Raw genomic sequence first — 72089 nt, forward strand, 5'->3', positions numbered from 1 at the left:
CTCTCGATATGATCACTTGCAAGTACGACCTGAAAGACACCTTGCATTGAGTGGGAGATAGTAATAGGACAAGAGAATTGTGACGCACACTTGCCGAGGACAAGTGGGAGATTGTTGGAATATGTGTCCTCCGACAATAATGCGATCACAACTGTCGATCATGATGATCACATATTTAAGTCTCATCTTAAGAATACAATTGGGAAGTAATATTTTTTGTCAATGGTCCACACATATCGGTAATGATTGGTTGACTAGAGTTTGACATTACTGTCGTGCGACGGTGGTGATCAGTTGATCCCCTTAGGTCATACCTAAAGGGTAACACTCTTAATTGATTATTTAATTGATCGTATGACGATACGGGTTAATTAAATTACTTAAAACTAACGGACGATTTTGGAAGTAATATTTACGTATCTCATTATAATTTGATTAAATAAGATACGGTCTAAGTGATCGAATCGTTTTATTACTTAGATGAAATTATTGTTTAAGGAAACAATTGCATTTGAATGAATAATTTATTATAAATACAAGATGTTGTGATTTATAATTGGTAAATTATTTTGGTACAAGTAATTATGAATTACTAAGTCGATTTTGTACATGACGTATTTTTATTAATGCGTTGATTTTTAATATGTTAAAAATGCATAACAATTTTACATGACTTGTGACATGTGACAAATTGACAAAGATAAAATGGAATCCATTTTATCTTAAATGGAATCCATTTTATCTTAAATGGAATCCATTTTATCTTAAATGGACCGAAATAGAGGATGTATTAGGATAAATATTGTGTTGATTAATTAAGTGGAAAACATAATCATTTAACCTAATACATAGCCATGCAAACCTAGTTATTTTTGTGAAGAGCACCTTGATCATGCATTGGCCAACACCACCCCACCCTACCCGGTTTTCCTAGTGAAAAAGGCCAAGGGTCTTTTGCTCATTTTACCTAATATTCACTACATGCATTCTAGTGCATATTCATTCATTCTATCATCTAAAAATATAGAGTTTTAGAGAGATAAAAATTACTTCTTCTTCTCCCTTCTCTTAACCGAAATTAAGAGACCAAAATCAATAATTTTGGGTCAATTTTATTTAGATTAATATTGTTCTAGTATTAATAATATTAATTTTATTAAGAGGTTATCTTGGGTATTATTCCTTGGGAGGGATTCTAAACTTGAATCCTTTGTTCATCCAATTTTAGGAGAGCTCAAGAACAAGTGAGTAGGAGAACTCATTTGTGCCCAATAATTCGAAATTTCCAATGTAAGAATGATGATTTCTTCTTTATCTTTATTCATGTTTGCATGCATAAGATCTAAATTAATTTTATGACTAAATTAAATTGTAACATATAAGAATATGTTGGATATAATGAGATATAGATTTCTAACATTAAGCGCACAAAAGCAAGTAATGGATGATTCTAGAAAAATGAATAGCCACTTTCCTCATCTAAGTGGCGGAAATTATCTAAGAGGGAAGCAATCTAAGGGTACATATTCCATCATAGATACGGTTTCTTCAAACTACTAAGCCTAGAAGGATACCAATAAATCACCTCCAAGTTGTGTCCAGCTAGGTTACCTTTGTCCTCAATTGTTAAATGCTTTCGTCAAGAGTAGACTCTCTATGGTGTTAGAAACACTGGAGGATCGCGCAATTCCCCTTCTTGCCTAGACAACAAGAAGGGTCATCCCCTCTCTACCATGCACAAAAGTGGATTCGGTGGATAAAGGGATCATTTGTATTTTGTGTTTCATCTGGGAGTTTGCCTTTGTTGTTGTTTTTCCCCCCAATTTGTGGCATTTGACATTTGAGAACACTTTCTTTTTGCCATTTCTTTGATGTTTGGCATTTTAATACTTGACAACTTTCAACTTTTTGCATTTTCTTTTGAACATTTTCAAAGTCACCACATTTGTAGCGAGGGTGCTTATATTTGAAGCATAAGAGTTCTTATTTTTGTACTCCTCTTTTCTTTGATGCAAATTGTAAACTTCTTGTTTTTCATTTCAATTCTTGAACTCAAATTTGAACAATTTTTGTGCCCATTCCCTTTTGTTGACAAAATGTGGTAGAATGTGGAAGATGGTTGGATGGTTTCAAGGGTCACCTTGGAATAAACGGTAGCCAACGAGTTATCACACCACAAGGTACTCTTGACTAGGCCTTAATCCATGGGTCAAAGGATACTAGCATGACACATCCTAGGGTGTTTTAGAAGCATTCTAGTGAGCAAAGTCTTAGGAAGAAAAAGTATCTACAAGGGCCTTATATACACTTGTCAAACTTCCCAAATAGATGTTTTCACAAAATTTTCCTAAAATGCAACTACATGCCATGATGCAACTAACATTTATACAACCTAATTCATATGCTTCTATCAACTAGTATGCCATATAAGCTAAATGCAACTCCTAGAATCACATTGGTTTGTAACGCATCAATCAAAATAAAGCCACATAGTCATTAACATAGAGAGGAAAAAGGAGATTGGAAAGATCATACCATGCGGTCTTCATAATCCTCATGTCTCGGATGTGCCATAGTCGATCAATGTGATAGAAGGATAAACAAACAAACAAACAAGTATATACAATAATATACAATTCTGCACTATAAAGGAATGAACATGTTTTTGGTTTTTCAATTTTTCAATTTTTTATGGTTTTTATGTTTATGAAATAAGAAGACATGTTTTTGTATTTTTCAAAAAATTTCAATTTTTATCATTTTTGATTTAAAAGTCAAGTTAGAATTTCCTATCCCCACACTAGTATGGGCATTGTCGTCAATGACGAAAACGATAGGAAATTATGCAAGCTAAATGGGAATGCATGATTTCTATGCTAATATGCAATCTATATGACATATACACAAGTGATGCATTCTAAACTACACTATATGATGCATGAATTTATTGGTTGGAGAGCTAATTTAAATTAACTCGCAATGCTTATGCTTGAACTTTCCCAAACCAAGTAAGACACTATTTCTAATGTCAAAAAAGGGGGAGTTCATGCACAAGTATGCAATGCATGAACTCTAATTGTCATTTTGGATTGTACAAGTGGGAACAATATGAGACACCTCAATGAGACCGAGGTGGGAGTCCTCTAAGTGTTGCTAGGACTCAAAACAATTGATCAAGATAAAAAATTTAAAAAACAAGAGAAATAAATAAAGCTAAAGGAGGTGTAGGAAACTCACAATGGGATATGTGGCATCCTCCAAAAAGCTTGTCAATTCTCAATTGTCGCTCATGGCGACATCTTCATCACTATCATCAGCTTCCTCATCAACTTCCTCCTCCTCCTCCTCATCATCATCATCATCTACCTCCATGGACCCGGAGGCTTCACCATCTTCATCATCATTTGAACCTTGTACTTCTTCCTCTTCTTCCTCATCGCAAGAGTCACTACCTTCCCCGCTCTCAACAACAATCTCCTTCCCCTTAGTAACTTGACTATCCACGGTGGCATCTCTAGGAGCACTCGGAAAGAATACTTCCTTATCCACCCAACTAGGCAAAGGACAAGATGGATCAAGGAGTCCTTGCCTAGCTAAGTGTAGGAGGGGCGGATATTGAGCCCGGTAAGCGTTGACCCGGTCTTCATGAGCTTCCTTATGCATATGTTGCATCAATTGGGTAAAGTAATAGTTGCCTACCACTACATTAGTGCCAATTGGTGTGAATTCACGGTAGGCAAATGGATAAGGTGGAGTCACAATAGAGGAGGAGGAGGGCTTGGCATTAGATTCCCTATGTTGCTTCATAATCATTTCAGCTTCATCGGAGATGGGTAGAAGGTAGCTTGGACTTCGGACATTGAGGCGGCATATCTTGTTAGGCAAGATGAAGGACTTAGCTTCTTTAGTGAGCCACTCATACTTGTTATCAAGATTATCATTCTTGACCCAATGGAACTTGTTGATCATAGTGGTCAAATCAAGAAGGTTGCCTCCTTTAACCGGTTTATATGTCTTGTCTTTGTTGAAATCCGGGTTAAAGTGTTTGGCTAACCATGTTACTAATCCTCCATTCACAATAAAAGCCGCTCCATCTTTACCATGGTCAATTGTAAGCCACCGTTCAAGTAAGAGTTGAAGTTTGTTGTATTCCTTGGTGAACTTTTTGTTGACATTCATGGTGGATTCAAGATAGACAAAGTCGAGCTCGGTAAAATGATTAGTGCCCTTTCTTGCAATTAAAGTGTTGCCCAGAACCTTATGCCACACTCTTATGCCCGGATGGTGGACATAAAGAACATGACACTCATGTAAGGATTCAAATTTTCTCCCGGTGATTGCTTTCCATAGAGGTCCGGGATCATATTTCAAGGGATTCTTCTCATAATGAGAGTGTTCTTCAAGACCAAGCACTTTGCCAAACTCACTTATCGACATTCGTCTATCCTTATTTTCAAGGCGGAATTCAATATTTTTTCGAGTCTCTACCTTTGTCACCTTCAAAGAGTTTATAAACTCCATGGTAAGGGAGGGGTAAGTCAATTCTTGCATGTCAAAGAGTGTTTTCAACTTCATAGACTCGAAAAAATTCTTAGTTCTCTCAAGAACACCCAACTTGTCTAAGGCATCTTGCCATATGAATTTGGTAGGCAAAATAGTCTTTCTAGCAAGGGATACAAATGCTTTCCTATGAGAATCGTTTATGAAAGTTACTTCCGGGTAATCTTGCGATTGTTCAATGACCGGAGTAGGAGTAGCTTCCACCATAGGAGTAGCAACTTCTTGAATCTCCACCCTTGGTTGATGCACTACGATAGCCTTTGAGGCTAAAAGAGCTTGTTGCCTTTTGGAAAGATTTGAAGTCGTGGGTGCCTTGTGTAGATACCCAGTATCTGCACCTTCCAAAAACCACCCGATGATGATCGGACTATAACGTGTTTTTGATATGCGTGCGTGGATTGGCTATACATGATACGGTTTAATGCACTACTCGCATATGAAAAATGATTTTATAAATGGTTTTCTAACTTCATTTGCATTAAAATAACACTATTTAGAGCGGTCTTAGGACCCAAAACCGACTCAGAAACCCGCAGCTCGGGTCAACCTGAGTCAACCCGAGTCTCGAATGTCAAAAATAATGCCATGAATGTCTTTATCATGTCATTTCCATCAAAATGACCCTAATTAGAGTCAAAACCGACACCGGGCCAAAAACCGACTCCAAATTCAAATCCCGACTCACACGGGTCAAACCCGAGTCAAGCACACAAAACACCTACCTCAAGTAACACCCAAATACATCTTATTAGATGTCCATATTGTTACACGACATCCTATTTGATTACCACAAATCAAACCAACCAAACAAGGGATAGAGCAAAGGCCACATCCAAATTGAAAGGGACAGTACACTCCTTTGAATCAATAGGTGGCTCGCGCCTCTTTGGGGTGTCTGCTTAGCCTCTAAGCAAACTCAACCGACCTACAATCCCACATTTCTCTATAAATACCCACCATTACACACCACAATACTCACGCGAGCGTCCGCCCGTTCACCTCTCCCTTAAACTTCTAGACCTCGACTTCCTAAGTCAACAAATCGACACGTGTTTACGACCTACCGATCGTAAACACAAGCCTTACACATTTTGTTTGGTACCGTCGCCGTGCATTCGACCGACCCATTCGACCAACTCAACTCATTAATCAACATGTTTTAATTAACATAATTTTAACATATTTTCAAAACAAAATCCTTTTTTAAGGCACTCTTAAAAACTTCTTTGATCGTGAGTAGTCGCTACGAGAAAACCGTCTCTAAAGTCGTCTACCTTGCAAACATCAATACACGTAAGTTTTAGGGTGTAAAAAACTCATTTACTTCATGTCTTTACTGTTTTTATGAGTTTATATGCATGAACAATGCATAACATGATTCAAATATAGGATAGACGAGCCAAAAACCGGATTTTGGCCTGAGACAGGGGCTGCTTATATAGCAGCATGGCTCGCGCCTCAATGCCCTCTCAGGCCTTAATACAGCCGTGTTTGTTCTCGTCTTTCCTCTTTAGTTCATTTCTTATTTGCAATCGGTTTTTACCATTTCAAATGTTTCAAATCATTTTTATGATGAAATTTTTAACCATAAATCATAATCACCCTTGGTTCCTAATACCATGACAGTTTTATCCGTGACTCGGTGATATTAATTGGTTAATTACAAATTAATGGGTATTTTAACACCTTTTTCTTCTACTTTACCATTTTCTCATTTCTTTACATTTGCAACCATATTAGTCATAATTCATAATCATCCTTGGTTTTACATACCATGTCCGATTTTAACCCGAGTACGATGATAAACTTGACTAATTACAAAGAAATGAACTTAACATAATTAGTTCAAATAAACATTTTCATTTCACTTTTATTTCATCTTTGTCTTAACCATATCATATGTCATCCTTGCCTAATATATATGCCATGTCGATTTAATTCGAGTGCTGTGGCAAAATGGTTAAGCACACACATTTTACATTTTTATTTGTAAACTATACATTTCAAACTTGCAAATCCGACAACGAATATTACTAATATAATAGTAATTATTCCGAGTCATACAAATCATACTTGCAAATCATTCATTACAAAAACCGTTTTAAACAACCTTTTTAATAACAAGGAGGCACCTCTTGGCTCGCCCCATGGCTCGCGCCCCAAGAGCCTGCCTATTTCAACATTTAAAAACCTGGGCAGAGCCCCTTCCCTCACCAATAGGCTCGCGCCCTAATGGGCCTGCCTGACACTGTTCTGCCTTATTTTTTTGCATTTGTCTAGGACGATCCCGATTACGGTTAATCCGAATACATGACGGATCTGATTGACAAGCTCACGTTTTTACACTTTGTCATTTGAAACACACTTTTTCAAATAAATGGATCGTGTTAAGAATCATGACCCGAACATGGTAAATGGATGTTTAATTTCTTTTTTCACATGCAAATCAATCTAAATCCAACTTTGACATCAATTTCATGCTATGTGGGTAAACAAACCGACTTAGCAAACTTTCACATGTTAGGTTAAACTTTTGGATGCGCATTCATGCATTTCAACCGTTTTATCAACTCTTGCAATTAAACAACCACGATCGATCAATAGAGGCCGCTAACGCGGGCGGGATTGGGTGTCCGATTAAAGGGCTTCCCAATACGTACCCTCACCACTTACTCAGAACCTTTGGATAGTGGATGGCCTTATCCAGGGCGCACGATAGTCATTTTAGGCATAAAATGCTAAAAGGGGGACGAGTCCTTATCTTTAGTACCTATGTCAAACACCGCTTTTTGCCTTGATTGACCTAGGTATAAAGTGGGTTCAAACGGGTTCCAAGCATCCCACAAATGCTTGGTGGTGACTCCGAACATCTCAAACATCGTTTCGAGACCTTTGCCGAGACGAAACCGACCGATCTAAAGCGATCCGGTCGAAAGCATTTTTACGTCACCGAGCGTAGCTTTCCGACCGCTGAATGTCCGTAATTTGGCTTGACGTGCATGTGGCCCATGACTACGGACCGGTAGGTGGCTCTTGCCCGCAGATCGGCTTGTGGCCCATGTCCACAGATTGGCGACTCCGCTGGGGAAAACTAGGACACTTGTGTCTTTCTGATCCTTAGAGGTGAAACTCGAACGAGGTCGTGGTTAAAGTGCATTAATTTATATTACGGTCATAAGTCAGGTTGCTTGTCCGGGCCCACAACCTAACCTTTATCGACCAATTGGCTCGTCCCATCGGCGTGAGTTTTCTCATCCCCGTATTTCGAATCCCGATTGAGTCAAGCATACCATTGACGTCACACATTTCTGTTTCGTCAAAGAGCTTTCATCACCTTCGAGCACGAGGCTAGGGCACCGTCCTTACACATTTTGTTTGGATTTGTATTCCTCTCGAAAATCGGGTTTTGATCGCTTGGTGTGTAACCCACCCTTTTAAGCCAAAACCCGTGTCAGCATTATGCATAATATAATGAACTGTGAGTTCTTATGTGTGTTGTGATCATAAGTCTATCCGTGTCTTTTCAAACATTCAAAAACACATTTCGCGCCATTATAATGGCCGTTTCAAACCTCGGTCTTTCGCCGACCATTGCAAACCCCTTTTATGCTGTCCTAAATGACGACTTTCAAAACTGGTTTTCTACAACCGTTTCAAAAACACATTTCGCGCCGTTATAATGGCCGTTTCAAACCTCGGTCTTTCGCTGACCGTTTCATACCTTTTTACGCCTTCGTAATGACGATCTTCAAACCCGGTTTTCTGCAACCATTTCAACACACCTTTACGACTATTTTCAAACCCGGTTTTTCACAACCGTTTCAAAAGCACCTTTTTTGGCCGTCGTAATGACGATTTTCAAAACCGTTTTTTCACAACTGTTTCAAACCTCGGTCTTTTGCCGACCGTTGCACAACTTTTTATGCTGTTATAATGGCCATTTCAAAACCCGGTTTTTATATCCAATTTCAAATGCACCTTTTCATGTCGTTGTAATGACGATTTCAAACCCGGTTTTCACAAACCATTTCAAAATACCTTTTTACATCGTCGTAATGGCCATTTCAAACCTCGGCCTGTCGCCGACCGTTGCATTCTCAAAGCGCCCTTTTACGCCGTCGTAATAACGAATTCTACCCTCGAATTTTCAAAATTCGAAATTAGCTTTCAAACAAAAATGTTTTTCAAACCGTCATAATGACGATTTCAACCCGTGCAACTTTCAAATCTCATTTTCGAAATCAAATTTGGCATTTCTAACCCGTCGTAATGACGATTTCAATTCTCACACTTTTCAATTTGCATACCGCCTTTCAAAGGTTAAAACGGTTTTCTAACCTGTCGTAATGACGAATTCAATCCTCATAATTTCGAAAATCAAATCTTTGAAAACAAATTTAACCGTTTTTAGATTTCAAATTCAAAATCAAATCTTTGAAAACAAATTTAACCATTTTCAGGTTTCAAATCCGAAATCAAATCTTTGAAAACCAATTTAACCGTTTTAAGATTTCAAATCCAATTTCAAACCATTTGAAAACAAAATTAAATCGCGTTCAAATTTCAATTCAAAATCTAATCTTTGAAAACAAATTTAACCGTTTTCAGATTTCAAATCCAATTTCAAATAATTTGAAAACAAATTTAACCGTTTTAAAATTTCAATTCAAAATTAAATCTTTGAAAACTAATTTAACCGTTATCAGATTTCAAATCAAATTTCAAATCATTTGAAAACAAATTTAACCGTTTTCAAATTTCAATTCAAAATCAAATCATTTAAAAACAAATTTAACTGTTTTCAGATTTCAAATCCAATTTCAAATCTTTGAAAACAAATTTCACCGTTTTCAAATTTCAATTCAAAATAAAATCTTTGAAAACCAATTTAACCGTTTTCAAATTTCAATTCAAAATCAATTCTTTGAAAATAAATTTAACCGTTTTCATGGCCATTGTGATGACGATTCCAAATTCTTCAATTCTCGATTTTCAAATTCGTGATTCGGAATTTCAAAACCGTCTTCGGAAACAACACATTGTTTTCAGAGCCGCCGCAATTTCAACTTAAATTGTCTTTTGAAAACAAACCTAAGTCAACCCTTTCAACTGGCCGACCTTCAAAAAGATTCTTACTCTTCGGAAGCCGTCCATAAAAGGACAAATGAATCTTTTTGAAAATTTCTATTTTCGAAATCTTCAGTCCACCTTTTTGATTCAGCCTCGAGTGGATTAGAGTCCATTCGATTTCAAGTCAAGTCGTCTAGATAACGTCGAATCTCCGTCGAAGTTAGTACCTATCTTCTGGTCTAGGTCGTGTCACCTAATTGTCAAGATATCTCCAATAGCGTTAGCAGAGTCAAAACCTGTCGGGTTTTAAACCCGCATTTCCCCTACATTACGGGCCAAAGGACAAGTTTGTGTACATGTCTTGTCCAACGGCGTCACGCCAGCAACAAACCTCCAAATCTCGTCAGAAGTCGTCTGTCTAGGCATCATTATGCCAAAGTCGACACTCGAGTCTAAGTTCAAAGTCATGCACCAAGAGTTCAAACACAAGAGGTCATTCATGATCTTTAATGAACTCATAAATTAGTCACACCGTCGCATCTCCACAACAAAACTGTCTTTCATACATATGTGTCGTACTTGCCTTTGTTTGTGCAATCCTTGTCCAAGACAAGTTATAACGCTTATCGTTATGTCAAATAGGAATCCCTCGGGTGCCATCAATCGCCAACCAAGAACTCAAGAAGCTGATCAATCTTCATCCGCCATGACTTCTGCCGAAATCAACAACATGGTCCTTCAACTCCTAGCTACGGTGGAAAACTTGAGCACTCGTCTCTCCCAAGTTGAGGACGAAATGATAACCGGGAATTTTCCCTCTTCTGATATTGAGCAAAGGGTTAAGCTCCTTGAAAGCCGGCTACTTGCCAACGACAAAACCAACCCTAGTTGGAAGGCTACCAAAACCACTGAAGCAAATTCCTTGGGTGCTCCACCAACCAAAACAAGACGACCTCATAGGTCCTTCCCTGATTTGGGTATGCCTTATGCCATAGCCTTGGAAAGGCTGATCTCCAAAGGAAAGCTTAAACCGATTGGTCCAACTCCAGACCCTCTACCAAACAAGCGAGGACGTAGATGGGATGGAAAACTGTTTTGTCAATATCACCAAGGTCGCGGACATGACACTGAAATATGTCTCCCCCTAAAAGGCGCCATTCTTGATATGATTGAAAAGGGCGAATTACCACAACCTCCCTCAACCAACAACAAGAATAACCCTCCAGAAAACCCTATTGGACACAGTCAGGAATCTTTCCTAGATTGCTCTCACCTCATCTCCCCTGACGATGAGAAGATTCATGCAATTGACGAAGATGGCCTACAAAGCGCTATAATGATGCTCTCCGTCTCCATAAACAATTTTTTCTCAAAGCTACAAGTGGCTATCGATGATTTGAACAGTCGTGTAGCTAATTTGGAGAAAAGGATGGGTAACATCGAAAATGAACCTGACCACCAAGGAGAAAACCAACCCTCCGTTCAAAAACCAACAGCTGTTGAAAATGAGGAATCATCTAATGGTTCACATAGCCATGAACCCACCAATAAAGAACACGAAATTGCCTCGCCAAAATCCCCTTCAAAATACAAAGCAATTTCCTCAAAACTGTCCATTGACAATGACCAAATCCTGTTTCCACCCAGGATTGACAAAAACAAAAACAAAAACAAAACTCACAAAAACATCCCAAAAAACACCAATGTTGGAACCATGGGAAAACATCGAAGGGTATTCACAGATCTGGGAAGAGCATACCACGCCACTCTGGAGGTACTTGCTTCAGAAGAATTACTGCAACCCATTGGTCCGACTCCGGACCCACCAGAACATAGGAGAAACCGATTCTGGGATGGTAATTCTTATTGCCAATACCATCAAGGCAAGGGCCATGACACCGAAGCCTGCTTCAAACTCAGGAACGCCATTCAAAATATGATTGAAGCTGGCAAAATCATAGTTGCACCTCTCAGTCAAGACAATACTCCTGAATGTCTCAAGTCAAACTGCAAGGTTGAACGTTCTCAAAGGACATTCACCAATCTCAACACAACCTATGCCGCAACTCTTCAAAAGCTCATGACTAAAGGGAAACTACAACCAATCAGGCCCACTCTGGACCCGTCTGAACAGAGGAAAACTCGTTCCTGGGATGGCAGTGCCTATTGCCAATATCATCAAGGAAAAGGTCACGATACTGAAACATGTTTCAAACTGAAACATGCTATTCAAAACATGATCGACAACCATCATCTGGTAGCTTCATCCCTAGGCCATCCAAGTGATGAGAACAACCCTAATGAACATCTCTTTCTGCAAGGAGATGAAAGCCTCATGGACTGTTGTCCTCATATCATTCCCAACAACGAGAGTGAAGTGCTCAAGTGGGTCAATGCTCAAGACCAGACATTCAAGCCTCCGGATGTTGCAAAGGAGACCTTCGAGGAGGAAAGTGATGATTAGGAGTCCGTATCTACGATTGAGTCCGAGTCCGAGTCCGAGTCTTAGGCTTTCTCATATCTATCCTAGTGTCTGTCCTTTTTATTCCTAACTGACAAACTGAGGGCTATCCCCACGAGTCACACGTTTTTCTCGAGTCAGTGTTAACCTCTTATTTATCTAAATAAAAGCACGATTTCCAACTATCATATATTCTCCCCTTTACCATTTCCCGCTGACAACGAGAATTTATTTGAGAATTGATTTAAAACAACAAACATGTTCCAATTCAATGTGAGTACACTCGAGTGACGTTCCGTACCGAGTAAGCAGAGGACTCAAAACTCCGTGTCCATTTTCTTTACCTATTTTATGTATGGCAATCGAAACCTTTCATTACCACCCAATCTAAGACGAGCTCTTATCAAAGAGATTTTGCGACGAACCCAGGTAACAAACCAGAATATCTCCTTGTTCATGATCAATGACGGAAGGCAAGCCCATTTCCCACCAAAACATCCCATCACCAAGTACCAACCTCTCACCACCAGGTACATCCCCGCTTGCACCTTTACCATCCTCGAACAAACGACAGCAAAGAAGCCATTCACCCAGAGCCAAAGCAAAAGGCCAAAACAAAAGGCCCAAGCCAAAAGCCATTCACCCAAAGCCAAAGAGAAGGCCAAAATCAAAGGTACAAGCCAAAAACCAATTCACCCAAGGCCAAAACAAAAGGCCCAAGCCAAAAGTCATTCACCCAAGGCCAAATCAAAACTCCCAAGCCAAAAGTCATTCACCCAAAGCCAAAGCAAAAGGCCAAAACAAAGGCCCAAGCCAAAAGTCATTCACCCAATGCCAAAGCAAAACCAAAACCAAAAGGCCAAAAGCAATTCGCTCGAAGCCAAAGCAAAAATCAAAGCAAAAACCATACTCAGGCGAAGGCCAAGACCCGGGTCAAGATCAAAACAAAACTAGATTGAAACCTTTTCTTTAAAAAGAAAAAAACGAAAAAAGGGACCGAAATCCAAAGAAAGCATCCAACACACAAAATCCCGGACCAGTGAATCCAAAACACCAAGTCCAGGACCAACAAGTCCAAAGCCCATGACCAACGAGTACAACACACCAAATCCCGGACCGACAAGTCCAAAACACCAAACAATAAATCCAAAACACCAAGTCCAGGACCAATAAGTCCAAAGCCCAGGACCAATAAGTCCAAAACACCAAGTCCAGGACCAACAATTCCAAAGCCAAGAACCGATCAGTCCAAAACACCAAACACCATAACCTCAACCAACACTGCTTCACCCCTAAGTCCTTCTTGAAACTGCTACAGGGAGAACTATCTAAGATTCTGAGGATTACCCCTTTCAAGCCCAAAATATCACACCTTAACCTTTAAGGTCCAAACACGGGAATCTGATCCCACATTATTTACCAACCATTTCATGCTCAGGCCACATCAAGCTTGAGACCCCATTCCGCACCCCATTACAAACCGTAATACATCGGCCTAAACACCACAAATACAAGCTCCACATCTTTATCTGTCAAACGAACCTCTTATTACCAGGCTCCACATTCCATAATGTCGAAGCCACATTCACCCGGAACCAGATACGGAGTATTCAAAAAACATTGCTCCCCGGAACGGGACATGCACATTTCATTCTTAGAGTCCACTTTTTAGTGTGCTCACGTAACAAGAAACATTTTCACAAACTATGCCTCTTCGATTCATGATCAAGAGGTATTTCTCTCCAATCAACTTTCTAGTCACCAAACGGCATTTACCTTTGTGACCCTCAGCTCCATATTTTTATCTGTCAAACAAACCTCCCATTACCAAGCTCCACATTCCATAATATCGAAGCCTTTTTCACCTTGACCCAGGTATGGAGTCCTCGAATACTTTGCTACCAAGAACGGGACATACCCAATCTACCCTTAGGGTCCACTTTTTAGTGTGCTCACATGATAAGGAACTTTTTCACAAATTACACTTCTTCGATTCATGATCAAGGAGGAATTCTCTCAAATCAATTTTCGAGTCACCAAACGGCATTTACCGTCGTGACCCTCACACTTTAAGGTCCTAACAACTCGCTTAGGCACACACACTCAGAACTACGATCTGGTTTGATTTCACACCACGTGAATACGTAGGCAGTCCTTCAAAGGACACAACCATACACCTCAAAATCAATTATCAAAACGCACCCTGAACTACGATGTGGTTTGATTTCACACACGGTTACCTTTAAAACATGTCCAAGGCACGACCTCTAAAGTATCTGGCTCAGCGGTTACCTTTAAAACATGTCCAAATACTACAAACAAGTGCCCGACTCAGAGGTTACCTTTAAAACATGTCCGAGGCACAACACATAAAGTATCTGGCTCAGCGGTTACCTTTAAAACATGTCCAAATACTACAAACAGGTACCCGACTCAGAGGTTACCTTTAAAACATGTCCGAGGTACAACAAACAAGTATCTGGCTCAGCGGTTACCTTTAAAACATGGCCAAATATAACAAACAAGTGTCTGACTCAGAGGTTACCTTTAAAACATGTCCGAGACACAACAAGCAAGTATCTGGCTCAGCGGTTACCTTTAAAACATTGCCAAATACAACAAACAAGTGAAACAAACAAGCACAACAAACAAGCACATAGAACGGGATTATTAATGTCACATTCATACTTATGGCTTGCATCTCACCATAAGTACAGATGGGAACATCAATCCCGACGACCTTATCGAAACTAGAGGGCCTATGGCTCACCCCTAGAATCCGATAGGACCGTGACTCAGGGACGGGATGATTAATGTCACACTCATACTTATGGTCTGCATAACCATGAGTACGGATGGGAACATCACTCTCGACGAATCATATCGCAACTAGAGGGCCTCTGGCTCACCCCTAGTATCCGATAGGACCAAGACTCAGGGACGGGATGATTAATGTCACACTCATACTTATGGCCTGCATCACCATGAGTACGGATGGGAACATCTCTCCCGACGAATCATATCGCAACTAGAGGGCCTCTGGCTCACCCCTAGTAACCGATAGAATCAAGACTCTCACATCCGAATAATACTAGACATTATCTAGAATATGACCCTTCACAAATAATTATTTAATAATAATCATCTCATACTTGTCTTATGTAACTAAATATTTCACTTTATAATTTCTCATGCTGGTTAAATAAAATATAACAAGTGATAATGAATAGTTTACGTTATATGAAATATACGGGATAAAATGTGACCAAGTTTAAGTGACCCAATTATGAGCCCAAATAAACAAATTATGAGGAGTTCAGCAATTAAATCACATTAAGCCCAACAAACAAGATATGTTAGACCCAACTTAATGCTCATGTAAAAACAAACATATAATCATGTGAAATCCAACAATTTGATCATATGAGAGAAATACATATATATAAAGAATAATATTTAACGGATTACGTTATATAAAATACGAGACGGTTATTCAATCCTATTTTTAAATAAACCAATTTAGCGCCAAAATAATTTATAAACATGACTAGCCCAAATTACCCAATATAGCTAGCCCAATTACTAAAACCAAATGAACCCAACGAACTGAACATGTGAAAGCACGCTATTAACAAATTATGGTTATATAAAATATGAGACGGAAATTGAATAATTCAAATAACCAACTTACGCCCAAAACAAGTCATGAAACGATTTGAACATATCATTTGGCAGCACAATACACGGCCTCTATAAAACTGCTATACACGGCTTCTACAAGCTGCCATGCACAGCCCAATTCAGTCCCGGTTACTACCCCAAAACAGCCACCATTCGACCCTCAAACAACTCCCATAACCACCCTAACAAACACCCAAAACAGGGTAACCAAGAGCAGCCACAAGGACGGGCTGTGAATGGCCTATTGCAGTCCCAAGAGCCGTGACAAACAACCCAAACACCTGCCCGAAAACCGTGTCAAGCAAACTCAAAGTTTCTGCCCAAACCGTGTAACCATAGCCAACACAAGGCACGTTTAAGACGGGTTTTATACATACGTATACACTAATGTCTCCACATCTATTCACCATCCTTTACCACCCCAAAACCAGTCCGACTCAGTCTAAAACAGGACAATGAAACGCATAAGCCGAGCCTGAACACAGGTACACATTCAGAATCGAAACTTAGACGGACATGATATCGACATTACCACGACCCTTATTTCGACAGTCCAAAAACAGAGGACAAAACCATCCCAAAACAGCCTTTACCAACAACAATTCGAGACGGAACTTTACATATGAAGGAGAAAGGACACAAGAACCAAACTTTACTAAATAAAAGCATATAAAACGACCCATAAGACGAAAGTTCGACATTTTGTCGAGTAACCTATCACCGTTACCTTATCTCCTCGAATTCCCAAGTAAAAACGTCCAAGGCATGAGCTTTACTTCAGTCTTCAACTAGAAATGAGGAAAAACGAGTAACATGGGTCAAAAAACCGAGTGTGTCACAAATTGCCCATTTCGAAAATTCAACAAAGTTAAGACTTTCTTACCTAGAAATGAGGAGGAAGAAGAGAGGAAGACAATGGCGTGAAAAGTATGCATTTTGGTTGAGAGACGGAGGCGGGATCTATGGTTGAAAGAGGACGGAAATGGCGTTGAAGGTTTTACTGGTGGTTGTTATTGTTGCTTGTTTTATTCGAAAAGAAGAAGAAGAATTGCAGGGGGTGGGGGTCACGCATGAACAAACAACAACAATAATAATGTAGTCATCCGTAATATTAATAATAATAATATATATAATAATATGTATAAAGGAGATATTTAGAGGTAGGGTGTAAGAGGGTAGGTGAGTATGTTTTCGATTTCTGGTTGGTCCGGATTAAAGTAGGTACATAGTGAAATGTGACGGTCTATAACTAGACGGAATAATGTCTCGAGTTTATATTAACTTGAGACGGAAACTAATATTATTACTGACACTATTATTGTCCGACCAAAAATACGTATACATATATTCTTATATAAATTATGTCTTAAAAATATAATTTAATAATAATACGTATTTTTATATAAACGAGCTTTTATATATTACTTTTATAAAAATCGTGTTTGACATAAAATTAACTAAACTGAATAATTCAAAAATATTAAATAAAGTGATTAAACGGTCTAATAAATTTGAAGTGTCAAAATGGGAAATTCGCGGGTGTTACATAAGATGAACTTACGAAATAAAAGATTGAATCCAATAAAAGTAGATGCAAAATCCTCAAATTGATTCCCAATATCCCTTTTCCCTTTTTTTCTTCCTTCTTATTCTCCCTCTCCCACCCTAAGTTTTATGTGATGTTGTAAAAGTGAATAAGTGATTTATGAATAGGCTAGCATGATATATATAGTAGTAAGGTAGTATTATTTTAGGAAAGTTTCTCTCTTTATTATTATTATTATTATTATTATTATTATTATTATTATTATTATTATTATTATTATTATTATTATTATTATTATTATTATTATTATTATTATTATTATTATTATTATTATTATTATTATTATTATTATTATTATTATTATTATTATATTATTATTATTATAACTACTACGACTATTATTACTATTACATATTATATTAGTCTTTCCATAAGTAAGATTACCACATACATCATTTACAAATTTTATTATTACCATAACACTAATATTATTAGGATCATTACTATTATAATTATTATTACCTTTACCTATTATTAGTTTCCTCGTTAATATTTTATTAAATCCCGAAACAAATCCCGACCATAGTCATACTAGGCCTAATATAATCGGCCCACTTATCTTATACACACGGCCAATGGCCTTATTACTAGCCAAGTCCAATTCCCGACTTGCTTACTTATTTTGTTATTTAATTCACGTCTTACTTGCAACTATTATTAGAAATGCCATTAATTAATTATTTAAATTACATAAATTATTCTCATAAATCATTATTATATTACGGGGTATTACAGTCTTCCCCCCTTAAAATGAACTTCGTCCCGAAGTTCGCCCATAGCTACTATAATATCATCTATAAACATCCACACAACCGACCATCATCCAACTTATGATACACAATTATCCATTTACGATTATCAACTATACCAATCTTATCACAAGATGTCATAATAATAACTCAAAACATTTGTAGTATCACATTCTATCCCCCTTAAAAATTGACTTCGTCCTCGAAGTTCGAGATATCAAACAGCAGGAATAAACAAACCATGTATTGTAACCTCTCAAAAACACGTAATACACATAAGACAATTATTATCTTTAACACCACATCAATTGATGAATAAATGAATAACAATCTTCGAATTAATAACTCCTTTTTTTTTACTTGCGCGTTTATTTCTCACTAATGAAGTCTAACTTAAACATGGATGCAATGAATATATATAGGCTTAGGGCAACACATTCCGCATATCACTAGACATTTTATTCTACTTCACATAATTTACAACATCAAAATACCAAGGTGAAAGAGATAAGAAGCAATTCTTTATAAACTTTTAACATACTTACATTTCCAAGGGTAAGAAAACAAGTTACAACTTCCAAAAATCATTAATAAATAATAACATAATTACTTCTTGAGCAGTTATACTTCATAGAAAATACAGAGAGTTAGTAAATCATGAGAGAAAGAATCAAGTCAAAAACTCATAAGGTCAATTTATAATGCATTTTACAAAATATTTGGTCGAAACAGAAATTTTACAGCAACTTGTCAGAATCTTAGGTTAACTTGTAAAAATCACTATAAATCGTCAAAATATTATCTTTCAACGTGGCTTATCAATTTAGAAACATAAACGAATTTTTTTAAACAGTGGAGTTAAAATCATACCTAAACAATAAGTAACTTCTAAATGGCAATTTTTACAAAAAACATGAGACGAAAACATAACTGTACAAGAATATTCTGACCACTGTCCATTAAAATATTTAGTTCTCCTAAACCTTATATTATTTAAGCATGAGACTAGTGACATATGAAAGCTAACTCACAAGGCTATCACACATAAAAATTTCATGGAAAGATATTAAGTAGGCAGTAAATGACAGCCAAAGCAATCAAGGGTAAAGTTACGAGAAATCAACCAAGTCACATTCTTCACATTTCCACGCATTTTCCGTAATACTTCACATGTTAATCACAATTACGCCTCCCACATACATTCTAACTTACTTTTTGCATAACCGCATGCATATACCAATGTTTAAAATCATGCCACATCCCCTCTCCATAAAAACAAGGTTACGTCCCCGTAACCGCAGTCATCAATGAAAACAATATTCAAACATGGCAACAAAAACCTCCTAAGACAAAATAAACAATATTCATTTTAAATTACCCCACACTATAATATCTCTCAAGGTATCCGGTTCAAAACTGAAAGGGCCAGAAGTTTGGTGTGAGGGGCCCTACTCATCCCAAGCACAAGGGGGCACCTAACAGTTTCTACCCGGGGTTCATTTTATTAGACACGTCCTACATTCATTATTAAGTTGATTAGTTAGGCATGATGATCGTTTTTCTCTGAAACCACTTTGTAACAACCCGACCCACCACGGTCGTAACACAACCCAATAAGATGAGATATGTACCTTTGAGCCCATTACTTGTCCTCACTTAATCCCAAAAGCACAAGGCCTTGTTACTAAGTGGTGAGTGGAATTCCTTATAAACATATCACAACCTCCTCAATTCCCCGATGTGGGACAACCTTACTCTCAATAACTTGGGGTGTTACATTTTTACTTCTGTTTTTTTTCTAAAGTTCGAATCTTTGGAGTCTAAGAATTCTAGAACATCTTTCGGATTCAGATTTGAGTAAGAAACGAAGTCACAATCTTTGTTTGAAAATCGTTGCACGAAGTGCCTTTTTACGCGAGAAAGTTAGTTTATTTTTCGAAATTGTTGTCGTTAAATTGTTTCATAGTTTATTTTACAATCGTCGAAGACGCGTCTTCTAAGCAAAGGTTGCATACTGGATCCCGAGTGGTGTCCAAGTTTACATGTAAGTTGAGGGTGCACAAAATCTCGTCTCTCCATTCTCCTTTACTCGTGTATGTCATGGTTTATTGTACCGTTTTTTTATCGTCATATAATTATCGTTTCATTAGTTAATGTTACATAATTATGATGCTTAATGATGGGTTAATTGTTGTTAGAATAATAGTATGTTAATCCCATGGTTGTTTTTATTTTACGACGATAACATGTTTATTAGAATAATTACATGTTTACTATATAAAACGAAACAATTTGTTAATTGTATGACGATAACACGTTTTAAATCAATTAAATAAAATTTTAATTAGTTTAATTCGTTCTCACATGTTTAATATTTTAATTACAAAGTAATTAGTTTTGTTCACATGTGTAATGTTTTGATTTAATTTTAGTTATGAAATAATTAGATTAAATCGCATGTTTAATTGGTTAATGATGCATGTATGTTATTTGTATCGTTATCGATTGTTAAATCTCAACCTGGCTTAATTAATATTTAGAATGCATGTTAAATGAATTAGACATTCATAGGTTATACAAAACCTGACATAGGATTTTAAATGAAGTTCTTTAAAGAATTTAATGAATTCGTCTTTTCTATGTTGATTTCTCGCTAGTTGAATTGAGCATGCTTAGCATCCGATTAATTGCATTCGATGACTAGAATATTCAACATTGACCACCCCCTTGGGCCGTGTGTATGGCCGTGTGATGCCTCGGTTTTTGTGCCAAGTTTGGCTCGTTCTTTTGCTTTATTCATTTACTTGGTTCAAACTATCTACCCGGACAATGATGCGCATAATGGCTTCGGCCGATGCGCCCTCATCGAGTTTGGCGGGGGTGAGGAGCGAGAATTCTTTCGTCAGGCTCACAAACTTGAGCGGGAATTCTATAACAATGACTCTTCGAGATTCTGGTTTGATCACGATGATCAGTGAGTAGGCCCATATTTATGCGTTGCGAATGAATCTGATCGTCTCCTACTAGTTCTGATTCTGCACCGCCAAGGTCGCAGTGCTGAGCAGGGGACAATGCCGTTGGAATGGGTAAACGACTCTGTGGATTGAGCTAAAGGTGAAAGAGACATATATCGTGATGTTGTCTATGAATTCCAGAGCATGGGGTAACAAAAAACATACTCCCTCCATTCAACTCCACACTACACATTTGTTTTTTCACATTTGTCAACGCTTGTTTTATCCGATAATTATCTTTAGCTTGATATTTTTAATGTACTCCTAAAAACCTAAGTCATTATAATAAAAGTAAGATATTTTCTGGTGATATTGTCACTGGATTCCATAGGATGGGTAACAAAAAACATAAATAATTAAATTTTAATTCAAACCACCACCATAATACAAATACAACTTATAATGCCAGATAATAATTAAAGACTTGATTATTAGAATTTGATGAAGTATTAGCATACTCATCATGAATTTCGGTATAGAGCAAGTCGTAGACCGGCCCTTCATTATCACCAAGAAGCGCAGGTGGAATGGCCTCTTTCTCCCATGACAAAGGCACTGTGGCAAGAATGTGATGCTTCCTGTAATGTTTCAGCGGATGATGATCAAGATGGGTCGCAACCCATTGATAAGGGCCTTGTTGTTTATCATTCAAATAGAAGTCCTCTTTCCCAACATCTTCCCCCGCAAATCTAGCCCCCAATTTTCTTGCCTGTAAAAAACTCTTATGGCAGTTGGCTTCATTAAACACGATAAAAGCGAAGCCTGCAAAATCTTGCTTGTTTATAGATACAGGGTACACTTTTTTAACCGGGGTGAAACCGGAGTCATGAAGCTTCTGCGTCAACCACCAAAAATTAGGGTTTAAATCCTTTCCATTCACATCATAATGAACCGGGAGATTATGGAGAATGCAATTAAAAGGTTGTGCATAACGAGAATGTGATTGTAGCTCCGATACACTGATGTGACCAATATTTGAGTATATTTAGTCCCCGAATTAGCCTAGTTCCTGTGCTTTTTAGTGAATAATTGGGTCATTTACTATCTTTAGTCTTTTTTTGCATATTCTTTGAGGTTTTGTTTCCTTGGTAGGAGAGGAGTGCAAACCTTGCATTTTAATGGTAAAATGGAGCTAAATTGATCGAATCTAATGACCAAGCATCAAAGTGAAGACAAGACTAGAAGGCCTTTGTAAATAATGGGCAATGATGAAGACGATCCTTGCATCTCCGACAAAATCCTTGAGGATTGTTGGAAGAAGAAAAGAAGAAAAAGCTTGCTGAACTAGAATCCGGCCATCGCAGCATCGGGACGCTCGTCCAACCTCCACAATCCGAGCGTCCAACCCTCCAGTCCGCTCGTCCAACTCTCACAATCCGCTCGTCCCGACCCCTTGGCCGCTCGGATTGTCATCCAGTACAGCACGCCTTCTCCTTGTTCTACTCGGGATGCGCATATTTCTAAAAGACTAGCAAAAAGGAGACTCGCATCTTTCTTCGAGAGGAGCATTTCCTCAACTTTTCTTAAGGGTCTTAATCGTCATTTAAGCCCTTAGTAACCCTAATTTATGTACCTAATCCCCACTATAAATACCCCATTGTACTAATTAGATTAGAATCAATCCTTAGTATAATTTATGTTCTTCCAATCTATCTTTAATCTTGTAATCAACTTTTAATTCAGCATTAATACAAATCTCATTTCCTTAATTTCTCTATTGTTCATCATTTATTTTGGGTAATTGAAGATTATTTGGGGTTTATTTGGAGGATTGACAACCTTCCAATCATTCATCAAGTACTTCTATTATTCTTTGCTTATTATTTTGGAATCATCATTAGGTATAATTCTCTTAATCCCTTTTTAATTATTGTTAATCATCTTCATTTATTCATCATGTTTTGCTTTGTTAATATGATTGACAACCTTGTTAGCATGTTAAACTTGATAATGAGTGATTTGTTTCCTTAGCTAGGGTTAATGGGGAATTAGGGGAAACCAAGATGGGGGTTGATTCATGCTTAATCTAATATGTTCACATAATTTATTTGCTTGCTTGTTGTGATCTCAACTTATGCACATGTTATGTTTGATGAAATGCGAGCCTATGAATCCTTGCATTTTTTACCCATCACTTACCTTTTCAATGAGACTTGTGAGACATAAACCAACTCGAGTCTGATTAGACCATGCATATAGTTGAGTAGGGAGGATTAAGTCGACTTGTAGGTGTTTTACAATCTAATCGATTCGGCTCCGGGACCCAAACCTTCCTAGGATTGTAAGATATAAACCAACTCGATCCTATCACAATAATAATTGCTTGCTTATAATTTGAGAATATGTTTGTATGATCAATTTCCATGAATTCCCCATGAACCCATGACACCCTAGTGCTTTTAATCAATTGTTTACATCTCATTTTAGTTACCTTGCTTGTTCATTTACATTGTTATTTAGTTTAGTGATCTTATCTCAACCCAAATTGTGACACCCTTAGACACCACTACTTGCAATTGAAAATCCTACATCAATACCCGACCCTTGGGATCCGACCTTTACTTACGTCTTTACTAATAGTAGAGTAGTTTGTGAAGTTATAAATATTGTTTTGGTCTAGGTGCTCCTAACGACAAGTAACCGAAAAATATAGTCCGACCAAAAATGGCGCCGTTGCCGGGGACGGTGTTAACTTGATTTGATTTTCCTTGATTGTTATTAGTTGTGTCTTTCTTTACCTTGGGGAAGTAAAACTCCTCAAGGTTTGTTCTAATTGTTTTCGAGTTGTTTGATATTTTGCATGTCTAGAAGATCAAAACGTAACTTGTTACCCATTGATCACGAAATTGAAAGAACTTTGACAACCAATATAAGACTTGCTAGAAATACTTTGAGAGGTATTGGTGAGGTTGTAGATATTCAAGCAAATACTATTGAGTTCATCAACCCTTTTTGCAAGAGAAGGTGAGGAGAACCCAACACAAAATCAACCACAATATAAACCCACAATGCCTAAATTTTCATCACATTCCGTACCAACCGAGGAGAACCTACCCAATGGTACTCCCACACCACAACACTTTACCGGACATTTCATTGCAAAATCCGCATTTATCCAATTAGTCGAAAGAAGCCAATTTGGGGGGATGCCTAGTGAAGACCCTCATTCTCACATGGAGACTTTTTGTGACTATTGTGATGCGATTTCACAAACCGGAGTGACTCAAGACCAAATTCGATGGGTCTTATTTCATTTTTCTCTAATTGGTACCGCGAAACAATGGTTAAAAAGCCTTGATAAGGCTACTCTTGGTATCGACTCTTGGAAGAAGTTGGCTCTTGCTTTCTACAAAAAGTTCTACCCTCCGGAAAAGACTAACATGCTAAGAGCTCAAATCACGGGTTTTAAGCAAAGGGACGAAGAATCTTTGTATGAAGCTTGGGAGCGATTCAAAGGAACTTGTCGCTCATGTCCTCATCATGGACTTAGCGAGTGGTTCTTGGTACAACAATTTTGGAATGGTCTTTATGAAGACTCCCGAAACATTCTCAACATGGGATCAAATGGTATGTTCACTGAAGTTGACGATAATCAAACTTGGAACAAGATTGAGGAAATGGCGGTCCATAACTCACAATATAGTAGACCTTGCAAGGCTACTAGAGGAGGAAAGCATGAAGTGGACTCTATTACTCAATTGGGTGCTCAACTTAGTGCTCATATTTATACCATCAACTTGAAGTTTGAGAAGGTTATGGCTCAACTTGAAGAAGCCTCAAAATCACCAAAGCAACATGTTAATGCCACGGTGGCATCTTCATCAATTCCAAGTGGAATATGGGAGAATTGTGGAACTTTGGGACATGACCAAAGTGAATGTAGGGGAACAAGTGAGCAAGTGAATGCTTTTCAAGCATACAAGAGTGGTACCCCTTATTCCAACTATTACAATGAAAACAACAAATTCCATCCAAATCTCTCATACAAAAGCCAAAATGTTCAAAACCCTCAACCAACATACACCCCACCTCAAATAAGAAACCAAAATCAAAGACCCTTTTACAACCAAAACCAAGGTTACCAAAATCAAACTCTATACAATCAACAAAATGACCAAGGTTTTGATGTTCAAAAAGCGGTCCTCCAAATGCAAAAGAACCAACAAGAGTTTTTCACTCAAATGCAAAAGGATAGCCAAGCAAAAGACATCACCATCAACAACATCCTAGCCCACACAAAGATGTTGGAGACCCAATTGTCTCAATTAGCATCTTCAAGTTAACAAAGACAAAAGGGGCAATTACCACCCCAATGTAATCCCCCAAGACAAGAATCGGTGAGTGCCATCCATTTAAGGAGTGGTACAAGGTTTGAAGGGCCAAAGAAACCCGTTGATGAAGATGTTGTGAATGCTAGTGACAAGGAAAGAGTTGTTGAAAACTCTAGGGAAGAAGAACCCAACAATCAAGAAGTTTCAAAGAAGAATGAAGAAAAGGCCAAAGAGAAGGAACCCATTGTGATTAGACTTCCTTTTCCAAGTCGTCAAGCTAAGCCTAAGTTTGATGACCAACTTGGAAAATTCATGGAGATTGTGAAGAATTTAGAAGTCTCGATTCCATTCACGGAATTAATCAATCACGTTCCGGCCTATGTAAAGTATATGAAGGATATTCTTACAATGAAGAAATCAATCAGGAAGCTTGAGTCTATTGCTTTCACTAAAGTAAGTAGTGCTATTATTCAAGGGAGTTCACCTCCAAAGCTCAAGGATCCGGGAAGTTTCTCCATTCCATGCACTATTGGTGACACTACAATCAACAAAGCTTTATGTGACCTTGGGGCAAGTATTAGTGTCATGCCATATTCGGTTAGGAAGAGGCTAGGAATGGGAGAATTCAAATGCACCAACATCACGCTTCAAATGGCGGATAGATCAACAAAGACACATTTAGGGGTATGGGAAGATGTTCCCGTGAGAATTGGAAAATTCTTCATCCCGGTGGATTTCGTTATTGTTGACATGGAAGAAGACTCCAACATTCCTATTATCTTAGGAAGACCATTCTTGCACACCGCGGGAGCGGTGATCGATGTGAAGCATGGAGAGCTCACCCTTGATGTGGGAGATGAAACCATCACTTTCAATCTTGACAAGACTATGAGAGCTCCCCGATTGCATGAGCCATGTTTTATGGTTGATCACTATAGCCGGAAAGATGATAGGAAGAAGTTGGAATTTTAATGGAAAAAGAAAGTGGATGATGCTCCATCAAAAGATCAAGGAAATTGCAACAATGAGAGCTTGAAAAGCTCATCCATGACAAGTGAAGAAGAAGGCCTCATTGGCCAAGACAAGAAAGAATGAGAGTTGTCTTCATCAACTCAAGACATTTTTAGTGATCAAGTAGACGAAGTATGCGGTCTTTGGGATGATGAGTTCGAAGGGATATTCAATCCCTATATTGATAATGCTATGACCCAAGACCATCATGGAGAACAACAAGTGCAAAGGTCTATTGAGGATCTTTATCATGATAACGAGCAAGCTTTCGACTACTTCTTCAAGGTGTTGAGTAACATCAACAACACCTTGAACATGCCCCCTTGACATATCACATTGGATGAGAGTTTGGTGGAGTCCTCCCTAAACCACCATTTGTAAATATTCTAACTCGCTAACTTGCATTTCAATTATTGTATTGCATTTTTGTCATCTTTGGATTTACATTTTTATGCCTTGATCAAGATTTCATCATTTTGAGAGAAGTGAGGGAGGGACTTATGAGTCTATTGATGTGTAGTGCTTTGCCTTAGTGCGGGGATAGCAATTGCCTAGGCTATTCATGCCTTTGTAGTGCCCCTACAATGAAGAACATGAGAATTGAAGAATGAATTCACACGGGTTACGAAGCACCCACGGATGGACCTGAATTCGCGTGGTCAAGAAAGAATCCGAGCGGCCCGAGGGACAATCCGCTCGTCCTGAAAGAACCCGAGCGTCCAAGTTACAAGACGCTCGTCTTGTGAAGCCGCAGAAAACATATTTTGGGTCTGACTGAGAATCCGAGCGTCCAAGCCAGGAATCCGCTCGTCTCAGTCAGGACGGTCGTCCAACAGGAAAGACGCTCGTCTTTTTACTGCTAAAATTTGGGAATTTTCACTGGAAAGGAATCCGAGCGTCCTGAGCAAAAGACGCTCGTCTCAGCCAAGGAATCCGCTCGTCTTTCCTGCAATCCGCTCGTCCTATGGCGTCTTTACAAGAACCCAATTTTTGAAGAATCTGAGCGTCCCGACACTAGGTCCGCTCGTCTCCCTCTGCATTTCAAAACCAACGGTTCCTTTCTAAACCCTCCTTTCCCATTCATTTTCTTTCTTTCAAAACACAAACACTACCCAAAACCCCAAAACCCTCATCCTCTCCATCAACAAAAACCAAATTCCTCAACCAAATTAAATCCAAACTTCCTCAAAACAAAAATTAATCACTCCTTTAGCATCAACAAGTGATACAAACACCAAAATCTTCAAGTTTTGAATCGATTTTTGGGATACAAGGCAACTTTCATTCATCCTAAATCAATTTGGGCATTACTAGAAATTGAAGATTTCAATCTTTCATTGGTGTAATTAAGCAAAGGAGTATGGCAAGAACAAAAGGTGGAAACAAGGCACCCCAAAAGAAGACCCTTTCTAAGAGGCAACAAGCCCTTCTTGATAAGCAAACATCAAAGGCATTGGTAGTCCATGAGGCAAGGTTGGAGATTCAAGAACAAAATCCTCCTATGGAATCTACTACTTCTACCACTCCGGTCATTGAACAATTAGCCGACTATCCGGAGGTAATCTTCATTTCCGACTCCCATAGGAAGAAATTTATTTCCTTTGCTAAGAAAACAATCATGCCTACTAAGTTCATATGTGAAGATGCATTGTCAAAATTGGGTGTCCTTGAGCAAAATAAGACCTTTTTCGAGTCTATGGGGTTGAGTAAATTGTTTACAATGCAAGAATTGACATACTCCTCCCTCACTTTAGAGTTTTTGAGCTCTTTGAAAGTCACAAAGGTGGAGACCCGAACCATTATTGAGTTTCGTCTTGAAAATGTTGATAGATGCTTATCTTATGACGAATTGGGTAAGATATTTGGCCTTAGTGATAGTGCGAAATTTACAAAGATGCCTACCAAGTATGACCCCGCTCCTCTTTGGATGGCAATTTCCGGAAGGAAATTCTCACGTTTTCATGATTGTCGTGCTCTCTTAGTCTACCATCCGGGCATTAGAGTATGGCATAAGGTCATTGGGAATACTTTGATAGCTAGAAATGGCACAAACCATCTTACCAAACTTGATTTTATCCTTCTTGAGTCGGCATTGAACATTGGGAGAGAATTTACCAAGCCATACAATGCTTGACGACTTTTGGTTCATCGATGGCTTAATGTTGATTGTGGCAAAGAAGGCACGACCCTTATTGCCAATGGAGGATTAGTTAACTATGTGGCTAAGCATTTTAACCGGGATTTCAACAAGAACAACACTTATACCCCGGTAAAAGGAGGCCATCTTATTGATTTGCCCACCATGATTCTAAAATTTAAATGGGTCAAGAATGATACTCTTGACAACAAATTTGGGTTGTTGACAAATGAAGCTAGATCCTTCACTTTGCCTAGCAAAATTTGTCGATTGAATGTTCATCGACCGAACTACCTTCTCCCACTCTCCGAAGCGACCGAATACATCATTCAACACCAAGGGGAAGAAGTTGCCGAGCCCTCCTCCTCCATTATCACCCCACCTTATCCATTTGAATACCACGAGTTCAACCCCGAAAATGCCAAGGCGGGAAATGATTACTTGACTCTCCTAATGAAAGAAATGCACAAACAAGCTTTTAATGATAGAGTTGATGCTTACAAGGCCCAATATCCGCCCCTCGTACATCTAGCTAGGCAAGGACTTCTCGATCCATCTTGTCCTTTGCCTAGTTGGGCGGATAGGGAGGTATTCTTTCCTAGCACTTCTAGTGGTGGTAGACCGGGTGGAGAGGAGATGGTTGTTGATGAGAGTGGTGACCAAGAAGGTGAAGATGAAGAAGTTCAAGAAGAAGAGGAAAGTGAGGAAGAACAAGAAAGTGAAAGTGAGAGTGGACATGACTCCACATCCATGGAGGTTGATGATGCCTCAAGTGAAGAAGATGATGATGATGACACGATGGGTGAGGACTAGCAAACTTTTGGAGGCTCCTACATTCTTACACCTCCTTTATGGTGTGTCTACTTCTCTTGTTTTTTTTATTTTATCTTGATCATTTTGTGAAGTCCTAGCAACATTAGAGGACTAACACCTTGGCTTCATTAAGGTGTTCATTTTTATTGTTCCTAACTTTCAAAATCCAAAATGACAAATTTGTAGTTTCATGCATTGCATTTTATGTGCATGAACTCCCCCAAAAATTTTGACATTAGAAATAGTGTCTATTTTGGTTTGGGGAAGTTTATGCATATGCATTGGGAGCTGATCTAAATTATGCTCTCCACCATAACAAAAACCATGCATCATATAGCATAGCTTAGTTTGCATTCACTCTTGTTTATATATCATTTGCATTTAGTTTAGAAATCATGCATATGCATATAAATTGCATAATTTCCTATCGTATTGGCCACTGAGGACAATGCCCATACTAGTGTGGGGATGGGAAATTCTAATTTGACCTTTTTAAAAAACAAAAATGATAAAAATTAAAAGTTTTGAAAAATACAAAAATATGCCCTTTAATTTCATTAAAAAAAATACAAAAAAATTGAAGAATTTAAAAATCCAAAAACAAGTTCATTTCCTTTGTAACGTAGTCTTGTATATATTGTATATATTGTGTTTGTTCATCCTTTTTCACATTGATTGACTACGCCACTGTTGGAATATGTGTCCTCCGACAATACTGCGATCACAATTGTCGATCATGATGATCACATGTTTAAATCTCATTTTAAGAATACATATGGGATGTAATATTTTACAGTCAACTGGTCCACACATATCGATAATGATTGGCTGACTAGAGTTTGACATTACTGTCGTGCGACGGTGGTGATCAGTTGATCCCCTTAGGTCATACCTATAGGGAAATACTCTTAATTGATTATTTAATTGATCGTATGCTGATACGAGTTAATTAAATTGCTTAAAATTGACGAATGATTTGTGAGTAAGATTAACGTGTCTTATTATAATTCGATTAAATTGGATACGGTCTAAGTAATCGAATCGTTTTATTACTTAGATAAAATTATTGTTTACGAAACAATTGAAATTGAAATTGAATGAATAATTTATTATAAATACAAGACGTTGTAATTTATAACTTGATAAACCGTTTTGGTACAAGTAATTACGAATTACTAGCCGATTTTGTATATGACATATTTTATGAGTATGTTGATTTTTAATATGTTAAAAATACATTACAATTTCATATGTCAAGTAACATGTCACATATGTTACAATTGACAAATGGCAAAAATAAAATGGACCTTCCATTTTATGTCATATGTGCCGAAAATTGGAGGGAGTATAAGGTTTATATTGTGTTTTTATTTTAAGTGGAAAATACAATGATTAAACCTAACTAGTAGCCATGCAAACCTAGTTTATCTTGAGAAGATCACAATCTCATGCATTGGGCACTAGCTCTCCCTCCCCACCGGTTTTCTAAAGAGAAAGATAAAGGGTTTTTCCTCTAATTATTCATTCACTACTTACATTATATTTTTCTAGTGTAAGAAAAATATTCTCTCTACCATTTTGTGAAAGCTTAGAGAAATAAAACCTCACAAATCTCTCCTCTTGGCCGAAAATATTCAAAAGCAAATACAATATATTTTTGTGTCAAATTTTAAGTAAGACATATAGTATTACTAGTTCATAATAATATAAGTTATTAAGGGAATTCCTTGGGTATATACTTTTGGGAGAGGTTCTATTTTGGAACTTTGTTCATCCATTATAAGGAAGCTCAAGAACTAACAAATAGGTGAATTTGTTGGTGCCCTAATATCCGAAACATATAAGTATGATTGATGATTTCTTCTCTTATCTTGTTCTAGTTTGCATGCATAAGATCTAACATTTATTTTATGACTAAATAAATTATTTCATATATGAATATGTAAATTAATGAGATTAAGTGAATCCAACAAGTGGTAACAGAGCCTTAGGTTGTTTGCATGCAAATCGGTTTAGAGTTTTTCCGAGTTATAAGATGAACATACAAAACTAATTAATTTGGACTTATGAAGATAAACCTTAAAATAATTTTGCATGTTAAAAGTTTCTGGTCCTAAGTGATTTTTAGGACATTTTGGTTTATTTATGGATTTTATTGTTCATTTTATATAATATTGGCATTAAAATGTGATTTTTATGATAAAAATGTCATTTTTGGACGAAAAATAGCTAAACTTCGAATTTTTCAGTGTTTTTTTATATGTTTTCACATATATTATCTACTGATGTCTTGTAAATTTTCATGTTAAAATAAGTTGTTTTGCTCGAAATATGGATTTTTAAATTTAAAATCGTATTTAAATGGGTAAATAGGTTAATATGAGTTATATTTTGAATCTGGTCATGGCAATTTAGTATGTTATCACATGCAATTGTACAAGATGTGTGTAAAATATTTGGCTATAATGAAGTCTTTATGCATGATTTATGAATTTTTGATGAAAAATCACATAAATAGTGACTATAATTAGTAATAATGCTAAAACATACTTTATGACTAAAAGAAAAATGTCACATGTTGCATTTTATCATATAGTTCAGATCTAAAAGTGAAAAGTTGATGAAAATAATTTTTCTCATATTTTTATGGTCATAATTGTTAAAATCGATAAACCGCAACATTGTTTTTCTCAGTAAATTTTCGAAATTTTTAACCTAAGTTTTGAACATTATGATGTCATGGTATTTTTCCAGAATGTTCATGAGTTTAAATTTCAAATTTCGAAATTATTTGAAATTTTTATAATTTAATTTGAAGTTTATAGCATAATTTTGTATTTTTGGGTCCATTTATGAACAATATTAAGAAATCAAGTTTAATTATTGTCAAAATGTGAATGGAGACTAATTTTTGAGTCCTAAGATGATTAGGGTAATTAACTTGTACATAAATACGAATTTATGTAATTATTGTGATTTTAATAAGTTAAATCACGCAAATCCGTAAAAACCGATTAATATATGATATTGGCTCTTATAAGGCGATTTAGCATAAAATCTAGCATGTTCATACATATTATAATGCTGCATTTTATTTATGATTGTCATATTTTAATTTTATGTAATTTTTGAATTATGTAATTTTACTTAGTATGACCTTAGTTTTAATTGGTATTACTCGAAATGTATGAGAATATCAATTCGGTTGTAATTATTGTGATCTCGTATCACCGTTTTTTAATTTAATAGATTTATTTTTTATTTTATTACAAATGTATAATAGGAAGTTATGTAATTCATTTTGTAATTTAATTATTCCGGAGTTCCTTGAAGACAATGCCATTCGAGAAGGCGATCCATCAAAGAAAGTGTTGCCTTGAAATACGTGTCAAGACCGAAGTTCAAGGGACCAAAGGAGTTGGTTTCCGATTTTGTAATAGTTTATTAGATTTACTATTTTAGGAAGGCCATACTAGGATTTTATTTTTATGTTTTGCATTTTATTTATATGTTGCTTGCATAGCTAAATCGCCATAACTAAACATGCATTTTAAATCGAGTTTATCGACCGTGTCAATTAAAATTATCGTAGTTCACCGCTTTAGTTCACTTAAAACGTGATAGATAATAAATTGACATGACCTCTCGCTAAAATAAACAATTGAGACTTAGCCTTACCAAAAAGTAGAAACCATGAAAACCTATTTCGCGAGGGAGTGCGCTCGGCCACACCGGGGTACAAACCTTGTTACGTAGGGGAAGTGGGTGATAAATGTCTATCCACCGAATTCATGTTGATAAGGGATGAATCGGCTACACCGTGCCCAAGTTAATGTGGATTTGGATCATGGACATATTTATTCGAAATTTGGGTTGAACTCAACAAAAGTATTCCCGACCATTGCCGGATGTGTTTTGGGCTAAAAATAAATATTAATGTAATTTTATCGACCAAGAGTTCTAAAAGTAGAATCGATTAAAGAGTTAATCCATCGAGTTATATTGATAAGGGATGAATCGGCCACACCGTGCCCAAGTTAATATGAATTTGGGACTTGGAATCATTTATCAAGTTGGGTAGAGGTCACTAGATAAATGCAATAAAACTTGTTTAAATTAACATTTACGAGTATTTATTATTATTTTGAAAACGACAAGTGTTTTAATCCTTCTATTTTTGTTTTGTAGACTACTTTTATTTCTCATAACAAATGGCCGCACCAAACACCAACGCCACCACTCTCACTAATGTTTCATGGCTCCGATCCTTCATGGATCATTGTAAACTTGAAAAGAATGGGTCAAATTTCTCCGATTGGGATGCCCAAATAAAATTGGCCGCCCAAGGTGACGACAAGCTTCGTTACCTCATTGAGGCCTCTCCACCCGAACCTAATGCTAGGTCGAGTGCCGCCACTAGGGAAGCATATAAGGCTTACCACAAAGAGTCCGCCGCTATGAAAAATGTGTTGATTTTTGCTATGGAGGCGGATCTCCAACGGAGAGCCTTTAAAATGGGCACCGCTTATGAAATCTATTCCAAACTTGTGACAATGTTCTCACAAGCACCGAGGATCATCCAATATGAGGCGGCCTCGACATTCTTTGATCTCGATTTCAAGGAGGGCCAAAAGGTTAGCCGTCACGTGCTCAAATTGTTGGAGCTAGTCGAGACATTGAAAATTCAAAAGGTTGAAATCCCCAAGGAACTCATTGTTGATAGGATTCTTCACTCCTTATCCAAAGTCAAAGAATATGTACAATTCCGGGTGAATTTCAATATGCAAGACAAGGACGTGTCTCTTGAAGAGTTGCACAAGTTACTTGTGCAAGCCGAAAGAGACATGGGGCTAAATGTTAACCCACCTAAGGATGTGCTTAATATAAGCACTAAGAGCAAGGGGAAGTTCAAGAATAATGGGAAAAAGGGTAAGAGGCAAGCTCCCATGTCCACCAAGGCTAAGACTTTTGAAGCTAGCACTTCCAAAACAAAGAAGGGTCCTCTTGATAAATGCCATTATTGTAATGGTGTTGGACATTGGAAGAGGAATTGTTCCAAATATCTTGGTGACATCAAAGCTGGAAAGATAACTCCAGTAGGTAAATGACTATCTTTTCTTTTATATTTCTAATTCAACTATGGTATTTTGATACAAAGTTGTGATAATGTATCCCCTTTTTATTGTAAATAGGGCCTCCTCCAAGCAAAGACAAGGGAAAAGAGAAGCAAGCTTGAGAAATCATGAAGGAGCTAGGAGTAGCTACCAATGAAGCTTGGCTTTTATTATTGTCTTTATTTTAATGTTATGAATTTAAGAACTATTTTGATTTCCGTGTTCGACATGGAAATGTGTGATCCTTTTACACAATGGTTGTATTCTGGATTATGGTGGCTTGGCTTGCAACCCAAGTCACCCCTTTTATCGTATTTGTTTGTTCTAAAAATTCGTCTTTATATGCTTGCACATAGAAATATATGATCATCTACTTAAAGTGATCCAATAGACAATTATAATGATGGGATTCATTATATGTCCATAAGCTTGAGGCTTGTGTATGATCAATTATAAAGTGATGTTGAGTTGATGAACTCTACTAAAGGAATGTCAATTACCAAGTACACTCATCAAATCTAAAATCTATTAATCAATCTATGAGACAATCCTCCTTGTACTTCAAAATCATTATTTGTGTCTCATAAGCTATCTTTGAATATCTAGTGTATTTATTCTAAAGATAGAGTGGGAGAAAAATGAAGACACAGAGAATACAAAGAATAATTTGTATGCTTGAGTAAATGAGATCTACGAAAGGAAGAATGATTTGTATACCAATATAGATAGTATACTTGAATAGATGAGATCTATGGTCTTGAGTAGATGAGATCTACATGACAAAGAGAACAAGTAAAGTAATCAAAAGAATATGTTCTTAAGATAACTACACGAGGAGACCAAAAGAAATTTTTGAAAGAAAATGACTAAAGAAAAGTGTCAACAAGACATTTGGTTAGTCTATGACCTACATATAAATAAGAGCTTCAATATTGATATTTACTTAAGAGCCTAAATGAAACAAAGTTGCATCCTTGAATATAAATGAGATTTATGATTAAAAGTTGCAAAGAAAGATATGCCGATGTCTACAAGAGCTAAGTTAATTGTTAACCACGCTAGTGTCATTACTTAACCTCATTATGAAAATAAAATGGTTAAACCTCCTTCCGGAAAGGGTATTTTGAGAAGGACGTATATTAAATGGGATTTCACATTTAAATAATGACATTGCTACGCATCATTATAAAAATGAATGAGTTAGAGATTAAAATCTCTTTCCATAAGTTTAAGATTGAAACCTTTTCAAAATAGGTATTTTGAAAAGATATGTTGGGAATATATATGGTTTTATCTTAATAACTTGGCAAAGCAAAATGTATTTCAATTCTTGAAATGTTTCGATTGAGTAGTCAATTATGAAACATGTGGAATTGAGTGGGAGTTTGAAATTATCATGTGAAGACATGAAATTTAGTGGGAGCAATCATCTTGTAAAATTTATAACTCATTACTCATTGAGAATGACGAGCTAGTACTATCTTTCACAAAGAAGTATTTGAGTTTTCAATTCTGGATGAAAATGGACTAAGATGAATCCAATCACATCATGGGATGTTGGATAGGCATTGAGATATGCACATCAGATCAACGAGAAACGTAGGTTATTCATATCGATGAAAATGGAATTACCATAAGCAGTCATGGTCATTCATTGAACCTAAGAATGGTTGATCACATGATTAAAGATTACTAATTTTCCGCCATTAGAATAATCATGCACATGTCCTATAATGAATCATATGCTTAAGAGCATGATGAGTCATTGGTAAGCCATAGAAGAATCGTCATGAATTCTCGAGAAGAACTAATGAGCTATTCTAGTGTTTGACAGAACACTCTGTTATGTGACAAGAAGTTGCACATATTGAAGTTCGAAAACGCGTAAGGATTTACGAAAATCCTAAGCTATTTAAGCTAAAAGGAGAAATAAGAAGTTTGAGAAGATACTTGGTTATAGTAAGAAGTTACTCAAAACTAGTATTTTCAAAATTTGCTAGGACTTATGAGAAGTGCTAGGCTAATCATCTTGACAATTATTGCAAGATCCTACATTATGAGTTGGAAGAACACTTGACTAGTGTGAGTTATGTCGTCCACCATAATTCGTTTGTTATGTGATAAACAACAAGAAAGTTCTCTCAAAGTAAAGAACCTAAACCTAGTTTGGGAAACTAGATGTGTACTTGGTGAGATTCATGCCATGTAAGACAAACATGAAAATAAAGGAAAATGCGATTCAAGAGTTTGAACACGTGGACACATGGCGTGTTAAACTCATGTTGCAAATAACTAGTGTTTACACACTTACAATATACATCACAAGGTGGTAATATGGTATTGACTACCCGAATGTGATGTCCACATTTGTCGTTTGAGTTATCATTAACTCATCTTATACTTTGTTACATCCGAACGGGTTGTAAGGATAATTGAACCCCGTTAAAGTGAACACGGATTAGCATTGTACTCGCCCATAGTCACTTACACGAGGTGATGTCTCGAAGTGACTAGAGTGTGATGCGATTGATGGCAAGTTCAAGTGCCATGGAGTCATGTGAGATGACTAGTCGATCACATAGGCAGACTGTTAGGAACACTTTGTCGGGCTAATGACCGCTTATAGAGTTCTGGCAAATTTATATAGCCTGGTCGTGGGGAGAGCTACTATAGTATTCTAATGAGTCGATTCTTTTGACTAAAGACTGTTCGCCTAAGGTGGCACAGTTTCAGATTAACTTTGATTTATGTTACTACGACCTTCGTAAATGGGGTCAAATGGGCATATTTTGGGTTATGATGGCTGTGGCTAGTCGAAGGTAATAAGTGCGATAGGAATTGTCCACCCCTTGTCAGGGTTAAAACAATATCTCAGGGCCACTCGAGGAGTAATGAACTGGAAATGCGTGGCCACGCTCGGAAGGTATCTATGGTAGATAATTCCGGTCAATCAGTTATTCTCCAGATCGAGGAAACCACTCTCGATATGATCACTTGCAAGTACGACCTGAAAGACACCGTGCATTGAGTGGAAGATAGTAATAGGACAAGAGAATTTGTGACGCACACTTATCGAGGACAAGTGGGAGATTGTTGGAATATGTGTCCTCCGACAATAATGCGATCACAACTGTCGATCATGATGATCACATGTTTAAATCTCATTTTAAGAATACATGTGGGATGTAATATTTTACAGTCAACTGGTCCACACATATCGGTAATGATTGGCTGACTAGAGTTTGACATTACTGTCATGCGACGGTGGTGATCAGTTGATCCCCTTAGGTCATACCTATAGGGAAATACTCTTAATTGATTATTTAATTTATCGTATGCCGATACGAGTTAATTAAATTGCTTAAAATTGACGGATGATTTGTGAGTAAGATTAACGTGTCTTATTATAATTCGATTAAATTGGATACGGTCTAAGTAATCGAATTGTTTTATTACTTAGATAAAATTATTGTTTAAGAAACAATTGAAATTAAAATTGAATGAATAATTTATTATAAATATAAGACGTTGTAATTTATAACTTGATAAACCATTTTGGTATAAGTAATTACGAATTACTAGCCGATTTTTTATATGACATATTTTATGAGTATGTTGATTTTTAATATGTTAAAAATACATTACAATTTCATATGTCAAGTAACATGTCACATATGTTACAATTGACAAATGACAAAAATAAAATGGACCTTCCATTTTATGTCATATGTGCTGAAAATTGGAGGGAGTATAAGGTTTATATTGTGTTTTTATTTTAAGTGGAAAACACAATGATTAAACCTAACTAGTAGCCATGCAAACCTAGTTTATCTTGAGAAGATCACAAGCTCATGCATTGGGCACTAGCTCTCCCTCCCCACCGGTTTCCTAAAGAGAAAGATAGAGGGTTTTTCCTCTAATTATTCATTCACTACTTACATTATATTTTTCTAGTGTAAGAAAAATATTCTCTCTACCATTTTGTGAAAACTTAGAGAAATAAAACCTCACAAATCTCTCCTCTTGGCCGAAAATATTAAAGAGCAAATACAATATATTTTTGTGTCAAATTTTAAGTAAGACACATATTATTACTAGTTCATAATAATATAAGTTATTAAGGGATTTCCTTGGGTATATACTTTTGGGAGAGGTTCTATTTTGGACCTTTGTTCATCAATTATAAGGAAGCTCAAGAACTAACAAATAGGTGAATTTGTTGGTGCCCTAATATCCGAAACATATAAGTATGATTGATGATTTCTTCTCTTATCTTGTTTTAGTTTGCATGCATAAGATCTAGCATTTATTTTATGACTAAATAAATTATTTCATATATGAATATGTAAATTAATGAGGTTAAGTGAATCCAACAGCCACATCCGAGACATGAGGATATTAAAGACCGCATGGTATGATCTTTCCAATCTCCTTTTTCCTCTTTATGTTAATGACTATGTGGCTTTATTTTGATTGATGCAGTATAAACAATGTGAATTTAGGACTTGCCTTTAGATTATTTGGCATATTAGTTGGTAGAAGCATAGGCATTAGGATGTATATATGTTAGTTGCATCATGGCATATAGTTTGCTAGTATCCTTTGACCTATGGATTAAGGCCTAGTCAAGAGTACCTTGTGGTGTGATAACTCCTTGGCTACCATTTATTCCAAGGTGACCCTTGAAACCATGCAACCAACCATCATCCATATTCTACCACATTTTTGTCATCAAAGGGAATTGGCACAAAAATTGTTCAAAAATTTGAGTTCAAGAAATGAAAAGAAAAGAAAAAGTTTGCAAATTGCATCAAAAGAAAAGAGGAGTAACAAAAATGAAAACTCCTATGCTTCAAAAATAAGCACCCTCCCTACAAATGGGGTGACTTTGAAAATGTTCAAAAGAAAATGCAAAAAGTTGTAAGATTGTCAAGTATTGAAATGCCAAACATCAAAAGAAATGGCAAAAAGAAAGTGTTCCCAAATGTTATATGCCACAAGAAATTGGGGGGAAAAACAACAACAAAAAGCAAACTCCCATATGAAAATCAAATACTATTGATCCCTTTTCCATCGTATCCACTTTTGTGCATGGTAGAGAGGGGACGACCCTTCTTCTTGTCTAGGCAAGAAGGGGAATTCCGCGATCCTCCAGTGCTTCTAACACCATAGGGAGTCTACTCTTGACGAAAGCATTTAACGATTGAGGACAAAGGTACCCTAGCTTGACACAACTTGGAGGTGATTTATTGGTATCCTTCTAGGCTTAGTAGTTTGAATAAACCATATCTATAATGGAATGTGTACCCTTAAATTGCTTCCCCTTTAGACATTTTTCGCCACTTAGATGAGGAAAGTGGTTATTCTCTTGTAGATGCATCCATTACTTGATTTTGTGTGCTTTAATGCTTGGATGTGTCGCCATTTTGTCAAGACCCACCTTGCCTTGCAAGAAGGCATCCTACCTCATGGTTGTCTTGTTGTGAGTTGAAGGGGCGGAGTGAGACCCGTTAATTGTCTCATATCGGTTATTTTAGTAGGATAGTTTAAATAAGGGTCCTAGTTTTTGTCACCTCTTTACTCAGGACGAGCAATGGTCCGGTTTGGGGATATTTGATGTGACCAATATTTGAGCATATTTAGTCCCCGAATTAGCCTCGTTCCTATGCTTTTTAGTGCATAATTAGGTCATTTACTATCTTCAGTCCTTTGTTTTGCATATTCTTTGAGGTTTTGTTTCCTTGGTAGGAGAGGAGTGCAAACCTTGCATTTTAATGGTAAAATGGAGCTAAATTGATCGAATATAATGACCAAGCATCAAAGTGAAGACAAGACTAGAAGGCCTTTGTAAATAATGGGCAATGATGAAGACGATCCTTGCATCTCCGACAAAATCCTTGAGGATTGTTGGAAGAAGAAAAGAAGAAAAGAAGAAAAAGCTTGCTGAACTAGAATACGGCCGTCGTAGCATCGGGACGCTCGTCCAACCTCCACAATCCGAGCGTCCCTCCAGCCAATCCGCTCGTCCAACAACTCCACAATTCGAGCGTCCAACCCTCCAGTCCGCTCGTCCAACTCTCACAATCCGCTCGTCCCGACCCCTTGGCCGCTCGGATTGTCATCCAGTACAGCACGCCTTCTCCTTGTTCTACTCGGGATGCGCATATTTCTAAAAGACTAGCAAAAAGGAGACTCGCATCTTTCTTCGAGAAGAGCATTTCCTCAACTTTTCTTAAGGGTCTTAATCATCATTTAAGCCTTTAGTAACCCTAATTTATGTACCTAATCCCAACTATAAATACCCCATTGTACTAATTAGATTAGAATCAATCCTTAGTATAATTTATGTTCTTCTAATCTCTCTTTAATCTGGTAATCAACTTTTAATTAAGCATTAACACAAATCTCATTTCCTTAATTTCTCTATTGTTCATCATTTAATTTGGGTAATTGAAGATTATTTGGGGTTTATTTGGAGGATTGACAACCTTCCAATCATTCATCAAGTACTTCTATTATTCTTTGCTTATTATTTTGGAATCATCATTAGGTATAATTCTCTTAATCCCTTTTTAGTTATTGTTAATCATCTTCATTTATTCATCATGTTTTGCTTTGTTAATATGATTGACAACCTTGTTAGCATGTTAAACATGATAGTGAGTGAGTAGTTTCCTTAGCTAGGGTTAATGGGGAATTAGGGGAAACCAACATGGGGGATGATTCATGCTTAATCTAATATGTTCACATAATTTATTTGCTTTCTTGTTGTGATCTCAACTTATGCACATGTTATGTTTGATGAAATGCGAGCCTATGAATCCTTGCATTTTTTACCCATCACTTACCATTTCAATGAGACTTGTAAGACATAAACCAACTCGACTCTCATTAGACCATGCATATAGTTGAGTAGGGAGGATTAAGTCGACTTGTAGGTGTTGTACAATCTAATCGATTCGGCTGCAAGACCCAAACCTTCCTATGATTGCAAGATATAAGCCAACTCGATCCTATCACAATAATAATTGCTTGCTTATAATTTGAGAATATGTTTGTATGATCAATTCCCATGAATTCTGTATGAACCCATGACACCCTATTGCTTTTAATCAATTGTTTACATCTCATTTTAGTTACCTTGCTTGTTCATTTAAATTGTTATTTAGTTTAGTGATCTTCTTATCTCAACCCAAATTGTGACACCCTTAGACACCACTACTTGCAATCGAAAATCCTACATCAATATCCGTCCCTTGGGATCTGACCTTTACTTACCTCTTTACTAATAGTAGAGTAGTTTGTGAAGATATAAATATTTTTTTGGTCTAGGTGCTCCTAACGACAAGTAACCGAAAAATATAGTCCGACCATACACCAACCAGTTTTTTTTAGAGAAAAATTAAAGAGTAAATGTTTGATAATTTAGATTTTGACCTAAAAACATTATGAAGACATATTTATAGAATTATTTTGGTCAAATTGAATTTTATTGGTCAAATTAAATATTTATTAAAGTTCTGATAAAGTTTTGAATGCAGTAGTCAAACTGAAAAATCTAATCAAATACTGACAACGGTTTAATTGAAAAACCGTTATTTCATAATAGAAAATAATAACTGTTACAAAAAACTCGTAGCTATAACATAACAACGGGTAGCACAAACCGTTGCTGGTGTTAATTTAGTAACGGTTTTCGAAATGCCGTTTTCTTAAACTAGTAACGGTTTTCTAACAACCGTTGATAAAAGTTATTCTATAACGAGTTTTTGGAAACCGTTAAACGTTTTTGACATTGGTTTGTAAAGCAACCGTTGTCACATTATAATAACAACGGTTATCGAGGGAAATCGTTATTCTTATTAGCGCGATCTAGGTTTCCGCCAAAATTTGGAAAATGGTAATTAAACCGTTGTGAAACGCTCCTTATTAATTGCCGGATTTGGCGTAGTGACTCATTCGAATGTTCCCAAAAAACCAGGACACCTGAACGTTGTCTTATAACTGTCTTTTTCTTCAACCTTTATCTGATAATACCCAACATATCCATCCGTGAAAGTTAGATACCTATGCCTTGTGGTAGCATCAATTAGTACATCAGCCAATGGCATGGGATATTCATATTTACGAGTAGGCATTTTTAGATCTCGAAAATCAATGCATACCTGGTTTAACTAGTATGCGATGTCTAGCAATACTCAGATCAACGCCAGATATTTCATGATGCTCCCAAGTATAACAATCTCTGTACTCGAACAGAATTGTTTTCATTGTCTCTTTACCATCATAAGATAAATTTTGGCTCATATATGTGTGTAGATACCCGTATCCGTCGATATTGGAATTTACAGAAATCCCGACAAAACACCCGATGATGATAGGACACATGTTTACTTATATCGCTCGTTATCGATTTTCGGTTAGTGATGCGGGACAAGCGTTATTTGACGGTTTTATAATTTAAATGAAATTTAAATTATTTCGAAATAAATGAAATTTCTTTCATCGATTTTCTTTGTTTTCAAGTTAATTTAAAATTTAAGGTTTTATCATTTATTTGAAAAAGAATTATTGTTCAAAGTTTTTATTTTAATTTATTTGAAATAAGAAATGTGACGGTTTCATTTTATCGCTTTATTTTTAATTTGAAAAGTTAATTTAAAGCGGTTTTTAACGAGGTTTTTTAAACGGTTTTAAGCTCGATTTTAAGACGATTTTAGGTTCGATTTTGGACGGATTTCAACACGTGTTTCAAGGTAGCTTTAACACAACCCTTTCCTCCCAAGGTCCCAGGTCCTAACCCCCATAACCACACCCTTTCCCTTCCCTTTTTCCACCCCAAACCCGCACAACCCAACATCCCCTCCCCTGTTTTCCCGAGCCCACACCCAATACCAAATACCACACAAACACCAACCCAACCCATCCAACACCACACTCCCATATTACCCATTAACCCAACACCCAACCTAGCCTAAACCCTTAACAAAACCCGCACCAAAACCCACCCAAAAACCCCCCACCCATAGCCTATTTTGCCGCGCAAAACACAGGCTCAACCGATTCCTTTTCAAGCCCTATCCAACCCATACTCCCTTCCCTCATTTCTCTTACTTGTTCCCCAAGGAAAGGGAGATATTTACTCACCATAACCAGCTCATAAGATCTTCACAAAAGCGGAACATAATCCTTTTCCTTATCACCTACCAAAACCGACTATATCTCCTTCCACCTTCCTTATTCCGTCCCAACTCCCTTTCCCCTTCCACAATCCAACCCTACACCAGCTAAATGACCTAACCCTAGCACCCCACCATGTTTCCTTTATAAACCAACACCCACATACCATAAAACAGGACGAACAAAGCAGACAAAAAACCACACTCTCAACACGACTCAAAACCCTAGAAAATTACCATCAAATCTCAAGTAAAAAAGCTACCCTAAACTCCTCTCATAACCAGAAACAAAGTAAAAATTCATACAAAGTATTAGACAAGCATTAGAGCATCGATTTGCTCTCTTGTTTGTGTTTTCCTGCGTTTTGGACAGCCACTGTTTACGTCCAATTCTTGTTGTTTTTAAATAGTTTTTACTTCAGTTTCTTGCTAAAGCTTGAATCTTTGGAGTCCAAAGATTTCATAATAGTCAATGTTGACCACCCCTTGGGCATTCTTAGCATCCGATTCATTGCAATCGATTTCTCGCTAGTTGAATTGTGCATGCTTAGCATCCGATTCATTGCAATCGATAACTAGAATAGTCAATGTTGACCACCCCTTGGGCCGTGTGTGTCTCGGCCTTCATGCCAATTTTAGTCTGTTTTGTTTTGTATTATTTAATTATTGCTGTTTTATTTCAATTGTTATAGTAATTTAATCGTTGTAATTATTGTAATTAATTCAGGCAATGTAATTTGTACTTTAGTATATGGGTCTAGTAAGTCTTTTATTTTGAGTCAAAATGGTTTTACAAAACCTTTGCTTTTCTTGGTTAATTTGAAGTATATAATCAATTATATCGAAGTGAGTGCGCAAAACAATGATGAAGCTAAGGACAAAGTCCTATGTGAGCCATAGCCTCATCATTGGCATGTTTTTTAAGGCCTAGATAGGCGTGTCAAACGTGAGTCAAGTGTCGTGTTTTAGCAATTTTATTTAAATCGAGTTGTATCTTTAATTCAATTGTTTGCAACTCGAGTCGACGAGAATCGCCTGGGTTGTAATAGCTAGTTCCCCAACGGCTGCCCCATTCCCACCTAAGCCTTGATTGTGAATGCTTGTTAGTATAGTTCAAATCAATCTCACATTCTAAATAACTTGGACAAAGTAGATTAGATGCATTAAACGATTAGAAACCAAGCTCACATGTTAGGTCAAAATGGTGTTTTGCATCCTCTTACAACGAATCGTAGTCTTGTCCAATTAGCCATCGTAGTCCTTAGTATAGGCCGTTATTGCAACGACGGGGGTGGGTGTTTTATAAACAAACATACCATCACGTACTTTCAACAACAAACTCAAATCTCGTTTTCAAAAACTGGTTCCCAAATTTCCATAAATTTGGTGGCGACTCCAAACGATTTTCAAACCCGTGGATTACGATCAAATCCCCACATCCACATTTTGGCGACTCCATTGGGAGTTGTAACTTGAAAAGGAAAATGATGGCTAATAGGACTAACACTATGATTCGTTTTGCATACATGCATTATCACCCATTTGAGACTTTAGGAGGACCACCTCACCCATTGGGTCGAATTTCAGTGGTTAGGAGGTGACGTCCACTATGCTAATTAAATATGAAGATGGCACCGTCGAGATCTCTAAGTATTTGCTATTACCATATTGCACACTTCTGCTTATGGGAGGCTTGACTTTCTTTGATAAGGTGGATTATTGGTATAGACCCAATTAGAGGACCAACCGAGACTTAAAAGAGTCTAGGTTCATGCATGATTAATATGCGAACTAGCATAGATCCCGCGCATTCGCGCGGTTTTTTAGATAGGGATATTAGAGAATTTAATAATTATATTACTGGTATTTAACCTCTCTTGAAATTTAATTATGAAATTTACTATTAGTAATATTTCGTATTAAGATGTGGAAAAGAGAAGGTTCAATAGTGTTAAATTGTAAAATTAACCAATATTTATATGTTTTACATAGCATGAAAAAATGTGATATTAAGTTAAAGTGTAAGAAAAAAATATTATACGTAAACTTTTCATTTTAGAAGTAAACAATTTATGAATACTCTTAACTTGTAATATGCTTGTATCAAGGACGAAACAATAGAATTAATTAGAAAGTATTTGCTAAAAAAGTGTTCGTGACTATCATGTTTATTTTTAAAAATAATAGTAGAAAAATATATCTATCACATCATATGTATAATTAGTGCAATTTTATTTATGTAACCAAATAAAAATATTCTATTTATTTGTCTATGCAAGTTGAAAAAATATTATCCCTTTTTTAAATGACATTGAATTATTTATTGTATGGATGGAATTCAATCAATATGGCCCACTTATAAGCATGATAAAATGAAGCCCAAAGCCCAATTATAGAATAATTCATTTAGGCGGGAAAACTTTAGGATCTCTTATTCTTTTAGTATAAGGGGGATGCTTATGTGCTACGTGATGATCCTCCCTGTTTTTTGAAAATTTCAGTTGTTTTTGTCAAAACCATTTTTTTCGAAAACCGTCTTTAAATCAAGCATGTGTTCAAACTCTCATTTTTTCAAATCATCCATTTTCAAATCAATTCCGAAATGATTTCTCACTTTTCCCGAGCATAGAAAATGTTTGGAGTCAAGTCTAGTCATGTCTCGGGTTCAAGTGAACCGTGTCAAGAACACGATCCTAGTGGGTCACCCAAGTCACATCTTGGATCCAAGTCAAGTATGTCGATCATTTGGTCAAAGTCAAACCACAAAACGTCCAATTTAGACCACCTAGGATGTTTTCCACGAGCCCATGAACCGTGTTTGGTTCAATCACGTGCTAGTCACACCGAGTCAATGTCAAGTCTAAGTCAAGAAGTTGGTTGAGTTGAGTCAAAATCCTTGTTAGGTCTAGCGTCTCTAGACCCCTCTCCCATGTGACCCCTTTACAAGTGAGCCACTTAGCTAATTTCCTGGGTCTTGTTCTGTCTTTAAGTCAAGTCTGAGTCAAAGGTCAAGTCTGTGAGTCGAGTCCTTGTTTGTGCATGGGATTTTCAATTCAAGTATTAATTCGTTCGAGGTTTTTCTTGTAGAAAGGCCGCCTCAAACCCGAAAGAAAACAATAGAAGTTGTCGTCGCTAAGCTGAATAAAACTGTAGAATTGATGATAGCCCAATTGGATGCTATTGCAGAAAAGATGAGTGGGGAAAAAGCTGTAACCACACCATCGAAAATATCTGAACTTGAGAAACAAATCGATCTCACGAAAAGTCGGTTGAAACCCTTAGAGGATATCTGTTATGACCCTCCGATCCAAGACAACCATCGGCTTAGAAATTTCTTTGTAGGAAAAGTACTTATTGATTGTTCAAAGTGCCTCCCAAGCCCGAAGAACGAAGTTCACTTTGGGGATTACGGTATCAACTGCACACCATACATTCCCCAGGATGGGAATAAAATACATGGAATTTGGACGATAATGAAGATGATATCTACCTTGCAGAAGGAGCAATTGTCCCACGAACCCAAGATGAAATCTTAAAGCTAAGGAAAGATGCCCTCGAGTCCAATCATTTGACTCGATCTGGGCGTCCCTATCGAGTTCAGAAGGCCATCAACACCTCTATTTTCAAGGATGTCCTAGACAAGACGCCCTCAAAAGAACCTATTTTAGTCGAGGCATTAATGAAGGGTCGACCTCAGAGGGTTTCCTCATTAAGAAGCTCCAAAAGACTAAGGCCGATGTCTCCATTTGGCAACTGATCTTAAGCTCATTTGAACATCGTCAAGCCTTACTGCAAGCACTAATGAACATGACCGTATCCCCAAGCACTACCCCAGATGATATGGTCACCTATGTTGCCCAAAGTCAACCATGGCTCACTAATGCCGTAACCTTTTCACATGAAGACCTACCTCCATTTAGGCCAAAGCACTGTTTGGCAATGTAAACTGCAGTGGTGTGCCTCCAGAAACATATCCCAATGAACCTTGTCGATGACGGGTCAGCTGTCAATGTCCTACCATTAAGAACTTCTCACGTGTTGAGCCTAGGCAAGAAAGAGTTCCCTTCAACTACCCAAACGGTTCGGGCATTTAACGGGACAATCTGTCGAGTATCCGGGATCATCGACTTGGTAACTAAAACAGGATCCATGGAAAGGAAGGCGGGCTTGCAAGTTATCGATCTAGCCTCATCATTCAATCTGTTATTGGGAAGGCCACAGATCCATGCAGTAAGGGCCGTGTCCTTCACCCTACATCGAAAGATCAAGATTCCTTTCAAAGACGGGACCAGAACCATTGACGCCACACCCATCATGGTGGCCGGAGGGGATGTTACCTCTGAAGTAAGTCTAAGAACCGCTAATGATACTTATGGTTTTAAAGTCATAAGCACGATCGAGTCCAACCCCGAGTTAGGAAACATGGACCTATACACGGGAAGTCACGTTTGTGAGACAATTCTCAAAACGGGAAAGTACATCAATTTTCCTATATACCCCCGAAGGGAGGACACGTTTGTGCTAAAACCGGCAGTCCCAAAAGGAACGACGTTTGGGCTTGGATACGAGCCCGTTGAAAAAGATCTTTTGACAAAGAAGAAGAAATCGGTCGAAAGCCAAGAAATCGAGATGGAGCCGTACCTTTTGACGATAAATAGGTATTTCATGAGGGCCGGAGAAGATGAACCATGTTTGGACTTTCCCGAACCTATTTACGACTGGAAGAATAAAAGAATGGTTCCTGGAATTGAAATATTCCAAGACTGTTGCTACATCCCTGAAGACGTGCTAGTCGTAGTACCAGAAAGAAGCGATTCGACCCCTATCAAAGAAGGGATGGCATTGGGACTCCTTTTCGGAGAAAAAAGAAAGAGGTTAACACCGAGCAAAGACTTGGTTAACATGATCCTTCGATGTGACAGGTTCGATCCATCTACCCTCATCACTGATATAGATCCTAAGAGGACTATCTCTAGATGGCGGAAAACTGTTAAATGGACTGAAAATAGGGGACTCCTCTTCAAGTTGACTATGGGAGAAGGAGAAATATTCAAGCTGGATGATGGTTTCGAGTCTGAGTCTGAGTCCAAGTCTGAGTTTGATAAGAGTCCTAAGTTTGAGTCTAAGGAGTCAGGTGTCAAAGCCACCCCCTCCCGAGTCTTTCCTTTAAATGCACCCCTTTGTAATTCTGGTATCCCTGGGCCTGTCTCGGGTAACTCTGTTGTCTCGCCACTGACCTGTGATCACTTGGCTCAAATATTAGCGCATTTCGCACAGTTTCAAATTAATAATAATAATAATAATAATAATAATAATAATAATAATAATAATAATAATAATAATAATAATAATAATAATAATAATAATAATAAGATGAACCAGTTTGCTTACGACTTGTTTTATTTACATTGCAATTCAATTTTTTAAAATAATTGTTTTAGTAGTGACATTGAGAATGAGGCCGAAGGCGAGCAGGTTGAAGAAGAAGAAGAGGAGGTAGAACCACCTCCACAATTGGTTAGAGGGTTAGAAGAATATGACCAAAGAAACTCGATGATCGAAGATACCGAAACTATCAATGTGAGAACCCCCCTAGAACCACAGGAGCTTAAGATAGAAACTACTTTAGATCCCGTAGAGAGACAAGGGTTCATTGACCTTCTAATTGAGTTCAAAGATGTTTTCGCATGGTCTTATAAAGACATGCCGGGAATTGACACAGAAATTGCAGAACACGGGATTCCGATCAAACCAGGGTTTAATCCGGTAAAGCAAATTTTGCGCAGAATGCGCTCAGAATGGTCTTTACAAGTTCAGGAAGAAATCGATAAACAGCTACAGCCGAGTTCATCAAAGTGTCGGAATATTCGGATTGGGTCGCCAATGTAGTGCCAGTACCTAAAAAGGATGGTAAGGTTCGAGTGTGCGTGGACTTTCGAGATTTTGAACAAAGGTAGTCTGAAGGACGACTTTCCATTACCTTACATCGATATCTTGGTTAAAAATACCGCAAAGCATGCATTACTATATTTCATGGATGGATATGCCAGTTACAATCAGATTAAGATGGTCGAGGAAGACATGAATAAGACAAAATTAACATCACAATAGGAACGTATTGTTACACATTAATACCTTTCGGTATGATAAATGTCGGGGCAACGTAACAAAGAACAACTACGACATTGCTACATGACAGGATGCACAAAGAAGTTGAATTTTATGTCGATGAAATGATATTTAAGTCAAAGAAGCGTAGTGGCCATCTTGGGGCACTACGAAAATTCTTTCGAAGATTGCGAAAGTACAACATGAGACTGAATCCGCAAAAGTGTGCTTTAGGGGTCACTTCTGGTAAACTGTTAGGTCATATCGTTAGCCACCGTGGCATCGAAGTAGACCCATCAAAGATCAAAGCCATTATGGAAATGCCCCATCCCGAGACCGAGAAAGAAATTCGAGGTTTCCTGGGAAGTGTTCAATACGTAAGTCGTTTCGTCGTGAAGTTGACAATGATTTGTGAGCCGATCTTTAAGAAACTGAAGGTCAGAGAACATGTTATGTGGGATGACCAGTGTTAGGCCGCATTCGATAAAATAAAGGAGGTGTTATCTTCTCTACCAGCTTTAAGCCCACTAGTCGCCGGGCTGCCGTTATCACTATATCTAACTGTCACGGATACATCAATGGAGGCTATATTACCCGAAACAGTTGACAAAGAAGAAAGAGCTATTTACTATATCAGTAAAAAGTTCTTAGACTATGAAGTAAAGTACACACCTCTTGAAAAGACATGTTTTGTTAGGTTCATATACCCATATTAGACTCATCTAATCATTTTATAAATTACTTATAATTTATATACTTATGTGGATCTAGTTGCATGCATAACAAAATAAGGAGAAAAATGATTTTCTTACATCATATGGAAGAATTAAGGGCACTAGTTTTGGACTCCTTCCGAAACTAGATCTTGAGCTATTACCATTATGGATGATCCTCCAAGATCTTCAAGTCTCAAGCATAGAGACACTACTCTTAGTTGCACCCAAGACTCATACCCAAACACCAATACTATTATAAACTAGATAATAGGATTAGTAACCTTAAATATTATTTCTAATATTCATATTATTACTACACTAGTAATCTTGAATTTTTATTAGATTTTTAGAACAAATTTCCTTCATAAAACTAATTTTATGTGAGATGGAAGAGAGAATATAAGATAAGCATAAGATTCTATACAAAAGAAAAATGAGAACCAATGTATCAAAATGGGGAGGGGGGAACCGGTTTTGTGGCTTGGGGAAGGCAAAGCTTTTGCTTTTTATCTTACCTAAATGCTTTTTGTCTTACCCATAATCCTAGGGTAGGTTTAGCAAATGTATGGTAATTATGGTGTTTATTTGCATAAATAAGAACACCCTGTAATACTCCGTATTTATAAGTCTTGGGGTACTCTATCGAGTAGGCCTTACTCTGTCGAGTAAGGGTAATTGCGTTTTAGAAATAGTTTCTGACCTGTTGGGTACTCGATCGAGTAGCTGGGGCACTCGATCGAGTAAGGGGGTATCGAGTAGCCGGTTTTACGGGGAGTTTTCTTGGGTTTTGTTAAATATGCGATTAAGGTATATAAGCTTTGTCGTCATTATTCTAAATCACTTTTACAAAACCTAAATTACTGTTTAAGAGAGAAAGCAAGTAAGTTCATCTTCCTAATCGCATAATTAGCAATCCCCGGAGTTTGGAAGGTCAGTTCTTAGCGTTGATTATACCGTTGAGTTCCTTGCGTCGAGGGTAAGATCTATGTACCCTTTTTATTGTCTTTCCTTTGAATTGATTAAACCCTAATTTAGAGATTTGGGGGTTTTATGTGTAGTATGTGATTTGGTAGCCTTTTATGTGTTGTATGATAGGAGGAGGATTCATAGAGGAGGCTTTTTGATTCAGCAGTAGAGACCGTCTGATTGTGTGCTTACCAGGTAGGATTTCTTACTCAGTATTAGTCCCATAATGGGATATTGGTTGATGTATCGTATTTGGTTGTTTGATATAATAATTGTATTGTGATTGTGGTTGTGATCGTTGTTGATGGTTCGCGAGGCGTGGCCTCGGCTGAGTGGGGTCACTTGCGAGAGTGGCTTCACGCCCTAGTTTCGCCTTCTGTGGAACCCGCCACAGAAGGGATGTGCACATTAATGGACAGGGTTTTCGCTCACTATGTGGAGCGGGGATTTGGTGGGTACGGCTGCGGTCCCCCACTGGCAGGGCTGGTCCAGTGGACAGTCAGTGATTGAGATGATTGGATTTGGCGTGGATGTGTGTGTGTGACAGTTAAGCTGTCTTGTTTACCTTGTTGTCATTATATATTGAATTGTGTGATTAGTACTGACCCCGGTGTTGTTTTGTAAACCTGCGGTGATCCATTCGGGGATGGTGAGCAGATATTGAGCAGGTATTGAGATGAGTACTGGGATAGCTGGGATGGCCACGACATGATGATAGGAGTCTTCCGCTGTAGTTTATTAGTATTTACATTTTAGTTAGAACAGTCAGTTTGAGAACATGTATCGTACTTTTGGTTTGGTTTTGAGGATTGTAACTATTCGCTAATTATTTATAATAAACGTTGTTTCTTCATTGTTATTTGATTATCATTGCCTCGGGTAACCGAGATGGTAATGTCTTCATACCTGAGTGGTCCTGGTAAGGCACTTGGAGTATGGGGGTGTTATAAATGGTATCAGAGCAACGATCCTGAAACCTGTAACCAATGAACCTAATGAACATAGGGAGTCAAGTAAAATGAACCCGGGGTAAAAGTTGTAGGAGCTAATGTAAAGGCTTGGGAGACGTCCTAAAGTCGCGGGGTCGCCCTACAACTTTGAACCGGTCACATGGGGGGAGTGTTTGTCGAGTCGTATGTGTGTTTGGTTAACTTGTGTAAGAATGTGATGAAATGTGTTAATTGTTGGATGTTCGAAGTTGAAGGTTGAGAATGTTAAAGGTTAATGAAATATGTGGAAACTGTTGATGGAATGATAGCATGTTGAATGTTTTACAACGTGGCATTTAATAACATGATGAAATGATCGCGTAGATAGTAGAAAAGATGCGTAGCATGTTTATAATGATATAACGTGGTTTATAAAGTTTAGCATGTTAGCATATGATATAGCATGCGGGTAGCGTTTCTGAATTGGCATGACTCGATCGAGTGGGACTGACTCGATCAGGTGGGTTTTTGACGATTTTGAGTCCAGAATCGAGTTTTGGGGCACTCGATCGAGTAACTAGGGGTACTCGATCGAGTAGGGCTACTCGGTCGAGTATGTAAGAGATCAGAAGGTCTGTTTGGGGTCTGAAGTTTGGGTACTCGACCGAGTATGTGGGGCACTCGATCGAGTAGCCCGTTACTCGATCGAGTGTGTTTGGGAACTCGATCGAGTAGCTTCTGGGTAGCGTGTTTTCGTGTTTTGAAGTTTAGTACGTGTGTTCATATCTACCCTTTCTTATATATATAGTTTCAAGATGCCGCCCAAGAAGACTGCTTTGTATGCGAGATAAGAATAAAGATAAGGAGAAGGAGGTTGATCATTCTAAAATCAGCCTCTATATTGCGAGGTTTAACCTGAAAGAGTACAAGGGAGTTGGGGAGCCTAACCTTCTTGATAGTTGGCTGAGAGAGATGGAAAACATATTAGATTTGGTTCACTGTCCGGATGAGATGAGAGTGGAACAGGCTGCGTTCTATCTGAGGGAGGCAGCTGGCAAGTGGTGGGATTCAGTGAAGGTGAGTACTAAGGAAATATATACAAACCAAGGGTTACCTGCTATACCTTGGGAGGAGTTCTGTAGGGCTGTGAGGAAGGAGTTTGTACCGGAACATGTGAGGATTAAGTTGAGGGAAGAGTTTGTGATTTTAAGATGACCGCCGAGATGTCGTGGCCGAGTACTACGAGACAGTTCAATGAGAAGTCTAGGTATCGAGGATATGGGTTTGAGTGAGGAGAACCGGCGTTGAGGTTTGAGAGAGGGTTGACCCCTAAGATTATGGACAAGTTACCCGTGGGAGTCCTTGCGATGTTAAGGAAGGCTATGAGAGGGCCGGGGAGAGCCGAGAGGTTGGTGGAGATGGCTCGGGAGAGGTTAGGTGGTGAGAAGAGGAAGTCCGAGAGCGAGGGTGGTGGCCAATCTAATCACAAGAAAGGCAACCACAATCGGTCTAAGGGATTTTCTTCCGGGTCCGGGTTCGATCTTTGGGGCTTCCTTTGGGCGTGGCCGAGGAAGTGTGAGTAATAGTTGGGGAGTGACCTGCTATAGCTGTGGTGGTGTAGGCCACAAGAGACATGAGTGCACAAGTGCACCAGGATCTTTCCAGAGACCTTCGCAGAGCTTTGCGAGCAACAGACCGGCTGGATCGTGGCCAAACCGGGGAGGTCAGAGTTACCAGAGTGGAGGCAACCGCAACGGCGGTAATTCTTATCAGAAACCACCAACGAACAACAACAACAATCAAGGGTCGGGTGCTAAGCCGACCACATCAGCCAGTACTGTCCGGGAGGTGGGCCGAAGACCAAATGGCAAGTTATTCATGATGGAGAAGAAAACAGCTGAGGAAGATGCGCACGTTATCACCGGTACATTCCTTGTTAATGGTGTTCCTACCTTTGTTTTGTTTGATTCGGGGGCTTCTCAGTCGTTTGTGTCTTCGAGTCATGTTAAACAGTTGGGTTTGAGAGTATATGAGTCTGTTAGTGAGAAAGTTTTCATACCTTCGGGTGAGTCTGTATCTTGTGGGAGATTGTTTAGAGATGTATCTATGATAGTGGGGCAAGTTGATCTACCTGTAAACTTGCTGGAGTTTCCTTTTAACGGTTTTGAGATGATAGTCGGGATGGATTGGTTAGGAAAGTATAAAGCTAAGATAGACTGTCATCAAAAGAAAGTGTCTTTAAGAGGTCCTAAGGGCGTTAGTGTGTCTTATCGTGGGTTTCTAGTCAAACCCAAAGTTAAGTTGATTGCAGCTGTTACCTTGAAGTCTTATCTGAGGAAGGGGTGCCCTTTGATCCTGTGCCATGTGAGAGATGACCGAGTAGAGAGTCCGACAGTGGATGAGATACCAGTGGTGGGAGAGTTTGCAGATGTTTTTCCAGAGGAGATTCCGGGGTTGCCACCGAAGAGGGAGATAGATTTCACCGTTGAGTTGAAGCCAGAGACGGGGCCGATCTCTAAGGCACCGTACCGCATGGGTCCTAAGGAGATGGAGGAGCTTAGGAAGCAGTTGGATGATTTGATAGAGAAGGGATACATTAGACCAAGTGTATCGCCGTGGGGAGCACCAGTTCTTTTCGTGAAGAAGAAAGATGGGAGTTTAAGGCTATGTATAGATTACAGGGAGCTGAACCGAGTGACGATAAAGAACAAGTATCCTTTGCCAAGGATAGATGACCTGTTTGATCAGTTGAGTGGTGCATCAGTCTTTTCTAAGATTGATTTGAGGTCGGGTACCATCGGTGAAGATTAGAGAGGTGGACATACCAAAGACGACTTTCACGTCGAGGTATGGCCATTATGAGTATGTGGTGATGCCGTTTGGGTTGTCTAATGCGCCAAAGCAGATGTTTATGGATTTGATGAATAGAATCTTGACGACAGTTCTTGGACCAGTTTGTAGTGGTATTTATCGATGATATCTTAGTCTACTCTAAGACTAAGGAGGAGCATGAGGAGCATCTGAGGATCGTGTTGCAAACTTTGAGGGATCATGAGTTGTATGCTAAGCTATCCAAGTGTGAGTTCTGGTTAGAGAAAGTTGCTTTTCTGGGGCATGTAATCTCTAAAGATGGGGTAGCTGTGGATCCGGCGAAGATTGAGGCAGTGACAAAGTGGGAAGCAGAAGAATGTTCGAGGTTAGGAGTTTCTTGGGTTTAGCTGGATACTACAGACGGTTCGTGAAAGATTTCTCCAAGATAGCTAGACCTATGACCGCGTTGATGAGGAAAGAGAACAGGTTTCATTGGGATGAGAGTTGTGAGACGGCGTTCCAAACACTAAAGGAGCGTTTGACCACAGCTCCTGTCTTAGCATTGCCTGAAGGGCCTGAGAACTTTGAGGTTTATACAGATGCCTCGAAGAATGGGCTGGGATGTGTGTTGATGCAGAATGGTAAAGTGATTGCCTATGCTTCTAGGCAATTGAAGCCTTATGAGGAGAACTACCCTACTCATGATCTAGAGTTGGGTGCAGTGGTGTTTGCTCTCAAGATTTGGAGACATTACCTTTATGGAGCAATCTTTAAGGTATTTTCTGATCACAAAAGTCTCAAGTACATCTTCACTCAGAAGGAGTTGAACATGAGACAGAGGAGGTGGATGGAGCTGATTGGCGATTACGACATGGAAATCATCTACCATGAAGGGAAGGCCAATGTTGTTGCTGATGCTTTGAGTAGGAAGAGTGTACATTCTCGTGTACGACTCTATCCTTGATGAGGCCGAGGGATGAGGTAGCGAGCTTTGGGATACATATGATGCAGAAAGGAGATGTCATGGGTGATATGACAAGATGACTTGAGTTTTATGATGATATTCGAGGTAAGCAGGCTTTGGATCCTAAGATAGTTGAGTGGAGAGCTGGAGTAGAGAAAGGGACAGTGTCCCGCTTTTCTATTCATACAGATGGTAGTTTGCGGTTCGATGGTAGGTGGTGTGTTCCTAATGATGAGGAGTTGAAAAAGACTATCATGACAGAGGCGCATTGCACACCATATTCAGTTCATCCAGGTGGAGACAAGCTATACAAGGATTTGAAGAAAACGTTTTGGTGGCCTGGGATGAAGAAAGAGACAAATTTGAGTTTGTGTCCCGTTGTTTGACATGCCGAGAGAGTTAAAGGGGAACAGCGACGACCACAAGGTAAGATTCAGTCTTTAGAGGTACCTGAGTGGAAGTGGGAATCCATTTCCATGGATTTCATTGTGGGTTTACCAAAGAGTCAACAAGGTAACAATATGATTTGGGTAATAGTGGATCGACTGACCAAATCAGCTCACTTTGTTCCAATGAAAGATACATGGACTAAGGCACAACTGGCTATGGCCTATCGAAAGAACGTGCTGAAGTTACATGGAGTTCCTAAGGACATAGTGTCTGACAGAGATGTGAGGTTTATATCGAGGTTTTGGAAGGAGTTGCAGGAATCGTTGGGAACAACTTTGAAGATGAGTACAGCATTTCATCCTGCGACAGACAGGCGGAGATCGAGAGAACAATCAAGACTCTTGAGGATATGTTGCGAGCTTGTGTGATGGATTTTGGTGGTAGCTGGGAGCAGCGGTTGGACTTGATAGAATTTTCTTACAATAACAGCTATCACACGAGTATTGGTATGGCACCGTTTGAGGCTTTGTATGGGAGAAGATGTAGGAGTCCAATCTGTTGGGACGATAGTGCTGAAGTAGTGGTTTTGGGACCAGAGATGGTGCATGAGATGGTGGAACAGATTAAAATGATCAGGGAAAGGATGAGAGCAGCTCAGGATCGACAAAAGAGTTATGCAGATCTACATCGCCGTGATATAGAGTTTCAGGTTGGGGATAAGGTTCTTCTGAAAGTGTCTCCTATGCGTGGGGTTATGAAATTTGGGAAGAAAGGCAAGCTGAGTCAGAAGTTCATCGGTCCTTATGAGATCTTAGAGCGAGTTGGAGAGGTTGCTTATCGTCTGGCTTTACCTGCTGCGTTAGAGAGAGTACATAATGTGTTTCACGTATCGCAGCTGCGGAAGTATGTGAGTGACCCGTCACATGTGTTAGAGGCAGAGAGCTTAGAGCTAGATGAGTCCTTATCATATCTTGAGGTGCCTAAGCAGATTCTAGACCGAAAGGTTAGAAAGACTAGGAGTGGTGAGACAGTTTTGCTTAAAATCCTTTGGTCTAACCACGAGACCGAGGAAGCTACATGGGAGCCAGAGGAGGCTATGAAAGAGCGTTACCCTTTCCTTTTTGATCAGGTATGTATGGTTACGGGGACGTAACCTTGTTTCTTTTAGGGGGGGTAGGAGATGATCGCGAATAGTTTTTAAGAGTTTTATACCCCTTTTATATGTTGTGTCGGTATGTTTGTCGGGATGAGTTGGGTTAGTATCATGTTTTATGTTGAATTTTGTTTGATTGTTGAGTCGGGAATGTTGTGGGAGTACCTTTGTTTAGTAGTGGTTTGAACTTCGGGGACGAAGTTCCTTTTAAGGAGGGAAGACTGTAATACTCCGTATTTATAAGTCTTGGGGTACTCTATCGAGTAGGCCTTACTCTGTCGAGTAAGGGTAATTGCGTTTTAGAAATAGTTTCTGACCTGTTGGGTACTCGATCGAGTAGCTGGGGCACTCGATCGAGTAAGGGGGTACTCGATCGAGTACCTTGGGTACTCGATAGAGTAGCCGGTTTTACGGGGAGTTTTCTCGGGTTTTGTTAAATATGCGATTAAGGTATATAAGCTTTGTCGTCATTATTCTAAATCACTTTTACAAAACCTAAATTACTGTTTAAGAGAGAAAGCAAGCAAGTTCATCTTCCTAATCGCATAATTAGCAATCCCCGGAGTTTGGAAGGTCAGTTCTTAGCGTTGATTATACCGTTGAGTTCCTTGCGTTGAGGGTAAGATCTATGTACCCTTTTTATTGTCTTTCCTTTGAATTGATTAAACCCTAATTTAGAGATTTGGGGGTTTTATGTGTAGTATGTGATTTGGTAGCCTTTTATGTGTTGTATGATAGGAGGAGGGTTCATAGAGGAGGCTTTTTGATTCAGCAGTAGAGACCGTCTGATTGTGTGCTTACCAGGTAGGATTTCCTACTCAGTATTAGTCCCATAAAGGGATATTGGTTGATGTATCGTATTTGGTTGTTTGATATAATAATTGTATTGTGATTGTGGTTGTTGTTGGGAAATGTGTCCTCAACAATAGTGCGATCACATGATTTAAACATCATTATTAAAATCTCATTTTAAGAATACATGTGGGATGTAATATTTTACAGTCAACTGGTCCACACATATCGGTAATGATTGGCTGACTAGAGTTTGACATTACTGTCGTGCGACGGTGGTGATCAGTTGATCCCCTTAGGTCATACCTATAGGGAAATACTCTTAATTGATTATTTAATTAATCATATACCGATATGAGTTAATTAAATTGCTTAAAATTGACGGATGATTTTGTGAGTATAATTTACGTATCTTATTGTAAATATGATTAAATAAGACACGGTCTAAGTAATCGAATTATTTTATTACTTGGATGAAATTATTGTTTAAAGAAACAAATGAAACGAAATGAATAAATTATTATAAATGCAGAATGTTGTAGTTTATAATTTGGAAACCATTTTGGTACAAGTAATTACGAATTACTAGTCGATTTTGTATATGACATATTTTATGAGTATGTTGATTTTTAATATGTTAAAAATACATTACAATTTCATATGTCAAGTAACATGTCACATATGTTACAATTGACAAATGACAAAATAAAATGGACCATCCATTTTATTTTGTATGTACCGAAATAATGAAGGAGTTAGTGGAATAAAATTGTGTTAATTGTTTAGTGGTAGACACAATGATAAAAGCTAACTAGTAGGCATGCAAAACCTAAGCTTTTGAGAAGAGCAAAATGAAAAGGTATTGGGCATCCTACCCAAGCCTATTTTTGGCCACTCCAAATGAAAAGAGAGAAGAGCTTTTCTCTTTAATAATTATTCTTTCTTCCCATCAAAATTTTCTAGTGTAAGAAAATTCATCAATACTCTCTACAATTTATGATAATTCTAGAGAAATAAAACTCACAAATATTACCATCTCTTGACCGAAATTCTCAAGAGTAAAAATACAATTTATTTGTATCAATTTTATTGTAAAACCACTATTATTACTAGATCTAAATAGTATTGGTTTATTAAGATGTATTCCTTGGGTATATGCTTTTGGGAGGGATTCTACACTTGAATCCTTGTTCTTCCATTTGGAAAGCTCAAGAACAAGAGAGAAAGGTGATCTCTCTTGTGCCCATTAAATCGAAATCCAATGTAAGAATATGATTTCTCCTCTATTTTATCATATGTTTGCATGCATAAAATCCATATTTAATTTTATGACAAATTAATTTAACATATATGAGTATGTTAGTATGTATATGAATCTACATTTCCTTCAATCGGTATCAAGAGCCAAGGTTGTTTGCATGCAAATTGGTTAAAAGTTTTTCCGAGTTATAAGAATAACAAATAAAACTTGTAAAATTTGTGTTATTATGAGATATCACGAATTCCATCCATGCATGTTAATATTTCTGGTCCTAAAATGTTTTAGGATATTTTGGTTAATTTTACGGATTTTTATTGTTCATATTTCACTATAATGACATTTAAATGTGATTTTATGAGTAAAAATGTCATTTTTGGTCTAAAATTAGCTATACTTTGAATTTTCTGTTGGTTTTTGGATATGTTGTTACATATATTATTTTGAGATAACCTGTAATTTTTCATAATTTTTGGACTTGTTATGCTCGAAAAATGAATTTTTCATTATTAAATTCGGATTTAGGTGAAAAATAGGTTAATATGAGTTAAATTTCGAATCTGGTCATAGAAAAGTAATATGTTGTCACATGCAATTTTACAAGATGTGTGTAAAATAATTGGCTATAAAGAAGTCTTTTAGCATGATTTATGGACTTTTGAAGAAAAATAGCATAAATAGTGACATTATTAGTGAAAATTAATAAATCATAATCTATGACTTAGGAAAAACGTCTAATGTTGCATTTTATTATCTTTTTCAGATCTAAAATTGAAAAGTTAGTGAAAATAATTTTTCCATGTTTTTATGATTATTTTATTAAAAATCGATAAACCGCAACATTGTTTTTCCGGAAAAATTTCGAAATTTTTAACCTAAGATTTTGAACATTATGAGTGTCATGGAATTTTTCCAGAATGTTCATGAATTTAAATTTCAAAATTTTAATTTATTTGAAATTTTGTGATTTATTTGAAGTTTAATAGCTTATTTTTGTAATTTTGGTCCATTTATGAACAAATTTGTAAATAAAGGTTAATTATGGTCAAATTATTAGTGAAGACTAAGTTTTGAGTCCTAAGAGGTTAGGGTAATTAACTTATGCATAAATATGAGTTTATGTATTTTTGTGATTATAAAATGTTGAAATCACGCAAATCCGTAAAAACCGAGTAATATACGATATTGGCTAATTAAAGGCGATTTAGCATAAAATGAAGCATGTTCATACATATTATAATGCTGCATTTTTCTTTATGATTGTCATAATTTTAAATTTATGTAATTTTGAATTATGTAATTTTACTTAGTATGGCCTTAGATTTTAATTGGTATTTCCCGAAATGTATGGGAATATCGATTCGGTTGTAATTTTTTATTGTGATCTCGTATCACCGTTTTGTAATTTAATAGATTTATTTTATTTTAGTTACAAATGTATAATAGGAAATTATGAAATTTATTATGTAATTTTATTTATTCTCGGAGTTCCCAAAGACGGATTTCTTCAAGAATGGCGATACATAAAGACGGTGTTACCTCGAGATGCGTGCCACAACCGAAGTTCAAGGGACCAATGGAGTTGGTTTCCTAATATGTAATAGATAAATAGTTTTTTATTTTAGGAAAGGCCATACTAGGATTTATTTACTTTTATGCTTGCATTTTATTTTATGTCACATGCATTGCTAAATCGCCATAACTAAACATGCATTGTCATTTTATCGAGTTTTTCGACCGTGTCAATTAGAATTATCGTAGTTCACTTAAAACGTGATAGATAATAAATTGACATGACCTCTCGCTAAAACAATTAAATGAGACATAGCCTTACCAAATAGTAGAAACCATGAAAACCTATTTCGCGAGGGAGTGCATTCGGCTACCCCGGGGTACAAACCTTGTTACGTAGGGGAAGTGGGTGATAAATGTCTATCCACCGAATTCATGTTGATGAGGGTTTCATCGGCTACCCCGTGCCTAAGTTAATGTGGGTTTGGATAATGGACACATTTATTCGAAATTTGGATTGAACTCAACAAAAGTAATTGATAAGGGTTTCATCGGCTACCCCGTGTCCTTGTTGATGTGTTTTGGGCTATAGATAAATATTAGAGTAATTTTATCGACCGAGAGTTCTAAAAGTAGAATCGATTAAAGAGTTAATCCACCGAGTTATATTGATAAGGGTTTCATCGGCTACCCCGTGCCCAAGTTAATATGAATTTGGATCTTGGAATCATTTATCATAGTTGGGTAGAGGTCACTATGTAAATGCTATACTTGTTTACAAGTATTAATATAACGATGAATGTTTTGTTTTCCACTATTCCGTTATCATATTGTTCTATTTCTTTACCACAATTCATATACGATATCATTTCGATTTTGATTCAAATCTCCTTATAACATCGTAACTAAAGACAAATATGAATTTGCTTCTAAAACCTCAAATGAACCATTGCTAAGGATCTCTTGTAAAGAGTATAGATTAAAGTTATTCATTATCAAACAGGTTTTTGATTCTTGACTAACACATCTACTTACAATGGATTGTTTTTACATATACTTAAATGAATTAAGTACCTTGAAGCGATAAATTGTTTTGGTGATTAGATTTTCAGAATTCGTAATTGACCAAAATAATGCAACCACTTCAAAGAAAGTTTTAAGACTAAAACAATTAAATTGAAGAGTAATCTTCATAAGATTCAACTTTGCTTCTCTAAGTAAACACTCATTGAAATGAGTGGGAGCATTCTCTTAAACCGTTAAGATGAGGACGAGGTTCAAGAAGTAAAGATTATAATGGAATTGATACAAGGTAATGTTAAAGGTAAAGTTGTTGAGAATGACGATACTAAACCTATCAATTCCGACCGATAAAGTTTCCATTGTCTTAAATGTTGGACACAAGAAAGGAAACTACCCCAAATTATTGAAGAATCAACAAATTAGTTGTGGGACATCTAATAGGATCTTCTTCTTTAAATGTTTATATGATTGACATAAATTTTGCTAGTACCACTTCGTCAATATTTGAAACCGGTGGTGGTTTACATCGTTGTACTTGATACATAGAATGATTAGAATATGACGACTAGCAACAATGAAGTCGAGAGATAGAGTAATTGTGTACTCAATCTAGTTTTTGGATTTAAAGTTGTACTTAATTATGACTATTAAGTGCATAAACTCTAAATAAGAATATAAACTTGTTAAGATACAAAAGAGGTTTTCACTTTTGTGACCCTATAAACCACGATTTGATGTATGGCTAGCCCATTATCAAGGTGATTATATTCTAAACCAAACTAGAATGATATATCATGTAGATGATGTAAGATTCAAACTGGTAACCCAAGATTAAACCTTAAATTTTGGAATGATGAACGCAAAGAGTTATCGAGTACTCTTGAAACCATTAGATTGTTAATGGTGTATGCTTATCTTGTATTCAAAGCAAGATGTCTCGTGCCTTTTGGTTGAAAAGGAGATCGAGTTTGTAAATCATCGATCCAAAATAGGTTGATCATTTTCTTTTACCAACGATTTAAGTTGACGCTAATATGTTCACTTAATAAGGTAAATAGAGAAATCTTTGAAGAATTTCAAAGAGTTCAAGGAATCACGATTTAAGTCGTGATGGGATTATCAAAGTGAAGACTTTGATATAAGCAAAAGGAAATGTGATATAGTATCACAAGTTAATCTCTCTTAGCACGCATTATGGAATAATGTGTGGTTGAATAAGAATTCAAACGCTATTCGATATGGTTTGGACTTCAATCAAGTTACTTTGAGTTACTTGATCCTTTTGGGGAATTTATCATTTTTGTCTAAATTATTTTCCACTAAATCATATGAGATATGAAATGGTAATGTGCCATATTTGTAAGTTTTCACAAGAAACAAATGCTCATTTTTCCCTTTCAATTATCACGAGTACGACGGGTTTGCGGCTCATGAAGCTGTCTTTCTAAAATACAAGTTTATTTCTAGAAGACAGAGTGGGAGAAATTATTCAAAGAGCCACAAAGATGTTATGTCGCAAGAAACTGGTCTTTCTTGGCTACATGAGATGTTTTGTGTAAGACATTGTTTCTTTAAAACCTAGGAGGTTAAAGTTCGTCACTTGTTGAAAATGATGAATTCATGCTACTTTTAAGAAAGCAAAGAGCTTATAACTTACAAGAGAAATCGTTTGATTCAAATTGATTACTTCTAGAAAGTAATGAATATATGACTTACATAAGAGTGTTTAAGTCACAACTCAATACAAGGCTTAGAGCCATGAAAATCCGAAATAAAAGGCTTGATTAGTGACAAAGGGTTTTTCCACTAATAAAGAGATATTTCAAAGCAAGATTGGTTGCAAAGGGTTTTGCACTAATTGAAATGCTTAAGTCTATTTGGATCTTCTTAGGGATTGTGTTTCATTATGAAGATATGCACACAGCAAGTGAATATAAAACCCACTTCTTCAAAAGAAAGAATGTATTCACTACATGTCAGGAGTTTTGTAGATTCTTGCAATCCTAAGATAATGTAAAACTTAAGAGAGGGTCTTATGTAGGACATCAATGAGTTGGAATCAACATTTTGATCATGTGATAAAACATTTCTCGATAAGTCGAGAAGTTGTGTTTACACATGGAGTTTAGTGGGAGTTACGGAAATTTTAATTAGTCCGATATGTGGATGACATATTGATCATTGCGAATGATTTTAGACTTTTTGGAGTATCATAATACATCTTTAATATACGGATTTATGAAGATAAATCCACGTGATATTAGAGTCAATAAGAAGTCTTATGTTGATAAGATTCATGACCAGTTCAATTAAATTGAACATATTTGATTGGTTTTTTTGCTTCCGCTGCCGGATCAATTAAATAATGATGTATAACACTTCATATACTTTGAGTATGATGAATTGTTTTCAAAATCGAATTTAAGTAATCTTTGCCAAGTACGCCATAAAGATTACCCTTAAGTGCATGCAGAAGCATTAAGGAAGTAAAGCAAAGTGTTTATGATGCAATTTTGTGTAAGGGTGTTACACAAGTGACAATTGACAATTGAGGTTGCGCATGGTTTCCGACAAAACCATAATCAAAACACATTAGGATGGTTAAGATACCATTGTGGCTATGATGATTAAGAAGTAGATTTTCTAGAATCGTTCTAGGCAATAAAGAACAATGAGAGATATTTATAACGGAAATTGAGTACACTTGCAATCATGAGATGTGCAAGAGGATGAGTCCCGCACACTGTGAAAACAGTGGGAGCTATTCTTAGGCTAAGAGGGCCTATGTCTTGATTGGATCTCGACACGTACTCAGAAAGTTTTGTGATGCAAATGTATACATTACAAAGGAAAACGAATATGTAGTAAGGTTGAGTAAGGTACAAGAAGTTGATAAAACCTACTAACCAAAGCCTTCTCATAGGCTAAACATGATGAATCATGTCATTTCAATTGAATTGAAATGAACAACTACATACAAGATCAAATTAGATTATAGAACATGAAATAGTAATCAAGCATTGACTATTCATATGTGATAATCGCATTTGTCGTTCGAGTTTTACTTTAAAACTCTTTTATTATACCTGGTTACATCCAAACGGGTTGTAGAGACAATTGAACCCCGTTAAAGTGAACACGGATTAGCATGGTATTCGCCCATAGTCACTTGTATGAGGTGACGTCTCGAAGTGACTAGAGTGTGATGCGATTGATGGCAAGTTCAAGTGCCATAGAGTCATGTGAGATGACTAGTCGATCACATAGGCAGACTGTTAGGAACATTTTGTCGGGCCTTATGACCGCTTATAGAGTTCTGGCAAATTTATATAGCCTGGTCGTGGCGAGAGCTACTATAGTATTCAAATGAGTCGATTCTTTTGACTAAAGACTATTCACCTAAGATGGCTCAGTTTCAGATTAACTTTGATTTGTGTTACTACGACCTTCGTAAATGGGGTCAAATGGGCATATTTTGGGTTATGATGGCTGTGGCTAGTCGAAGGGAATGAGTGCGATAGGAATTGTCCATCCCCTTGTCAGGGTTAAAACAATATCTCAGGGCCACTCGAGGAGTAATGAACTGGAAATGCGTGGCCACGCTCGGAAGGTATCCGAGTGGATAAATCCGGTCAAACAGTTATTCTCCGGATCGAGGAAACCACTCTCGATATGATCACTTGCAAGTACGACCGAAAGACACCTTGCATTGAGTGGGAGATAGTAATAGGACAAGAGAATTGGTGACGCACACTTGTCGAGGACAAGTGGGAGATTGTTGGGAAATGTGTCCTCAACAATAGTGCGATCACATGATTTAAACATCATTATTAAAATCTCATTTTAAGAATACATGTGGGATGTAATATTTTGAAGTCAACTGGTCCACACATATCGGTAATGATTGGTGACTAGAGTTTGACATTATTGTCGTGCGACGGTGGTGATCAGTTGATCCCCTTAGGTCATACCTATAGGGAAATACTCTTAATTGATTATTTAATTAATCATATACCGATATGAGTTAATTAAATTGCTTAAAATTGACGGATGATTTTGTGAGTATAATTTACGTATCTTATTGTAAATATGATTAAATAAGACACGGTCTAAGTAATCGAATTATTTTATTACTTGGATGAAATTATTGTTTAAAGAAACAAATGAAACGAAATGAATAAATTATTATAAATGCAGAATGTTGTAGTTTATAATTTGGAAACCATTTTGGTACAAGTAATTACGAATTACTAGTCGATTTTGTATATGACATATTTTATGAGTATGTTGATTTTTAATATGTTAAAAATACATTACAATTTCATATGTCAAGTAACATGTCACATATGTTACAATTGACAAATGACAAAATAAAATGGACCATCCATTTTATTTTGTATGTACCGAAATAATGAAGGAGTTAGTGGAATAAAATTGTGTTAATTGTTTAGTGGTAGACACAATGATAAAAGCTAACTAGTAGGCATGCAAAACCTAAGCTTTTGAGAAGAGCAAAATGAAAAGGTATTGGGCATCCTACCCAAGCCTATTTTTGGCCACTCCAAATGAAAAGAGAGAAGAGCTTTTCTCTTTAATAATTATTCTTTCTTCCCATCAAAATTTTCTAGTGTAAGAAAATTCATCAATACTCTCTACAATTTATGATAATTCTAGAGAAATAAAACTCACAAATATTACCATCTCTTGACCGAAATTCTCAAGAGTAAAAATACAATTTATTTGTATCAATTTTATTGTAAAACCACTATTATTACTAGATCTAAATAGTATTGGTTTATTAAGATGTATTCCTTGGGTATATGCTTTTGGGAGGGATTCTACACTTGAATCCTTGTTCTTCCATTTGGAAAGCTCAAGAACAAGAGAGAAAGGTGATCTCTCTTGTGCCCATTAAATCGAAATCCAATGTAAGAATATGATTTCTCCTCTATTTTATCATATGTTTGCATGCATAAAATCCATATTTAATTTTATGACAAATTAATTTAACATATATGAGTATGTTAGTATGTATATGAATCTACATTTCCTTCAGTTGTGATCGTTGTTGATGGTTCGCGAGGCGTGGCCTCGGCTGAGTGGGGTCACTTGCGGGAGTGGCTTCACGCCCTAGTTTCGCCTTCTGTGGAGCCCGCCACAGAAGGGATGTGCACATTAATGGACAGGGTTTTCGCTCACTATGTGGAGCGGGGATTTGGTGGGTACGGCTGCGGTCCCCCACTGGCAGGGCTGGTCCAGTGGACAGTCAGTGATTGAGATGATTGGATTTGGCGTGGATGTGTGTGTGTGACAGTTAAGCTGTCTTGTTTACCTTGTTGTCATTATATATTGAATTGTGTGATTAGTACTGACCCCGGTGTTGTTTTGTAAACCTGCGGTGATCCATTCGGGGATGGTGAGCAGATATTGAGCAGGTATTGAGATGAGTACTGGGATAGCTGGGATGGCCATGACATGATGATAGGAGTCTTCCGCTGTAGCTTATTAGTATTTACATTTCAGTTAGAACAATCAGTTTGAGAACATGTATCGTACTTTTGGTTTGGTTCTGAGGATTATAACTATTCACTAATTATTTATAATAAACGTTGTTTCTTCATTGTTATTTGATTATCATTGCCTCGGGTAACCGAGATGGTAATGTCTTCATACCTGAGTGGTCCTGGTAAGGCACTTGGAGTATGGGGGTGTTACACACCCATTATCACCCTTAACCACCCCAATTTCGGTCCACCCTTGATAAAATGGACATCCATTTTACTGTTGGGAAATGTGTCCTCAACAATAGTGCGATCACATGATTTAAATATCATTATTAAATCTCATACTAAGAATACGTGAGGGATGATTCTTGATACAGTCGACTGACCGTCATTAATCGGTAATGATTGGCTAACTAGAGTTTGACATTACTGTCGTGTGACGGTGGTGGTCAGTTGATCCCTTTAGGTCACACCTATAGGATGAGGCCCAAATAGATATTTAATTAATTGTATGAGATACGAATTAATTAATTCCTTAATTGAGAGAGTGCAATTTTACGTCTTATTGTAATGTGAATAAATAAGATTTAATTTAGTAATTAAGTGTTAAATCACTAAATTTGTTGAGGTATTATATAAGTTTTGAGGTAGAGGTAATTAGTTATTTAAAGTTACAAGAAGTTGTAATTTTAACTTACTAGTAATTATGGGACCCATTATATGATGATATAATGGTAGTATACTACTCAAAAAGTGGAGTGTATATTATATTATTAATTGTAATATTTAAGTGTTAAATGATTACATTAATAATTAAATATGTAAGATTGTTAAACATATGACTTATAAGCATTTTTGGGAAAAATGACAAAAGGCAAAAATAGACCAAAAGGGTCTAATATTTCGGCCAAAATGGAAGAGCAAAAGATGCTCTTTTGTCTTTGTTGATTTATGATTAAAGCATGAAAGTGACCTTACATACTAGCTTTAATCATGCCTACATCTTACACACTCTACCTACACTTTACAATAGAGTAAAAACAAAAGCAAAAGATTCCCCACATACACATGAGGCCACCGGTTTTTGGCCATATAAGATGAGCATTTGTTGCTCATTTTTTATGTTGTTGTTGGCTTGTTTTTCTCTCTACATTTCCCTCACATGCAATTTCATAAACCTCTCATAAATACTAATACACATCAAACTATTACTAGAGGTAGTAATACTAGAAATATTAGTAATATTAAGGGAACATTTCTACTACATATCTAGTTAATATTAGTAGGAATTTTTGGGATTAATCTTGGGTGCAATTTATTGGAGTGGCTTCTATACTTGGAGTCTTAGGAGGATCATCCATCATATTTAGCTCAACAACAAGTGAAGGAAGGTGACCTTACTAGTGCCCATATTTTCGAAACATTTAACAATGTAAGGAACATTGTTTTTCTTATAAATCTTTCATTTTGTTATGCATGCACTAGATCTAAAGAACAAATAATTAACAAGTTAATTAGTTCACTATTAGAGGAGTCTAATAATAGGTATATGAACCTAACAAGCGGTATCAGAGCATAAGGATGTTGCATGCATAATCGGTTATTGTTTTTCCGAGTTAAAAGGTTAACATATAAAACTAAAAATTTGTGATTTATTAGTATAAGCCACGAAATCACCATGCATGTTATATATTCTGGTCCTAAAATGTTTTTAGGTCATTTTTATGATTTATGGAAATTTATTGCTCATTTTAATGATTTTTAGTGATTTTATTACATTTTTATGACTAAAATGGGAATTAAAATGCTAAAAATAGTTAAACTAAGTTTCTGACCTTGGAAATTTTATATGACCTCACATGCATATTTTACAAGTTGTTTGTTAAAGGTCGAGTTAATTTGATCAATATTGCATGATTTATGATTTTTATGAGATAAAAATGGATTAAAAGAGGTAAAATGGTTAAAAATAGTTAAATCTCGAATTAAGCCATAATCTTTTAATATGATGTCAAATGAATAATTTACAGAGAGTATGTAAATTTCTAGATTTAATGATCTTACTTTGCATAATTTATGAATTTTTAGAGTAAAAATGGCATAAATAGTAACTATTTTGGCAAAATTAGCTAAAACGTATTGCATGACTTGAGAAAATTATTTTATGTTGCATTAATATCCCACTAATCAGATCTAAAGTTGTAAAAATTATTGGATTAATTTTCGGATACTTTATGTATTTTATGAGATAAAACCGATAAAATGCAACTATATTTTCTCAAAATTAATTCCAAAATTTTAACCATGATTTTTGACATTATGAGTGTCATGGAATTATTCCAGAATGTTCAAAAATTTAAAATTCAAGTTTTGGAATTTTTTTAAATTAATTTGGATTTATTTCATAAATATTATGATTTTAAGGTCAAAAATGAGCATAAATTTAAATCAAGTTGAATTATTTTCAAAAATTTAGTGATGACTAATTTTTGAGTCCTAAAAAGTGTTAGGATAATTAACTTGAGCTTAGATGTGATTTAAGTGTTAATTAGTGATTTTAAAAGGTTATTATCACGCATTTCCATAAAACCGGGTTATATGTACGACATAAGTTAAATCGGGCGATTTGGCACATCATTTAGCATGATAGATACATATTATAATGCTTCATATTTCAATTGTTGAATGTCTTTTATTTATATAATTTTGAATTATGTAATTTTATCTTAGTATGGCCTTAGTTTGATCAATATTACCCGTAATGAAAGGGAATATTGATTCGGTTGTAATTTAATGTGATCTCGTATCACTTTTATTTTTTATTAGTTTTTCCATTTTACAAATGTATAATAGGAATAGCTTTGTATTTTTATTATTGTTTGTAATTATGGAACATCTTCAAAGACGGAGCCATTCGGAAAGGTGATCCAACAAAGACGGTGTCTTGGGAGGTGTGCCGATTGAAGATTCAAGGGACCAAAGGAGTTGGTTTCCGAATATGTAATAGATTACTTTATTTTCTATTTTTAGGAAGGCCATACTAGGAATTTTATTTATTGCTTTGCATTTACTTTTAATATGTTGCATGCATTGCCAAATCGCCATAACAACACATGCATATCATATCGAGTCATCGACCGTGTCAATTATAATTTTCGTAGTTCACCGCTTTAGTTCACTTAAAATGTGATAGATAATAAATTGACAAGACCTCTCACATATAATAATTGAGATAAAGCCTTACCAAATAGTAGAAACCCATGAAGTACCAATTTCATGAGGGAGTTAATCCGGCTTCACCGTAATACAAACCTTGTTACGTTGGCGAAGTGGGGTAGTAAAAAGTTATTACAACGAAATTTGGATTGAGCTCAACGGAAGTATTGTTGACCGTAGTCGCATGTGTTCCGGGCTAAAGATGAGAATTAGAGTAATTTTTATCGACCGAGAGTTCTAAAAGTAGAATCGATTAAAGAGTTAATCCACCGAGCTATATTAATAAGGGATGAATCGGCTCACCGTGCCCGAGTTGATATGAATTTAGATCTCGGAATCATTTATGTAGTTGGGTGGAGGTCACTATATAAATGTTAAAACTTGTTTAAAAATGTTTACAAGTTTAATTTATAATGACAAATGTTAATATTTCCTTTACCTCCAAAATTGTAGTTGATTTATATCACAATGGATCCATCACAAGCAACAACACCAATTACCGTTGAGTCATGTCACAACTTATTCGACGAAATTTGCTCCAACCACCAACTCGATACTACTAGAGAGCTTCATTTTGGGATCGGTTCCGATGGAAATCTCAATTTCATCACTTCCTCCATACCTCCTACTATTACTAGGCCTTATGTGAATGTATCTCAGGTAGACCTGTTGGGAAATGTGTCCTCAACAATAGTGCGATCACATGATTTAAATATCATTATTAAATCTCATTTTAAGAATACAATTGGGAAGTAATATTGTTACTGTCAACTGGTCAACATATATCGGTAATGATTGGCTGACTAGAGTTTGACATTACTGTCGTGTGACGGTGGTGATCAGTTGACCCCCTAGGTCATACCTAAATGGCAATACTCTTAATTGATTATTTAATTAATCGTATAATGTTGCGAGTTAATTAAATTACTTGAAAATTGACGGACGATTTTGGAAGTAAAATTTACGTATCAAATTGAAATGTGATTAAATGAGATACGGTCTGAGTAATTGAATTGTATCATTACTCGGATGAAATAAATTGTTTAATGTAACAATTAAATTTGAATGAATTGTTATAAAT

The 72089-nt window shown here is 36.9% G+C and overlaps 1 non-coding gene across 1 annotated transcript; it reads right to left on the bottom strand.

Annotated features, from left to right (window-relative positions):
• Positions 1–24521: 24521 nt before the first annotated feature.
• On the bottom strand, positions 24522–24628 carry LOC141616655 (small nucleolar RNA R71). Its single transcript, XR_012530987.1, has one exon. It is a non-coding gene; the product is annotated as a small nucleolar RNA R71 (small nucleolar RNA).
• Positions 24629–72089: the final 47461 nt, after the last annotated feature.

The sequence above is a fragment of the Silene latifolia genome, chromosome 11, assembly GCF_048544455.1.
Source record: "Silene latifolia isolate original U9 population chromosome 11, ASM4854445v1, whole genome shotgun sequence".
Taxonomy (NCBI): Eukaryota; Viridiplantae; Streptophyta; class Magnoliopsida; order Caryophyllales; family Caryophyllaceae; genus Silene; species Silene latifolia.